This window comes from Ictidomys tridecemlineatus, chromosome 8 (genome assembly GCF_052094955.1).
Source record: "Ictidomys tridecemlineatus isolate mIctTri1 chromosome 8, mIctTri1.hap1, whole genome shotgun sequence".
NCBI lineage: Eukaryota > Metazoa > Chordata > Mammalia > Rodentia > Sciuridae > Ictidomys > Ictidomys tridecemlineatus.
The window spans coordinates 45315382-45387470 of NC_135484.1; the positions used below are offsets into that span (position 1 = coordinate 45315382).

The following is a 72089-nucleotide window of genomic DNA, read 5'->3' on the forward strand; positions in this document are numbered from 1 at the left end:
TGTCCGAAACCTTGTAGTTATGATGCATCAGAAATGTTCAACACGTTAATAATTTCTATTTATCAATTTATCAATTCTATTTTTTTAAATAAAGGTTTAATTGACTTTTAAGGAGGAAGAAAATTAATCAAAATACTTTATTTTTAATAGAAATTTTCACAGAAAATCTTATATTTTTATGACTTTATTATAGATCTGTGAAAATAGAGGCAATCAGACTAAAATCAACATTGGCAATTCCCCTCTCAAAATTTCTGATTAATAGAGGAAGAATTTGTATCATTCTATGCAACTGATAAAATGTGTATAAATGCAAATTATTCTTAAATGCAGTCTTTTTTTCATATTTAACAATCATGTCATACTGTATCCTTTGAGTGTTGCCTCTATGAAATCATTTTTGATTAATAATTTTCTAAATTTTTCTTTTATTTCTTTACTTTTACATGATAAGTCCTTACATAATTAGCCCAGGCCTAGGTTATTTTACTAGGAAACTTTAGTATTAGGGCAGTCTATATTACAGATAAAAACACAAAAGAATGGTTTGCATCACTTTAAACAATGCTACTGATTCCATGGGACTAATAATGACAAGTAGTAAGTTACTACTTATCAAGTCTGTACATACCAGGAACCTCTAATCTAATAGGTCAAGTAAGATCACAATCACTGTCTGTGGAAAATACTACTAATAAGCTCATTTTTACAGATGAGAAGGATGAATCTCTGGGAAATTACCTAACTTGTCACAAAATTAATGTCATCCCAAACACAGATCTAACTCTGTGGTGCTTTCAGTTGTTTTACATTTTGTCTTTACTTTGAAACCATATTCTGTGTTAATTCTGGCTTTACATCTTCATAGAAACTATAGTAGCCACTTCAGTGTGGTTATGTAGAGATGAGTCTGGGATCCTTGGGCTATGCCTTTCTTGGAAGATCTGGAGACTTGCTCACAACGTACAGATGCATCTTGGTCCCTGATGCACCCTTCCTAACTCTGGAGTGCAGGAAGCCCAGGAAAAGCCATACAGGAGTTTCATTAGGTCAAGCCACTAAAGTGTGTGCCAAAAACTAGTGCACTCTCTCAAGTGTGTGCTCTCCTTACCGCCCCACCTCTGGTTTCAAGGATTCACCAGTCAGTTCTTGGCTTATGCTCCTGAGCAGCATCTGCCTGTGAAAGAATCACTAATATGTCAATGAGTTGTCCTTCATCCAAGGTTCAATGTGTCCTCAGAGGGCTTTCTCTGCTGGCTTTGGTATTCAAGTATCTAATTCCCCAGACAAATGAATATTCAGCTTCTTGTGAAAAAACACTAGATACCACTTTTAAGCACATTTTCTGGGAGAGGTTTTTTCCTTTGAGAAGCAGAGTCAGAATGATGTCATAATTCATGCAGGAGTCCAGGCAATCAATGAATAATAAATAAATGAAAAACTGTGTCTGGGGGGTGGTAAGAGCAGTGGCAAATAGCACAAATATATTATCCTCAAAATCCAAAGGCAAGAAATCTTGCCCTTTTGTAATATAAAATGGGGACAGTTTTATTCTTTATGGAGGTCATGTGTAAAGCATTAATAAGCTAAAGTACACAAAGCCAAATGACAAATCTTGATTAACAAACTGCCCGTGAAGCTCATATTTGCCCCGGTGTGTTTAAAGATGCTTGAAGGCTGTAAACCTCTGACCCTCATTCTGCCTATTGATTGGTGAGAATACCGCCCTCATTTTAACTAATAAAAACAATGGTTTCTCTTTGCTTTAGAGCAGGTATCATATTAGGTAGTTAATTTTTCACTTTTGTAAATGTGCTTCTCACCAGATTCTTAGTTGGAGGCTCTATTTCAAGGAAAGAGGTAAAGTCACACATCACACTGAGAAATCCTTTTTGACCTCCTGACCTTCTGTCCCCTTTAACTTTAGGATTAAGATCAGTTATAACAACAATACAAGAAATGTCATTTAACAGCATTGGTGTATTTTCCCTTTTCCTGTTTTCCAATTGCATTTTTGAGAAAGGAAGTCCGGGATTAAATTTGTGGGAGGAAAAAGAGAGAATTCTACTATGACTTGTTCATATTGGCTGAAATCATCAACCCCCTACAAGAGATTTGAATAAAAACCTTTATAAAGAGTCCCATGAAATTAATTTCCCTGATTATGAGCTGTCAAAGGAGATATAACAGGGGCTTAAAGGTTATTAAATAAGTTTTGACTGTGGAAGCTAGGCATGCAAAGCTGTTGTCCTCATGAAAATGTTTCAGCATTTTCAGAGTTCATAAAAATCTTGGTTTGACATTGTAATTCTTTAGAGATCTTCACAGTTCTATAGGTCTCTCATGCTGTCAACAAATGGCTCAAATGATCACTAAAGTTCGAAAGCTTCAGTAGTCTGCATACCCCTTCTGGCTGTTCTTCCAGACTCTCATATTCTACCATATCTTCCCACCTTTTTCAATCAGTTGTAGGTTTCTCATGTGCAGGATTTCTGTCCTGAAACCTGTTCTGCTGCTTACCACTGCCATTTGTTCCTCACCCCAATCCTTCCCTATCATCATCTACTTCCTTGAGGTCTCAGCCAGTACATCACTTGTCCCAGGCAGCTGCCCTCCCTAGCTCTCTCTACAACCCACTTCCCTGCATAGACTTCCATGAGCTTAACCCTGTGTCATAGCTTTCTGAGCAGGCTTCACTTTTCTCACTTGAAATCATTTCTTACTGTAACCAACAGTGTGAATATTTAGCCTTTTAAGATCTTCCCTCCCTTAATTAGTTTAATGTTCGCTCTCCTTCATACATTATAAACTCTATGAGAGAAGGGACCTTGTCTGGTTTTGTTATCACCACCACCAGTGTGAGCATAAGATGTGGTAAGATTTGTTAAGATGTGGCATAAAAGAAAATATCTCTTGGAAACTTTAGCACATTAACTCTGTGACAAAACCCAACCACACTTAAGAACACTATCAAGATATGTCATTAAGAGTATTCAAGAAATACGCTGGGTATGGTGGTACACACCTGTAATTCCAGCAACTCAGGAGCCTGAGGGAAGAAGATCACAAGTTGGAAGCCAACCTCAACAATTTGGTGAGGCCCTAAGCAATTTAGTGAGACTCTTTCTCAAAATGAAAAATAAAAAGGGTTGAGGATGTAGCTTAGTGGTAAAATACTCCTGGGTTAAGTCCCAATACCAAGAAAAAAAAAAAAGTCAAGAAATAAGAAAAATTTAATTCTTGAGAATAAATGAAGTATTTGTAAACAATGAGACTAAGTTTTTAAAATGAAAAGGAATCTAGCGGTATTCTACATTTTTATGTCAAAACTTCCCATGCCATTCAATGAACAGAAAAGTTTCCACTAGAACCATGTGGAATGTAAAAGGAATAAAATCATGAAGGGTAAATTTTATCCTTACAATTTTTACATAAATATGATGGAAAATCTAAATATTTAAATAGAATGTTTGCAAAAAAAAAAAAAAGTAGAGACCTCTCCAATCAAACTAAATTATACAAAAAAAAACTAAACAAAATTTAATTTTCTCATTCTGGAAAATATAAAGTTTTTATAACAGGAAGCATTTTTATCACAGTATAATGTAGCTACAATCAGCAAAAATTAAGCACTTAATTTTTATATTAGAATTTATATTATATTCTTTTACATAAGAATTTTATATTAGAAAACTACTTGAAAATCTTTTATCAATTATAACAGAGGTAAGACTTTATTTTATAAGCAAATATCTCAAAATATCTCAAAATTGGTAACTAAATCATTTACCAAAGTCCACTTACAACAACCAGTCTTTTCCAGCTATTGCTAATGCCTGTAATCAAGGAGTAACTGAAATTTATTTTCTTTTCATTTAATCAGTGTGCTTTGGGAACATAGGTTGTGTTTTCTGCCATTTACAAACTCAAGGATTTAATTTAGAATTCAATAATTGAATGAGATGGTACAATAACCTTTCATATTAATTCATCATTTCTTATCTTTCCCAAAGAACAAAATGTTCTCTGTGCCATAATGACTATTGTTGACTTTTCTGGAAGGTTTTTGTTTAAATTTCTATAACTCACCCTGGATTCTAAATCTGCTCTCAAAATACTGGGTGAACAGTTTACTAGTCCAGACCTTTTCAGATATGTAATTGCTATTGTGATATCTGTATGGAAATTCATTTCACTCCTTATTATAAAGAAACCTGATGGGTAGCCCTTTCCAGGGGACTCAAGCATATCAATCTTATTTACCTCCTGCTTTTTTGAAAAGTTGGAACTTTGGTTTGGATTTCAGAATTCATTTATCCCAAATATTTTTCCTTTCTCCTTCATCCCTCTCTCTTACTCTCCTCCCTCCCTTCCTTTTTTCCCCTACGCTCTTTCTCTTTCCTTTCTTTTTCTTTTAATTTTTTGGGGAACTGCAGAAGGAAAGTATACTACCTAAGCTGACTTTCAAGAACTGTATATTTTAAAAGCTAGGAGAAAAGAGTTTTCACCATAAATAAAGAAATGATAAACATTCAAGAAGATACATGTGTTTAGACTGATTTAGATATTACATAACATAGGCATGTATGGAAATATCACATGGAACTCAATAAATAGGTCCAACTTTTGTTTTTATATTATCAGTTAAAATAAATTTAAACTTAAAGAGAATGATAGTATTTTTTGTCCTTTTATAGAGACTGCATATGTATAAGAATAGATTGAGTCCTTCAAAAATAAAATTAATGTGCCTCTAACTTATTGTTTAATCAAGGTTATCTGCAGAAGTAGAACCATACCATAGGGGACCTGGAAGTGTGGGTTAAAGCAGCTGTTACTTGGAGACCGCATCTATCAAAGGCTCCAAGGGCTAATCTGAGTGGACAGAAGAGAACTAGGCAGTGCTTCTCACTGGTCAGAACAGCACAGCTGCTGCTCTGGTGCTCTGTGGCTGGTCTGGGAACCTGTCATACCAGTGTTCCACTGGAGGAACACATTCATTGCTGCCCACTGAGACTCCTCTCTCAATTCAGTCCCTCTCTGCCTCTGCTTCTCTCTTTCTCCTTCTAGCCCAACTCCTGTGCCTGCTTATTTTTTTCAGCTGTGTGTGTAAGGTTTGCAGTCATGATTCCTGACATAATGATTTAGTTGGTTGGACACTGTTTAATACATAACAGCACTACTGGGGAAAGTTGGGACAATAATCTCACTGCCTACTGGTCTACCTTCATGCCTCCATGACAGTAACTGCTGGCTTTTGAAGTCGGACGGTACTTTAATGTGTGAGACCTTGAGGGTCTCATGGATTCTACCTTCTTGTAGCAGGAACAAAGAAAAATTTTAATATCACAACTATAATTAGAATTTAGTTTAAATTTTAAAAAAAAGCCAGGTGCAGGGGCACACATTGTGCTAGTCTGGAGATTGATGCAGAAGGATTACAAACTCGAGGCGAGCCTAGGTAATCCAAGCTGCTAAAAAAAAAAAAAAAAAAGAGCTTTTCTATCCTGAAAATATACATGGGAACCTATAGTTAAGGAGAACCCTAGTTTTTCTTACAAAACCTACCTGGAGAGAGAAAGTAAACCAGGACCCTTTTTTTCCTGTGTTTCTATGGTAATGACAGAGTTGAGTTTTTAAGTTGTCACAAAACATATTCGTTAAATTCTATCAAGAATTCACTGACCTAATTGGAATATTTATTTGTCTTATGTCTTTAATCTATATATATTTTTTAAATTTTATATAAGCATTACATTGATCAGGTCATTTCTTTTTAATTACTAATACATGACTTCAAAAACTACTTGAGAGTGCGGTGCCTCTCTGGTAGTGATGGCACCTTCTGTAGCCAGCGCAGGTGGGCCGTGTGAGTGGCTGCAAGAGCTCTTACTCCAAGGCAGACGGAGTGATTGTGCTGTACTCCAGGGTGAGAGGCTGTACGGCAGTTTGTGCCAAAGAGTTCTTACTGGACAGAGCTAGAAGGAAACTGATCCAAATCAGGAATAAACCTGTCAGAAAAAGGAGGTGGAGTCTTTTACCTAATTCCTGTATCTAAAGCACCCTGAGAGAATATAGCAAAGGTGAACTTCATGAAATCAATGCATTTGTGAGACCCATTGGAAAAGTTCTTCACTGAAAAGAGAATGTATAGTTTTCTGTCATTGCCAATTCACATTGTAAGTGTGATTGCATTGGTAATTACATGAGAAATAGTATATATAGAGAAGAAGCCCTCTTCATTGTTGTTAATGGAGTAGAATTACTTTCTACACATAACATTTTGCTTTAGGGATCATACTAATTGCTACTTATTGAAATATGTAGTTTACTGTTTCTCCATGGTAAAGAACAATTTTTTAAACAATTCCAAACTGTTGTAGAACAACACTCAGATGAAATACAATAAAAATGTATATGTAGAAAAATGAGATGAAAACAGCCCACATGTGAAGAAACATCCCTCTAGAATGTGGGGATCCTCCCTCAGGGTGGTAGGCCATACCTTAGCAGTGCAGTTGCCCCTCTCAAGGGGCCTGCCTGAAAGCTCATTGATGGTAGATTAATAGCCCTTCCCTGACAGTGAAAATCTCAAAGAGCTTTTATTTATGTTTAGGTTATCTACCAATATTTGCCCTGTTGGGAATTAAAACTGAGAATCTAAAAAAACACTACATTCATTTAAAATATTGTAAACATATTACATGTTAACACACATAGTATTACTAGTAAAATATTTTGATCACAAAAAAAATCAACAGAAAGAGTGGCATTTTGTAAAGTTTTGCAAATCTTGCTGTTTGGCTAATTAGAATATAGCCAGAATCCCCTCTTTTTTTGTTTTATGTTCAACTTGTGTCATGTAATCTGTGGAAAAATCAATGCTATACTCTTGAGAGAATTAGAATTAAAAAGGCAAATAGCATTTTTCTATTACAATAAAATAACTTTGAACATGTGGTCCACTAGAAGCAACTCTGTTGTCCCAGGACCTGCCTTGACAATGCTCTGTAGATCATTGCTTTTTACCATGTTTTAGTGCTCACAGTGGCTTGTAAATATATAAATATCTTTTATTTAGAAATATTTGTTTTGTTCTTCTGAATACCTTCCTACTCAAGCCTTTAGTTCCTTGGTCCCTTGTTTTATTTAAACTTATGCTACATGACTTGGCTGGGTTTTTTCCTTATACTTTGTTGAGGTACAATTGATTTATAATAAATTGTACAGGTTTAGGAATTGATACAATTGATTTGTAATAAATTGCACAGGTTTAGGAATAAATGTATCAATTCTGCCCAGAATTTTTCTGCTCCCCCTTTATTACTCTCTTGTTTGCCAGAAACTACTACTGTGCCTTTTATCACTATAATTTTTTTAAAAAAAATTTTGTGGTCAATGGACCTTTATTTTATTATTAATTTACTTATATGCAGAGCTGAGAAGGGAACCCAGTGCCTCACACATGCTAGACAAGCACTCCACCAATGAGCTGTGACCCCAGCCCTCTCACTATAAATTTTTAATGTTATATAATCATACATTCCATGTGTTCTTATCCATCTTCTAGCATATTTTTGAGTTTCACACATTGTGTGTATCCATGCCTAATTTTTTGAGTGAGTGTGTATATGTTAAAATTTGTTTATCCATTCCAAAAAAAAAAAAGAAAGAAATAAAAGAAAAATTACTTGAGCCAGGCTCAATGGCACATGCCTATAATCCCAGAAGCTCAGGAGGCTGAGGCAGGAGGATTGCAAGTTCAAAGCCAGGCTCAGCAACAGCAAGGTGCTAAACAACTCAGTGAGACCCTGTCTCTAAATAAAATACAAAAAATAGGGCTGGGAATGTGGCTCAGTAGTTGAGTGCTGAATTCAATCCCTGGTACCCCCGCCCAAAATTAAAAATTAAAAATTACTTGAAGAGAGTTTACTTTTGAAAACAGAAACACCATAAAGCTGGACAAGGTTATTTAACTATATTTAAATTATCAAAAAGAGTATCAGAAAATACCTTGAACATCTGGGCTTTAGATCAATTAAGGAACAATTCTTAAATGAGCATAACTGAAGGGCAGAGAGGTAATATGTCGTCTCATGCTCCTTCTAAGTAATTTTTTGTTTTGTTTGTTTGTACTGCTAGCCAATAGACAGGACTAACACTGATTGTCCAGTGACATTTAAAAATATGTGAGGTGTTTTTGATTGTCATAGTGATGAGGAGAGGGCTTCTATCAGCATTTAGTGTTTGAGGGCCTGTGATACTGAATCTTGTACAATATGCAGAATAGTCTTACAAAACAAAGAACTGTTCTGCATGAAAGCCAGTTGTGTTTTCTCTGAGAAACATACAATTATACATTTAACAGATGCAAACTCAAGTTCCTTTGCTTAGCAAGTTGGTGGTTTGTCTCTTCTAAAGTCAGTGCCAAACACTTTGCTGTTATGAAACCCAGAGACACAGCTCACCTGTCTTCTAAGTTTCTCCCCATCCCAGGGTCAAATATTTCCACTGTAGTACTTTGCAAACAGGGTGGGGAAAATTTTTGCAAATAAGGTTAGGAAAAATTCTTTAATATATTCTTTGAAATGATGCTAATGTTTCTTCAAAATGATTCTCATGCTTCTTCCTCTCTTCCATATCTCCTACCTTCTGCTCCTAAATGCTTATCAGCTACACATCTAGATGAGACACCTCCCAAATAGCCCTTCTCTAGCTAATTCCTCCACTATCCAATCTACTTCCTCCCTCCAATTGTTGTTAGATGTTACCTAAACATCACTTCCCCACATTGCTTTTCTACTCAAAAATCTTCAGTGAGCTCTATTTCCTATTACATTACTCCCTTAAAGGTATAACAATGATTTTTTTTCATCTTCGAATTTTCTGTAGTGTCTGACACATATTAGATGCTAAATATATATTGAATTACTATACATTTAATTTTGGTTCCTTACTCAAAACTTATAGCCAAAATTCTTAAAGCTGTTTTGTTCACTATTTCATTCCAAGATTTTAATTTTTCCTTCCATTGTACTCTCACAATATTACTAGTGCAAGGAAGAGAACATTTAGTTTTCTATTTCTCATAATTTGTTACCTTTCCAATCTTTTTCTGCTTAAATAACTAGATATTACTGAGCAAGCTACTAAGCAAACAGCAGCAACACTTTGACAAGTCCTTAGGTGTTTATTGCTTGCTGAAAACAATTCCACAGTTTGTTTTACCAAATTACATCATGACATATAATGGATATTTAGAGCTTACTGATCACTTTATGATGTACCTGAGGCCAACAGTATAACCCAATACTTAATACAAATAAATGAGGCCTATAATAAAATTATAGAAGTCTTGTCAAGTTCATGGAAGTCTCCTATTGTAGGCTATAAATCTTACAACAGATCTTTCAGCCAAAGCATATGGAAAAGAAAAAGAAAAAAGCCAGGCAGAGGGTCATATCAAATTGTAATTATTTATATGTAATGAATCCTTCACTTGTGAATTAGCCTTTGCATCCAGATGATCCCTGAATATTTATTCACTCTTAATTTGTAATCAAGTAATTAAAGAACTTGATAAAAGATTACTTTTACATCTGAGGAATTTTAGTCTACAGGTCACAATTTCTTTACTGTTATGCACTTTAATTTGATATGCAAATATTCTTAAATTATAGTGTCTCAATCAACCCATTTCACTCTTTCATTTGATATCCAAAGCAGCTCTTCCTGCAAATCTCCAACATCCTTCAAAAATGGCACCAGCCCTGACAGCAATCAAGCCTTTAAAAATGTTTCCATCCATTATTTCTTTTATTTCTTGTCTTCTTGAAAAGAAGAGTAAGTAATTTATCATCTCTATTCAGTTACATATAATTGGAATACTGCTATGTAACAGAAATCATCACTAATGCAGAGGAATTGAAGGTCAAGCGACTTTGGTCGAGGCTGAATTGAATTAAGTCTTGATGTCGTAAACATTTCCTTAGGAGGTAGAATATATATATTTGACTGTTTGTCAAATAAGGGAATAGTAAACAATGATTCTGAGATCCTAATAAATTAAAGGTATTGTAAAGGCATTAAATACACTTTTCTCCTTTTTAGAAACCAAAAATGAAGGAGCATAAAGATTCTCAATAAATTAGAAAGTAAAATATTAAATCTTCATAGTTGAAATGTTTGCATATTCAATTCTCCACTGGTTTCATTTAATAACGTTGGAAACTATGATTACTAATGAGATCACACTTAAAACTATTTGTGTGTAAGGCAAACTATGCAAGAATATCCAATCACTTAGGAGTTATCCATATACCAGTGACTTGAAAAACAGTGTCCAGTCACTGCCTGCTTCATTTTGTTTATTCTCATTGTAGACTGAGTGAATAATGATATCTGCACAGTAGAGATTTTTAGTTTCACCCCCACCCAACATTGTCAATTTAAGTGCCTCCAGCTGCTGTTCCCATAAACACAGTGTTGATGGGTGGCAAAGAGGACACCATTTCTCTACTGCTTGCTCCATGGGAGTCCAAGGTTTCTTGCACTGGATACTGACTGGAAGTTCCATACATACACTGGGATGAAGAAGAAGGAATTGGGGTTTGCAAGCTGGAAGCTGTAAAGGAGGAAAATATAATCACCAATTGAAAACCAATTGACATTTTCTTTTCTCTGCCAGTGATACTCTCTTTAAACTCAGCTTCTGTATTTATTTTTGCATTTAGTGTACACCTACCTGTTCGAAATTTAAGTGTATATAATTTGCCAGGGCAATCATCTTTTATTCTATTTTTTTTCAATTGGCTACTTTCCCAGAAATTGTTGGGTTTTTTTTGTAAATATTTCACAAAGGAAACTCAATATCATCTTAAGTCCTACCACAAAATATATCCCCTACTCTAGCTCCTGAATTATTAGAAAAGTACACTGAGTGAGGAGAGATGGAATTTATCTCATTTTCCCTTATCCCCTACTCTAGTTCCTCAGCTGCAGTTCAAACCACTACCTTCTCTTCCCTGGACTGATACAGCTTACCTCCTAACTGTTCTCATGACTTTTGCCTTTGCCTCATTCTCTTATCCTCCAGAGAACAACTGCAACGATCTTGCTAAAATGTAAAGCAAAACCATATTCTTTCTTTTCAAATGGTATAATGGTTGCTCATACTCTTGGAAGAAAATTCCAGCTGTTGGCCCCGGTTCATAAAACTCTTCATAGGCAAATCCTTGCTTTTTGATTTGTTTTGTTCCTTTTTCCCTTCTTTACTATGCTCAACCCACACAGGCTTTCTCCCTGCCCATTGAAATTGTCAATTGTGTTCCAGTTTCAGAGACCCTGCAATTGCTGTTCCTCCTTCCTCGAACTCAACCATCAGATCTTCATGTCATTGCTTTCTTATCACCCTACTTCGATTTAAATGTTTCTGCCTCAGGATTCCTATCCCAATCATCCTACCTGAGCAGCTTCTCTGTTACCACCTGCCATGTTGCCCTATTTAATGGATCTCAGGGAACCTGAATTTATCATTTTAAGTCCTGTGTTCACATATCCATTGCCTTATTTTCCCCATCCTAGAATGTTTTAAACTTCCTCTAGGCAGGGACTATGGCCTAATCACCCCCATATCCTCAAGCCTAGAATGGACTCTGACAAATGGACCATTCTAAAAACAGCTCACTAACTTCCTCTCCAGCTCTGCATTTCCCTCAGTTATGGTCGCTGCCTTCTCACTGTGAGATGACACATTCATGACAACTAAGAACCAGGCTATACAATTAAGGAAGCCTATTGTGGGCCCCAATTACCCCTATAGCATTTACTTACTTACACTGCTCCCTCTTTTCAAACCCACTGTGCAATCTACTCGAAAGCCAGCTCTGACAACTTCAGCTTGGAATCTACCCTGCTCCCAACCTGTGTTCCATCAAAGTGTCCATTATCTCTACAGGTAAACACAACTAATAGTAGCAATGGCAACGTGGCACGTTTCAGTCTCATGGTGAGGAAACTTCCTGAAGTGGAATTTTCTGCTTCATTAGAGTAACCTAGAAGCAATGACTATTTACAGATAGCAGGAGATGGGTTCTCAGACTTTGCTCAGGGAGCATTTGTGACAGTCACAGGAAGGGAAGAAGTGCTTCCTACTGAATTATTAGAAAAGTACACTGAGTGAGGAGAGATGGAATTTATCTCATTTTCCCTTTTTCTCTGCTTGGGTGCCAATGCCCTTTACTTATGCTAGTCTAAAATCAATTCCACTGGATGATTTCAACCATCTGATATAAATATTAACACTCTGATTGATACTGGTTGAATATATACTTACCCTGTGATACCTCATTAGTAATTTCAGAAACTAATTTATATATTTAGTTTCAAAATATATGTTTTCAGTGATAACATACTAATTAATTAGACAAAATATATGTATAAATTTCAATTTTTGTTTTATGTTTGCTTTTAGTATTAAGGATTGAACCCAGAGCCTTGCACATGCTAACATGTGCTATGGAGCTACACTTCTAGTCCCTAGATTTAGTTTTTCCTCCTTCTTCACTCACAGATTTATTGAATTCCTACTATGTGGCAGAAAGTTTAAGAAGTGCTGGTGATACATCTAGTACAAGCTGATGAATTTCTTCATAAGTGGGGCTCAGTAATAGCAAATGGGTTGGAAGAAGCAGCTAGGGTTCTACAAGGCAAGTCACAAATTTCCACATTTTTATTTAAATAGTAAATTAAATTAAGTTAAATAGAAAAATTTTATAGCAATGCTTAATTTCATTTGTTACAAAATTGAGAAAATTCTAGTAACTCCTTAATGGGACACCATTTTTAAAATTTGGGGCTGGGGCTGGGGTTGTAACTCAGTGGTAGAGCACTTGCCTAGAATGTGTGAGGCACTGGGTTTGATCCTCAGCATCACATAAAAATAAATAAAATAAATAAATGTATTATGTCCCTTTACAACTTAAAAAAAAGTTTCAGAGTGGTTTCAGGTAGTGATGGCTATTATGGGACCTAAAAGAGACAAGAGTCCAACAGTAATCAAGAGACAATAAGAAAAAAGACACCATCAGAGTCCTCCTAAAACTTACTGTCTTTTAAACTGCACTTGACAGGTTATATTGATTTTTTGCATTCATAAAAGATGCCGACTATTCTTTTGGAAAGAAAAATAGACCCAGCAGTAGATCTCACAGCAGTGATATGTGGAATGAGACCTAGAAAATTGTTACTAACAGTATATTCAGATACAAAGATGCAACTTCAGATCCAAAGTAACAAACTGGCAGCAGAAAGGTACATGCCCAGTTCACCTCAACAGTTTATACTAAGTGATGCTGCATATTTGAGGTAAGCCCCATTTAAAAGCCACTTTTTAAAAAACATTTTCAAGAACTACTAAAGTAACTTACCTACTACTGGAGTCCGACACGCAGCTGGAGATGATGCATCTGCATAGAACGAACTAGTCTGCTTTCTACTGCTGTCATCTAAAATGTTAAGTGGGTCATGGATGTCACTGTATGGAGGGAGTGAGCGGATGCTGCTGATGACAGAAACATGTTGATTCACCATTGACCCGAGCCTATGAGACTCTGGGTAGTTTATATTGCTTCCGTAGTAGCCTAGAAGAGAAAGTGTTGAGAATGTGCTATTAGCTTATTACAAAGAACAGTCCAGGAAAGAAAAAGCCACAAGGCAATTGGGCAGAGCCTTAAAGATATCAAACTATAAATATTACATCTGTTTACTATAGACTTGGATGTGCTTATATGGATATGGTTTACTATGTTAGGTTTGTGCTTTTTTTCAAAGAGGAATTGTCACATTATAACTTTGAGACATAGACTGCACTTTTGTTATAATTTACTTATCCAAATTAATAAGGTCTGACTACACAAAGCTAATTTTGGTGGCTGAAGGCATCCACAGGTCTTTATAGTGCCCTTCAAGATTTTATTGGCCTAACAGTTTTTGTCTCAGTCTTAAATCTGCTTTTAGTTCTTTTGAAGAACATTCTCCATTAAAAATACTTTCAAAGGAAAGATCATTCTTTTCCCTGCCTGTTAAGGCTGGTCTCATGTATGTAGTTTGACATAAGGTCTTTTTTCATAATGTGTGGCATTTTAAAGAAATGTGTACAACTTCAATAAAGCCACAAAAAATAGGGAATAATCTTTGTGAACATATCACACTAGATGTCTAAGACTCCGTGGTCTTTAGAAGTCTTACATGAGCTGACATACTACTTGGCAGAAACCCAATGGCTGATGTTGACTTACTGTCTACTCAAAAGCCAGGAAAATTCTTTTAAAAATTCATACCGTTAGGTGAATTAGAAGGCAATGTTGCTCCTTGGCAGCTGGCAGCCCCTGTGTTGTTCAGGAAATTGAAGGTTCCTGTATTTAAAAACTGCATACTATGTGAATCTTGGGCATGTGAGGATGGTCCATAGCTGGAAGGTGGCCGAGAATTATATGGAGACCCAGCGCAGCTGCCACTGAAAATGTCTCTAGAAAGCTGCTGTTCAGTCCAGGCCATGCATCGACTATGCTCAGCACGATGAGGATAGAGTCCTGGTGTGGGGTGGGGCTGTGCCCTAAACACAGTCTGATAGTTAGAGTTGGCCCCATAAAAGTCATGGTTGTTTTGAGAGAGAGTAGGATAAATGGTCTCTGGGTATGTTGAGCAATGTGATGCAACTGAGAGTACTGGGCCCACACTTGGGGGTCTCCCTGCCATTGGCCCTTGGTTAATGACACTTCCTCGACTGGCCATGGCTGGAGAAATAGGTGGTGTCATCAAATGTCCAGTACCCTGTGAAAGCTCCATTTGACCTGGAAAGGAATTACCAGAGCATTCATTTAGTGGCATATTAAAGTATATGGGCTTGTATCTCTAAGAAATATTTGTAAATATATTAGCATGACTTTTTCCCCCCCAACTTGGTTCATTCCTACCCTCCAAAAATAACCAGAATGGAGAGCACAAAAATGCAAATTAAAAATATATGCACATCTTCACAATGCAGGTATACGTTACAGCCAGAGTGAGTCTCCCAGAGAGAGTCTGGAATGGCTTTTGTACTCCTATAGATATGAAGATATTTAGTACTCACACTTGCAAAGGGCAAGGGAGTCAGACGCTCAAATTTCTCCATAATTAAAAGCAAGCTGAATGTAAAATGGTTTGGGGTGAAAGAAAAATGCACTAATGTCAAAATGGCATGGCTTCAAAGCCATCAATTTAAAACATCTGATGAGCCATGTGGTTTATGAATGGCAACAACTCCCTGTGCCTTTGATTTTCCATGGGTGGGAATTAGACCACTGAAGGATAAGGCCCTTACAGGTTCAAAATTCTGCATATCCAACGAATTAATGTACATAAAAAGGTTTCAAAAAAGGCACAAGGCAATAGACACATTTAAAATATTCCAAGTAGTTAGTCCAAGCCATTGAACAGTCTTTGACACAAAGTGGACACTAGACCAAAGGGCAAAATTATTGTAATAATTATCCTAGAATGACCAAATCTACTTTTTAATGGAAGAGAAATCTCACCAAAGACCCAAAACAAATAAGTGTTCCCTTTTTTGATCTTTAAAGCATCTTAAGGATTTTATGGTTACCTAATCTAGTTTTTCCTCCCACTAAAAGAAGAGGACTATTCATATTTCTAATATAACTTACCAACCACCCAAATATGATACTCATGTTAGTAATAGCATTAGTTAAAATGTGAATGGTAATTGCTTTAAATACAAAAACACTAAAAAATTGCACAAAATTTTAACTAAAATATTTGAAATCCTATAAAATATTGCAAACCAATTAAGGAAACCCTTTTTATTCTTGGAATCCCTAGAGGTTAGGAGTTTTAAGGAAAGTAAAGGAAGAAGCTCCTCTGAGACACGTGGAAGTCCAGGTGGTTCTCATTGTTGCTCCACGGGTACCTGTGAGTGGCATATTATCTGTGTTCCCAGCAGGGAAGGGGTGAAGAGCAGGGGGTAGGGCTCCAGGGTGACTGGATGGCAGAGGAAGGCAGGCTGTGTCCACGTGGCTTTCATTCTTCACAGTGTCACTGGAAACAGAGCTTCCTTTATTCCGATTGGCCAGAAAGCATGAGCTTGGCGAGGCAGTGAAGGCAGCTTTACTTGCATCTGGAAAGAGTTTTTTAAAGTGAGGAAGCTTCAATCATTCCCATATTCCTTGTTGATACGCCAGCAAATAAAAGACACTGAGAATGTTTCACGGGTAAAGTAATTAATCTGGAAATTCATAAGCCAAGTTTTCTGTGGGAAATAAGTTGGGTAGACCTTTGTTCTTGGCAGTGTGGTGCTGGGTTTTATTAGCTGGTTATTTGTGAGTGTACATGTATTCTGAGAGACACCAAACAGTCCACTCCAAAGTCTTCAAAATGAAAGTTTTCACATCTCAAATAGATGTGTTTCCTTTTTTCTCTAAATTCCTGAAGAGCTTACTTATATGTGAAATATACCACATGGGTTATCTGGAATTATAGTTATTTTTTGAACTACAGTCACTTCTCCAGCTTCATTTAACTTTTCAGAAGTTAAGAATGTCAATTTTGTTAACTTCAAAGTTTCCAATGAAAAAACTTTGACTAATCTATGTATAAATGGAAGAGAAACAGCATTCTGTTCATGTTAGTATCTGATGTTAGTAGTGGCATGTTTGGAAAAAAAACTCTGAGACTATTATGAACCCACTTAACTTGTACACATGCAAATTTTTCAACTTAAGTTTAAACAAAGAAATATAAAAATCATACTACTTATTTATATTACCTGAATTCTTCATATACTTGTCCAATAAATTCTGTAATTCCTGCTCTTTGTCATTATTAAACTGGGTCTCCATAGCCAGGAGAATGTATTCATCGAGAAGCATTCGGATCAAATGGAAAGAACCTTGTTTATGAATGGGAAGAGGGGAGAGCACATGGTAAGGTGGAAAGAAGAAAGAGGGACCCAGGAGAGAGAGGGAAAGAGAAAGAAAAGTGAAGTTATCTTTGTGACCATCTCACCACACTTTACAAGGAGCAACTGAAATAAACAAATACTTGTTGGACTTTAAATGACCTGCAAAGACCAACATGCTTAACTTGGGTCTCTAATCTTTCTGTGTACCGCCTGCCTAGCTCACTGTGTATACTGTCCTGCCAGCTCTTTGGCCACTAATTACATCAAAGGAAAATACGGATGAAAGTGAGACATGCTTTATGCTTTAAGAGGGCACACACTGGAGTGTGATAAGGTTTAACCTGAGGAGAATGAGCTCTACTCTGCTCTATTTCTGTTTACTTTGTACTGAATAATCAGACAATGGCCAGAATGGTCTGAGAAAAGTATTAAGAAAAGATGTCTTTCTAGCTTGAAACAAATATTATTTGGTTTTGAAAAAAAAAAAGCAATTTTCACATGAAAGATGCACTGGAAAAATTTAAATATCTTTTTAGCTATTCAACAGATTTCCCAACAAGTCTTTTTATCATAATAAGATCAAGTTTCAATCTTATATATTTTAAGAAATCTAAAATACAAGCAAGTTTATTTTAAATAATAGACACAGTGTATTTTGTTCATCCTTCAGCACAAGTTTGCTGGTTTGATTTAATTGCATTGGACATTAAATTTTAAAACTTAGTTAATTGCAATCTATTTGATAATGTGACGATATCTTGAAATCAGCAACTACTAAACACAGAGTTACTGTCCATAACTTTAGCATTATAACTATACAATGGGAATCTCAGAAATTTTAGAAAAAAGAGAGTAGCCAATTTTTGAAAAAGCTAATTTGATCTGATTTATTTTATAAGTCATTGAGATCAAGAAAGGGAGTTCATAAATTTAATAGAGTGTTGCTCTTCCATTCCTGGAATACAACTATACAGATGCCAGGAAAACAGATGTAAAAAAAAAAATGGCCATATTAAAATGAGCACTATCTTGAAAATAATGTCAGTTATTGTTTGTTGGTTTAACAAAGACAATTTATCCAAGTACCAGTGTGATTTAATGATAATGGCTGCTGTTCATTAAGTATCTACTGAGTTTAGCAACTTGTTTTTGTATACATCATCTTACTAAAGCATCTACATAGTTCTTAGGAAACGAGTATTCTGCACCTTCTTCAGTGAGCAGCCTGGATTAGGTAAAGCCACAGCTGGAGGGAAAGTGTAGGATTTAACCCAACATGAAGTCTGACTCTACAACCAAACTCATAACTACCATTTTCTTTTTCTTTTTATAATAGTTAATAAACTTTCTTTTATTGAATAAAAATTCCAAGTGTTATTTACTTCTATATTAATGCATTTGCATTACTAGTTTTCCATTTACAGTTTTATTTTAGTGACATTTAAATTTTTCAAACAATAGATCTTATTAGCTCTACATCATTTTAAGTTCAAAAGAGATATATTGTTATAACTACTATTTTTTACTAGCTGATATTCATACAGTGTTTGAGAAGTGATGTGGTCATAGACTTAAAAATAGACAGCAGATGTGACTGGGGATGAATGGTATAACTCATGTAAGGCTTTTATAAGGCACATAGGATACCAAAACTGGATGCATTGTTCAAGGTGAGATTATGCATGACTCGAGCACCAAGAAAGCTCCACTTCAGCAAAAAATCCTGGGCCCTCTTCTTTAATGATCTTCCATTTTGTTTGCTGGTCTAAAAGAAAAGAAACAAAATGAAACCACAAAATCTGTCATTTCATCATTCCGTGTATCCTATGTTAGATCAAGGTAGATACACTGTCTAAATGGACAGATGGCACGACATGTTCTTTGTTTCATCAAATAACATGACCTGTCCAGGGATTTTAATTTTGGCCTGTCTTTGCTTCCATTTTAAGGGTTAAAAAGTATACTCTAAATAACATTGTTTCTCAATAGAATTAGACAACAAAATGAGATACTTTACAAAATGTTTTTATCTTTTAATTTTCTGATAGAGGGTTTAAAAGAACATAATATAAAGTGTGAAAGGGGTTTATATATTTCCGTGAATGATTAACAGACTTCTCAGGTCTTGAATGAAAATCTGTTTTCCTTCCAGAATGAAAAAACGTCCCCAGACTATAACTGGTTTTCTTGATATGAATAGCTCACACCAACTGGTGATGGATATATTTGTTCTTATTGCCTTGCTTCATGATGGATGGCTTGAAAGTTAACAGAAAAAAAAATGAAGAAGACAAATAGAAAACAAAAAATACTGAGCTTTTAAAATTTAGTATTATAAAAAGGTAATATTGAAAAGAATATTTTCTTTCAGCATTTATGAAAACTTGCTTTTTTAAAAAAAAGGACCATATCTTTCCAGTTTCTGAGTTTATCTTTCACTAATGAAGTTACTCAGGTGTAACTTTCTTGATTGACAGGGAAGGAATATTGCTCTTGGTTGGGAAAGGAGAAACAGTATTAAACCCAGGCCCAGAGCTTTCAAATCTGGCATCTCCCTAATTTAGATATTTGGGCTGCCTTAATTGTAGAGCTTCAGAATTTCCCCCAAAACATTTTTATACAGTCTTCCACCTTTAAAAAAAACAGACAAGAAATTACAGCCAATTTAGCATTTATTCTTAACAAAAAAAAATTATTTTCTCAAATCTGTTATTAAAAAATATCTTAACAGTGCTGAAGTTGTAGCTCAGTGGTAGAGCAGTTGCTCATGTGTAAAATAAATAAAATAAAGGGACAGAGACAACTAAAAATTTTTTTTTTAAAAATAAAGTACCTTAATAACTCTCTGTTCTACTACTGTATCCAACCATTCAATAAAAGCCTCCACGGTGGCATTCTTCTTAAGGAGATCCTTCAGTTCTTGGAACACAATGACAGAGTCTTCTGCCATGTCAAAAAAGAAAAGAGAAGAAAGAAGAACATTGCATCTACTTTGAACCCAAGAGAAAACCTAGAATTTACAAATCATTAATAATTTTATGCCATAAAACGGAAAGATAGATTAAGTGAAATGCATGAAGAGAACTTATTCAATAGCCTAAGAACAGTAACAAAAAATGCATAGTACTCTATACTTTAATTTTAATAAGTATGTCTACCTTAATAACATTCAAATATAGGTTTATGTGTTATATATGTATATATGTATAGATATATTCAGATACTAGAGAATAAGAAAATTAATATCGTTAAATATTCATTTTTAACTTGGTGTTTTTATTTTATGGAACAGATTAGTTGAAAGCTAGTGAAATAACCAAGTCAAGGTAATTAATTTCCTTCTTTCTGAAGATCCTTGATTCTTTAGAAGTTAAAAACTTGTCTATAAAGAGAGCTTCTTAGATTTCACCTTGCAGCCAAGAGCCATTTGGCAAATATGATGTTTTCGGTTGTCATAACTAGGGGATGCTGCCACTGGTGTCTAGTGGAGAGAGGCCAGGAATGCTCCTACAATATCCTACAACGCACAACACATTTCTCCACAATGCCAATAGGGCCAAAGTTCAGAAACCGTGTTCTTTATAAAGAAAATGGACTTACGTTCACTATAGATATCAGATTCAGTGTCTGCGCTACCAGAAATGGTAAGAAGGGCCTGAGATCCAATACTATTCAAGTCAACCTTTTCAATATCAGATATCATAGAATTCACAACATGCTGGTCAAAGAGAGCTGGTCTTGCAATCTGCACAGAAAAAGTAAAAAGATACTACACTATATCATTTATCATCTATCTAAAGTTTTATCTTCAACAAAAATAATTCCTTGAGGGAAAAGAATCAAGCATAAATTATTTTTTCATCTTAAAATTCAAAGCAATAGCTGTGACTTATGATCATCTCTGTTAAAGATTTGAAAATTTATTTTTAAATTTAAAATTTATTTATTTATTTATTTAATTTGCCCATGGTCACACAGTAAGGATATTAAAATGTTACATTTCTTTTCTGAAACTATCTCCAGTTAGTCTTTTAAAATTTAGGGGACTAAAAACCTTTAGAAAGTAAGTAATCATTTGGGGCAGTAAAATTTATTTAATAATACATGGTATTCCTAATTTAAGAATTATGTCTGTTCTTCTCTTATCTAAAAGAACCATAATTAGTAGCAGTTTAAAGTGTGTTGCATGTGTGATTTTCACAATATCAGATTTCTCATTCCTTACAACCTTAACTTGATTCACACGATAAGTATTTCATGTTTTGTTTGCATGTTTTTTTAAACTTTTGATTTTAAAATAATTTTAAGTCACAGAAAAGTTGCAAAGATAGTGCAGACTTTTCACATACCCTCCATTCAGCTTTTTTCTCTGGCATAAGCATGGTACATTACCAATATCAATATTTCATTGGCACAATAGTATTAACTATGGCAGGAATTTAAATTTCAACATTTTCCTATTAACATCCTTTTTAGCTCTGATATTGACTCTAGAATTACATACTGCATTTTGCATGCTATCTGTTTAGTTTCCTTTAGTCTATGAAAGTTCCTCTGTCTTCTCTGATCAAACGATTCATTTTTTATTTGGTTACTCGACACTAAACTTACCCACCTACCTGAGCAAGATGTAAAAACGATGTTTGTCGCTTCAGAGAAGATACAAATCTTCGCACAATGGGTATTTTCTTGTCAGTTAGGGCTTCTGGCAAGTTTTCCAAGGATGAAACAACCCACTGTTCCCAATTTTTAGCAAAATTTCTTATATCTGCTAGTAAGCTAAAAAGAAAACTGTGTTAAAGCTACATTGTTTTAAAAAAAGAAAAAAGCATTAAGGGTGTTTTATATTAGCTTTATATAAAAGCATGAATTTGAAGTGAGACAGCCTCAACCTGGGTTTGCCATTTATCATCTTGATCAAAATATTCAATTTTTTCAAGTTCCTCCTTTGTTAAATAGGAATAAGAACAGCATCTGGTCACAGGATTATTGTGAGGATTATATGAAATAATTCATGGAAAATGCCCAGGTTAAACTCTGGAATTCAGGGAATACCTAATAATTAATGCCTTTTTTTGGGGGGGGGGATAAAGGGAGATACCAGGGATTGAACTCGAGCATTTGACCACTGAGCCACACCCCCAGCTTTATTTTGCATTTTATTTAGAGTCAGGGTCTCACTGAGTTGCTTAGCATCTCATGATTGCTGAGACTGGCTTTGAACTCTCCATCCTCCTGCCTCAACCTCCTCAGCTGCTGGGATTACAGGCTTGCGCCACCACACTCGGCTAATGCTTTACTATTAACATTAGCTCACAGTTTAATCATTTTCTATAAAATATATCCCTGGGAAAATGTAAGTATAAGCTTGATGTATATATCTTAGCTTATTGAGAGACATCACATTAGGATCATAACAACATTTTATGCATTTAATATTGATTTTAGTAATAGCAGGATATCTGTTATTACTAAATATCTGTTATTAATAAGTATTAGTAACATACTTCTATAATCCAAATATAATTTTGATAATGAATTACCAAAAGCAGACTAATTTTAGGCCCAATCTAGAAAACTATTAATATTGACTATAGAGATATTATAAGATATTAAAGATCAGTCTAAAAACTTCATATCTTATCTCAACAAATATAAATATATTTGGGATGGTACATGTTTTGAGAATCAGTGACATGATACAGAAAAAGAGTAGGTAGGGTTTGGAGTCAAAATCGAGGTTTTGCTTTTTACTCTGGGAAGATAAATTAACTTCTTTCTGCTCCTAGGTTCTTCATTTGAGAATTTTGGGAACATACAGTACTTCAGAGTTAGATGACACATTGTGTGTAAAGAAAAAAATCCAATTATTCAAAGATAATAAATTGGTTAAAGTACAGTGTTCTCTGATGCTGGAAATTTATGATACCACTCGAAAAGATAATGTTGATCTCCATCTATTGAAATGGAAATGTTCTTAAATTGTACCACTGTAGTATGAGTACTATGGTTCTATTTGTAAAAAGGTATATATTTCTAGATATACCTTTAAGAATGTCTGTGAGACAATAATCTCAGACATTAAGAATATGGTAAGTTTGAAGCTTTAATATGCATTTATGTATGTTTTTCTTCTCAACAATGAACAGCTCAGATTTGTTATAAGAATTAAATGATTTATGTAGTCTCAAAGCCTATGTTGTATTTACTACCAGTCAGCTATTATTACTATTTGAAACAGTCTTGTGATCAGATGCCTGCCACTAAGTTAGCACAGATATCCTGCTATGACCCAGAAATGCTAGATATATGTTTTCCTTTAACATAAGGTATAAAGGTATAAAGTGAAATTATTATATTTTATTTACTGAACGTACCTTTCAGGCATTTCTTGCATTGTTGCGGGAATGAGAACATCTGTAAGAACCTTAATAACAAGCAGAAATGAATTAACATAAATCTCTCCTTAGTATTTCTATGGCTAAAGACACATTACTTGTTAATTGCTTTTCTTCTTAGCTTCCTACATAGTAACATGATTACTCCTTTCTGAAAGTTATAATTTATCTCTAAAATGAATGTGTGAGTTGTATGTGGATGCATATGTTAATTACCAATAGATTGGCCTTGGTAAGCATTTAATGTTTATGGAATAGAAGCTGACCACTCTAAAAGTGGGATGAAGATCTGGCAGAAGACCACTTTGCAATGTCCTATTTACTGTGCTCACTGTGCATCCATGGGTCCAACATGCGGAGGAGAAACTAAGTTTATTTAATGATATTAAACTCAGGATTTTTGTGTAGGACTAAAAAAAAAATCAAAAAAACAAATGATCATGGTATGTTTTAAAAGTATGTCTTAGAAAAGCTGAAAAAAACAGTTTTGCTTTGATGGTGGCAAATGTGTGTGCATGTGCATGAGCCCAGGTCTTTTTGATACTCTTTCAGAGCTACTGCCTCTGTTTCACCTCTGGTTGCCTGCTTTGAGTGTTAAGCATTAAAGACGATCAGTTGGTACAAACTGAATCTTCTCCCTCTAAATAATGGTATTCTTATTCAATTCAGAAAAGCAGACACTCCTTGCTCTCTTTTTCCCATCTTATAACTAACAAAGAAAATCCTGCACTTATTTCTCCATTGTCTTCTCCTGTGATGAGTGATAACTAAACAGAAAATGAAAATATGAGCTCCCACATTCTGGCTTAGGCCAATCCACCTTTATTGGATCTGCAAATGTGTACCTGGACAGAGTCTGCCTAGCTTCTGCTTTAATTTCTGCAAAGCTAAGAACCTGGAAATGGCAACTAGCTTGCTAATAAGCTTGTTTTTTTCATGCCAACTCAGATCTGGGGACTCTTATTTGGGTTAAGAACAGAATAGGACATAAATGCATTAAAGTTAGAATTTTTCAGAATAGTTATTAGTTATTAGTCCTAAAATTCTGCTTTTCCTGAAAACACTATTGTGAAATAGTCACTATATTATTTTAATCTGAAAATACATTAGAGAGTTAATAAAAATTAACTAAGTTTTCATATTTTGGCAAATATATCACATTTAGAATCATTCTTGGTTATAAACAGAAATTAAACTTGTTTTTCTTGATATAAATTTCTATTAAAATACATAAACCATTAAACATGCATGATTAAATTGCTTATAGATAGTGTACGTATTACAAGAATTTATATTAAAATGTTATTTTAAAGAAATAAATGGTTCACATTAAAAACACTCTAAAGAGTTTACCTTATAAAGAATTGAGTCACAAACACAGAATATGTCAATGATAACAGGATTTTCAAGCAGGGGAAGAAGGTGATCAGGCATTCCTTGCCAAAAGTGTAATAAGAAGTGCTGGATCTAGTTGTAGAGCAAAATACATATGTTAAAATTTTCCTTTAGTATGACCTCATTAAGAACAGGGCCTGAAAATATGCATAATATAGTCAAGAAAGCATTCGTTTGTCATCCTTACCTCCTCAAAGTTTCCATTAATTGCATTGTCCAGGATACACTGGCAGTGAGTTTTGTACATCATTATGAGAGTATCAACCTATTTCAAGAAAGAAAAAACTTAAGAAAAGCATTCTGTAATAGTACCTTTATTTGTTCATTTATTCTACACACATTTTATAAGCTTGGCTTTATGTTGTGCACTTGGCTTTATGTTCAATGCTGAGGATCAAAACTGAAGGCAAAAATTTTATTCCAAGGGACTCTCTGCCTTGTGAGGGGAGAAAGGCAAGAAAATTAGAAACTATAGTACCAGATAAGAACAATGGGGGAAAAAGTAGTTATCCAGAAAACTGTGGTCCAAAGTAACATCCTAATATTCTGCCTAATAAGAAAATGACTTTTATTAGGAAAATAAACATTAAATAGTAAAATACATGAGCTGGGTGCTGTGGCACATGCTTGTAATCCCAGTGGCTTGGGAGGCTGAGGCAGGAGGATCTCGTGTTCAAAGCTAGCCTCAGCAACAGCAAAGTGCTATGCAATAGTGAGACCCTGTTTCTAAATAAAATAAAAAAATAGGGCTGGGATGTGACTCAGTGGTCAAGTGCCCGTGAATTCAATTCCTGGTAACCCCCCCAAAAAGTAAAATACATGAACTCTTCACACAGTTTTATTAAATGGATGCTTGAAGCAATGTGGCAAAGTGGTTTCAAGTTTTGATTCTGGAGTCAGTTCAACTTGAGTGCCAAGCTCCCCTATATGACTGACCAGATATGATTACACAATTTGCTCTATTTCTTTTTTTTTTAAGTTGTTGATAGACCTTTATTTTATTTATGTATTTATATGTGGTGCTGAAAATCCTAACCCAGTGCCTCACACATGCCTGGCAAGTGCGCTACTGCTGAGCCCCAGCCCCAGCCCCAATTTGCTCTATTTCTGAGCCCTAAGCTTTTTAAGTAGTAATACTATATTACTCATATGGTGTTAATAAAGTCAAACAAAGTATGAGGAGCTATACAGAGAACTGTGCCTGGCACATAATGAGAGCTTACTAAATATTATCTAGAATTAGCAATAACATTAAATGATGCATTTACCAGAAAAAAAGATGCTTCAGATATTGAGTGTCTATTATGAACAGTCTCTATTTCCAAATTACTATGGATATTTGACTGCATAGTTTAAACAGTTCTGAACAGTTTGGCTGGGGATGTAGCTCAGTGTCACAGCAGCTAGATTCACCCCCAGCATGGCCAAAAATGAAAAATAAAAAACTAGCAATAAATATAGAAATCTTTAAACATATTATAAAACTTATAAAGGATTACAACAAGATAAATTCAAAAATGTTAAAAATGAGAGTTTATTTCTTCATTACCTGAATTTTAATCCTAGCTCTAAACTGCTCCTTCCTATGTGACATTAGACAAGCTACTTAACATGCATGTGCTTTCATTTCCTCATCTGTAAAGCTGACATGATATATTGTTAAAAATATAATAGAGTTGTTATGAGGTATAAATGAATTAGTACATATAGCGTGGTCAGTAGTACATGTCAAAAAATTAATGGATCACAATAGTACCTAGGGTAGTGGTGGTGATGGGCCTGTTCCATCTCAACACTTCACATTTGTGTCTCTATTCCTGCTGCCAAGTGAGAGCACACACATCTGTGTGGTCTAGTTCACAATGATGTAGGTCGTGATGATGAGAGTTGTTAACTACAGGAAACCACTAGCAGGATATTTTATGATCAATGCACATGACACTTGCTATTTGGTAGGCAATGCTATTTTATTTTTATATGTAACACCAAGACACATTTTTTAAATAAGAAGACAAAATGAAATATGGAAGGGAAGTTATAACCACCATCAAAAATTTATCCTTTGAGCACTAAAACCTACTAACTAAAAATAAGCTCTTATTTCCAGGAGTATTTCTAATTATTTGTGTCAAAATGAATAGCTTTGTACACAAGTCATCAAAAATTTTTAGTCCTACAACTAGTACTTCATCTCCCTGGGGTCAGCTTCTCACTGAGTAGTCTCCATTCATCTGCCTTAATGACACAGGTGGTTCAAATGTTTAGCTTCAGCCACACACTCTTAAGAATTGACAAGTTACCTGGGGAATTTGACTACTGGCTAGAAGGTGAAAGGGCTCAGCTGTCTTCAAGGGACAAGAGGTATGTCAGTCTCTAGTGTTCATGAAAGAGTTCACTAGGGAAGAATTTAAAAACCAGAAGTCATAAAGCACTTGGTACCTGAGGTACCAGTCTTTCAAAGTAAGATGTAAGGAATTCTTTGGAGGGTAGCAGAGAAAATAAAATCAACTATTGGAGTAAGTTCTCTATTTTTCTTTGTTACTTGCTCTCCCTCTTCCTCTTTCTCTCACCAAATATATTTACACAGTAAATATGTTCATGATATGTTTGCATGTAAACAATACTTTCCACACACACACACACACACACAAAAAAAAAAAACTAACAATATTCCCTCAAAGAACTGAGGTCCCACAGATTCCATGGTTTTCTCCACAAGCTGCTACACATTAGTATTTGCTGTCCATTTCTGAAATATGAAGTCATAATATCACACACTATGTGTGTATGTTTAAAAATGGTGATGACTTTGAGAATGTGACAGCAGTAGAGAAGGAAATGGACATACTTTAAGAAATTCACATGAATTTAGCACCTCAGAATCGCCTTCAATACTTTGCTTACTCTCAACTGGCAGAGTATGTGTATCATCACTACTAACTCTACCAGGTACTCTGCATCTCTACTTATCTATCAATAGTTCTGTTTTTTCATTTAAATCTATGTGATGTTTTTATTTACTGTTTCTACAAAAATCTCACTTTTAATGTGTTTTGGCATTATTCATATCCCTCTATATTTGTACCCCCCAAATATAAATTGACTAAATAAACTATGAAAGACGTTTTCCTTAAAAGTTAATAAAAAGAATGATCTTTAGGGTTGGGGTTGTGGCTCAGCCGTAGAGCACTTGCCTAGCACATGTGAGACCCTGGGTTTGATCCTCAGCACCACATAAAAATAAATAAATAAAATAAAGATATTGTGTCCAACTATAACTAAAAAAATAAATATTAAAAAAACTTTTAAAAAAAGAATGATCTTTAGCTGAAAGAAACATGTAGAAATTATGACGCTCTGATTTAACAACGGTTCCAGCTCTTAAACAGCCAATAGGCCCTCAATAATTAATTCTAGAAGTACAGAAATAGAAGGGGATTTAGCCTTAGACTTTACTGTACAAGCATTGAAAAGTCATATTGAGGAATAGTTATAAACTGAATCCAATGAAGACGTGTTTTCTTTAACTTTTAAAAGAATTACAAATGTAGGGGAACACAATATTTTAGAATTTAAAGAAGTCTTGGTATCATCTTGTACAGTCATTGCATTTTCTAACTATCTCCCACTCAATGCTAGGAGCAGATTCTGCCCTACAGAAATGCATAACGATTATTGAAATAATATGATGTTAATTGAAAACATAAATAATGAAAAAATTGCATGTGATAGACATGATCTAGTATTTCTTCTTCAATATAGAGTTTTAAATAAAAAATTATCTTCAGCCTTTTAAGGTTTATTTTACCACTTCTGATTATCTACTATCATAGAAATGGTAAATAATTAATTGGAAAGTGTTTAATCAATGCTAGTAAACATTTGTCTCTCCTATAAATCAATCAATTCTGTTTGATTATGCAGATTTCTAACTGCTTCCTGCAAGTGCCATAAGATTCCTAGCAAATTGAGATGTGGAACCAACATATCAGAAAATCAATGCAGAAGTATTTTCAACTGATACCTTGTCCTTCGAAATGCATCCTTGGTACACAAGGTGTTGAGCGCTGGGGAATTCTGGAAGAAGTGTTCCTGTTTTTGAACTAAGTGAATATTTACGGGTGAAACCACCCTATAATTTAGGAAAAATAAAAAGAAAGAAATCACGATTAACTGTATGGATCCAAAATACAACTCTAATAAAACTAGAAGCACATAGATTTTATTCTTCATTACCCTGAAAACTATCATAAATGAAGAAATTTGAGTAAATCATTTAGACTTTGCAACTGAATAAATTAGACACATCAGCCAACTTCTGAATCTTAACTTCACAGAATATTTTCCTTACTATTTTGAACTTTAGTTTTAAAAATTTGTTAATTTTCACAACTTTTAAATAACATTTGTTATTTGTATGTTTCAGAAGATTTGCCTTTGATATTAATGGAGCTACTAAAATTATTTTAACTACAAAAGGATCAAGAATGTCCAAATCCAACTTTTTCATTTACAAAGTAAGTAAATGGGATGATTAGAAGTAAATGAACTCAGTTTCAGAGGTAATTAAGTAATTACAGGTGAAATTTTGACTGGCACTTAAGTATTCCAATTTCTAAACTAGGAATCTAGACTTCCCCACATGAACATTTCCCCACCCTAAGTGCAGATTTTTGCTGTTCTTTTGCATATTTTAGGGAACACAGACCACTAACCGTTTTTAGAAATTCAGAAAAAAATACAAATAAATAATATAAAATGCTGCAGTGTTGATGTACGGAAAGAAACCTACATAAAAAATGAATGCATATTCATGACAGAGCTGGAGCCCATCATGGTGCTCAGGACATTCACTGATTGTTTCAGCTCCACAAACAAAACTTAAGCAAACTGTATCATAATCAAAAGTATGAGCAAAGAATAAAGTTGTGAATATTGTAAATGAAGTAAAGTATTCCTGAAAAGGATACATTTTTGTACTTCCCAGTTTGTTGATTTTTATTTCTGGACATTTTATGTTCATCTCTTGTCATATTAAACATGTTTACTAGAGAAGGACTTATTACAGACAGAGGGTGGGTCTCCACCCTATCATATCATTCCCAGTCTTTGTAGGCTTTTGTAGACTTATCCTGGCCTATAGGATAGCAGAAAAAGTAGGGAGAAATTTTGAGTCCTTAAACACCAGATTTAGAAGCTCTGATTTCACATTGACTGATATAAGGTTTTAAAGGAACCTTTTATTAAACATATAGTCGAAATCCATTTCTTTAAAATTAGGTTACAATTTTTAGGCTTAACTTCTATTATCAGGTACAGTGAAGAGTTATTCTGATAAAATAACTTTTAATTAACAAAGAACTATGACATAAATAATAATTATAAACTGATATAATAATCTCAAGCAACTGTATTTAATCTGTCTTAATAATTCAAGATATTTTTCAAAGACTTTCCATGCTTTTAGTTTACCACATATAAGCACTATTTATCATTTCACTGTCAAAGAATGCATACTGTCATTCAATAGGAAAAAAAATAAAACAGAATGAAAGAAAATGAACAATCTAACTTTAAGAAAGGAAAAAATAGGACAAAATATAAATCTAACATTTAATTTATAAACATGACAAAAATGCACTTAAATTCTAATTTTATAAAAGTTTATACTTTTTCTTATACATTTTATCTTGGACAAAAAAAATCTTGTCTATTCATCCCAAGATGTAATTGTGAGATAAGGAAAAATATGTAAACAAACTAAAAATCCAATAATATACAGTACTATGTTAATTTATTAGGAACAATAGTCTCATTTTTGCTAAAGAAATATATTTAGTAATTAAAAATCTTTCCTTGAAAGAAAAAAGTAAGAATCCTGAAAGATTTAACAGGTTTTATCAAGAATTCAGCAAATAAATCAAATGTATGAAACAATGATATTTCAAGAGCTATGTAATGTTTTGAACAAGTAAAAAAAAAAGAATTCAGCAAACAGATAATATCAAACTTAAAATAAAATGGACAAATTCCAAAAGCTACCAAGACTGAATCATGAAGAAATAGAAACCTAAATAGACCTATAATTAGTAAGGAGACTAATAGAAGGAAACCACCCAATATAACAAAAGACATGTATAAACAGCCCACTGTAAACATCATACTTAATAGTGAAAGACTGATAGCATTTTCTTCTAAGATCAGGACAAGACAAGGATGTCTATTACTCATAGTATATCATAATGGAAATACTAACCAGAGCAAGGAAAGAAAAGACATCCAAATTGGAAAGGAAGAAATAAAATTATCACTGTTCATAGATAATATGATCTTATATGTATACAATCCTCAAGATTTTACACACACACACACACACTCACACACATACACTCACACAAACTTGTTAGAACCAATAAATTTGGCAAAGTAGGAGGATTCAGAATGAGCATATGAAAATTAGTTGCACTTATGTACAATCACAACAACTTGAAAAGAAAATCAAGGAAAGAATTACATTTACAATAGCATAAAAAGAATAAAATACTTAGAAATTAACTAAGGGTAGAATTCCTGTACAATGAAAACTACAAAACAGTACTAGAAGAAATTAAAGAGTTAAATGGAAAGACATTCAATGTTCATGGATTGGAGAATTTAATATTGTTAAGATGTCAATATATCCAAAGTCATCTATAGGTTCAATGTAAAATCCCAGTGACATTTTTTCAGAAATCAAAAAAAAAATCATCCTAAAATTCATATGGAATCTCAAGGGATTCCAAATCCTAAAGAACCAAATGGTCTTGAACAGGCAGAGCAAAGCCAGAGGATTCGCACTTCATGATTCCAAAGCTTACTACAATTTTTACTTCAAAAAGCTTGATTTAAAGTTAATAATAAGGTGGACCTTTCATATCTAAATCATCAGGAAAAAAACTACAAAGCTACAATAATCAAAAAGTGTGGTACGGTCATAAGGATAGACCTCCAGAATAATGAAATAGAACAGATAGCCCCAAAACAAACTCCCACATATACTGTCAACTTATTTTCTACAAGGGTGCCATGGCCATTCCATGGGGAACTCTTTTCAATAAATTATCCCCCAAACTGGATATTTACATATAAAAAAGGAAATGAGACTCTTATCTAACATTCTCTACAAAAATTAGCCCAAAAGGGAAAAAAAATCTAAATGTAGGAGCTAAAACTATAAAACTCTTAGAAGGAAATATGATAAAACATTCATGACCTTGAATTTGAAAACAATTTCTAGGATATGCACAAAACACAGGCAATGAAAGAAAAAATATACAAAACTGAACTTAATAAAAATGAAAAAATTTTGTGCATCAAAATACAATACAAACAGGGTGAGGATATAGTTCAGTTGTAGAGAGTGATTACCTAGCATGTTCAAGATGCTGGGTTCAATTCCCAAGACCACATAATAGATAGATAGAGAGATAGATAGATAGATAGATAGATAGATAGATAGATAGATAGATAGATAGATAGATAAACAATACTATAAACAGAATGAAAAGGTGACTTATGGAATGGGAGAACATCTGCAAATTGTGTGTGGATAAGAGGTTAATGTCCAGAATATAAAGACAACTCTCAGAATTCAACAACAACAAAGCAAACCATTTCAATTCATAAATGGACAAAGAACTTGATGTGCATTCCTCCAAAGAAGATACATCAATGGCTAATAAACACATGGAGCTATGTTGGTTGTTACTAATCATTAGGAAAATGCAAATCAAAGCCACAAGATACCACCTTACATTCATTATGACAGCTACCATAAACACATACACCCACACATACAGAAAACAAGGGTTGGCAAGAATGTGGTGAAATTGGAATCCTTGTGCACTATTTGTGGGAATATAAAATGATATGGCTGCTATGCAAACCAGTATAGAGGTTTCTCAAAAAATGGAAAATGGAATTTCTATGTTATCAAGTGGATAACATAAATGTGAGGTGGTATCTTGTGGCTTTGATTTGCATTTTCCTAATGATTAGTAACAATCAGCATAGTTTCATGGGTTTATTAGCCATTTATGTATCTTCTTTGGAGGAACGTACATCAAGTTCTTTGTCCATTTATGAATTGAGATGTTTGTTTTGTTGTGGTTGAGCTGTAGCAGTTCTCTTTATATCTGGACATTAACCTCTTATCCACACATGGTTTGCAGATGTTTTTTCCCATTCCAGAGTCACCTTTTCATTCTGTTTATACTATTGTTTATTTATTTATTGTCTATGTATTTATTTAGGTATGTACACAAAATAATTGAAAGTAGGGGCACAGAGAGATATTTGTACACACACGTTCATAGAGGCATCACTCAAAATAGTTCAAATATGGAAGGAATTCATGTTTCCATCAATAAAGAATAAATAAAATATGGCTTATACATTAGCCTTAAAAGGGAAGGAAATTCTGATATATGTTATAATACGAAGAACACTATGTGAGATAAAATAAGCCAGTCAAAAAAAAGATCAAAACAAATGTGTAATTCCTTTTGTATGAGGCACCTAAAATAGTAAAAATCAGGGATAGGAAGTGGAATGGTGGTTGTCAGGGACCAGGGAAAGGAAAGATGTATATAGCATTTCAGTTTAAAGAAAATCAATTATAGATGAAATTATTTAAACACTAAGAATGACTTCATACTTTCAGAAGAATTTATGAAAGTATTTTATGATCTTGAAATATACCTAAATTTAAAAACTAAAAATAGCTCTATAAAATTAAAAGAAATCTTCATCAAAAGGCTATAAAGTGTTGCTATGTTGCCAATAGGGAAAGTTATTAATTACCCATAACCTATAGTGTATTAGTATCCAGATTATATAAAGAACTTCTAAGAATCAAACTATAAAAGAGAAAATTGTGATCTGAACAAGAGTTTTACACAATAACCAATAAAAATCCAAAAAGATTGTCAAACCCACTGGTCATTAGAAATAATTTTCAGATGAAAACCAGACATCTATCCATTTACACCCATAGGACTGGCAAAACTTAAAAATGTCATTCAAAGGCTCGGGCTATAGCTCAGTGTCAGAGCACTTGCCTTGCATACATGAGGTACTGGGTTAGATCCTAAGCACCATGTAAAAATAAATAAAATAAAGACATTGTTTCCACCTAGAACTAAAAAATATTTTTAAAAAATGTTATTCAATACAATGTATAAAAATGAAGTGTGAAAAGAATGCTCACATACAGCCGGAGAGACAAATTAATACAACCACTTTGGAATACAACTGGACTTAACTAGCAAAGTTAAAAATGAGACTGTAGTAGGATCTGGAATTTCACTCCTGACCATATGTATGTATGTACCTGGAAAATACTCCTATCAACATTGTTTTTTAAATTAAAAAATCCTATCATACAGATATTCTTTTCCTAACTATTAAATAGTTCAAATATTTAAAAAATCCCATCAATAATGGGATGAACAAATGCACTGTAATGTTTTTGTCATGGAATACTATATAGCAAAGCAAATAAAGGACTAGTGCTTCATATATTTACATTGAAAAATCACAAACCCTAATGCTGAATGAATAAAGAAAGATATAAAAAAGAATCTATTTTTATGTAACTAAAATTGCTTTTTATTGTTTAGGCATATATTCAAAAGTGATGAACTTTAGAGAAAACAAAGAAAAGAGCAATGCTAAATTCTGGACAGTCGTAACCTCTGTTAAGGAGGGAAGAGAAAATGACTGGGGGTAAGTGCACAGGATTTTCTTTTAAGCTGTGGGGCAGGTCTTGATTTTTCATCTTACAGTTATTTTTAAAACTCTTTGTACTTTGTGTGTGTGTGTGTGTGTGTGTGTGTGTATGTGTGTGTTTGAAATGTGGGGGGGGGGGGGTGTTACAAATAATACATCCCCCTACAAAAATAAAATCATTATTACTCTAAGGAAACATGTGTTGAGGAGCAAAATATGTGACATTTTAATATTTTAAAAATTCTCATGTTCATAATAATATTTTTGTGTAATCTAAGCTAGCAATCTGTGTGGAACACATCAACAAAAGGCAAAAAAAAAAAAGTCTAAGGAAAACCTTAAGAATTAAGTTTGGGCTATGTTAACAATTGTGTACTAAGATGGTATAAGCCATATAAATCAAACAGTGATATACTGTACAGAATGTGTAACACAAAAATAAAGGAAGGACCCGTCATCTGCAAAAAGTGAAATGTGCTCATTTTAATTTCACGAATATGTTTGCTATTATAATTATATTAAAAGAGGTGCTTCTAGGTTGCCACAGATGTTGGGGTTTGTTTTGAGTTTTTTCTTTCTCAACTGATGACTTTGGTACTCTTAAGTGAATTATTAAGAATCTCATTTCTAAGGGAAAACAAGAAGGGACCTATAGAAAAGAGACAAGTATGATTAGAAGGTAAGAGGGTCTGATTTATGGGGAAAGATTAAAGGAGTCAAGCAGCAGCCTGGCTAAGTGATGACAAAGGAGAGCATGATAACGGTCTACAAATATTTGAGAAGCATATCCCAAGGAGGGAGGATCTGATATTGATCTTGGTACAAAGCTGTTCAACTGGCCAGGAATGGTTGATGTTAAGAAGGAAACTCGGGCTATCAGAGAAATTTCCTGGTTGAAATGTCTGAAATCAAGGGACTTATTCTCTAAGAAATAATGACAACTTCATGATCCTAACTGAGTAAAACAAAATATGGCCCATACTTGAAGAGTCTCAGAAAAAGCAAAAAGCTCTCTTTGATCAGGATGAAGTATTAGAATTAGGTTTGTTTTATGCCTAGGTATTAAAGGATTTGGAGACATTTTGCATAACATTTCTGAAATTTAAACCACTGCATTTAAAAATAAAAAATTTTAAGCCATCAAAATTCATACTGCCACAAAAATGACTACCCTTACCATCCTCTCTCCATTTTTTAAAAAAAATTTGGTGGTGATTGTTTAGCTTGTGTTATCATTTGGCTTTTATGTTAGGAACTATTTAAAACTTAATTAAAAAAAACAGGTTTACAGAATATACTTACCATATTGATTAAGACATGATATATTTCCAATTTTAATGCAGTCTTTTATTTATTTATTTATTTATTTATTTATTTATTTTCTGTAGTTGTAAATGGACAGAATGCCTTTATTTGTTTATTTTTATGTGGTGCTGAGGATTGAACCCAGTGCCTCGCACATGCTAGGCAAGCACTCTGCCACTGAGCTACAGCCCCAACCTAATGCAGTCTTTTTAGCCTTTCTTTTTTTCTTTTCCCTCCACCCAAGAAATACTTGATGTTCTGGATTTGGTTTCATTAATTCATCTTCAAACCTTTAAAAACTGACCTCACATGAAAATGTTCTTACTACACACTATCACTTTAAAACTGGAGCCATACAGTATGTATCCTATATTCAATATGCATTTTTTTATTCAACTTTAGGTCTCTGAGATGACCCTAAATTGATTCTTATAAATACAGTTCCCTCACTTCCCAAATAGTATTCCATTGTATATATAAACATTTGTTTTATCATTATTTACATTTTTTTCATCATTCTGCAGTCTGACAATGTTACAATGGACATCCCCACATACAACTCCTCTAGTACTGGAAAGGTTTCTATGAGTTCGAGCATAAAATGTATGCACCTTCAATCTCACTGCCTTTCTCCTGTTTATGAAGTTTCATTTGTTCCACATCCTTATCAACAATACATCTTAAGACTTTTTAATTGTTACTGATCCAATAACTGGAAGATCACTCCCTATAGCTTTCATTTGCATTCCACTGGTTAATATTTATATTGATTACCTTTTATTTAGTTTTGGTATTCAAAATATTTACTGTCCATGTGTTATGGACACTAGCCAACCAGAATGGATGCCATGGACACCAGCACAATTTATTAGTCATTTTTTTACTCTGTGAATTGTCTGGCTATATATTTTGCTTATTTCTAGTGGGTTGTATATTCATTATTTATTTGAATTCTTTACATATTCGAGAATAGTGGTATTCAATAGAACATTTAATAATAAAAATGTTCTATATATCTATACTGTACACTACAGTTGCCACTAGTCACATGTGACTTTTAAGCATTTAAAATATAGCTTGTGACTGAAATTTTAAATTTTATTTAATTAATATCTCTAGTGACTACAATATTGTATATCATAGTTACAGATATTAATTCTCCCATTTATATGATTTATAAATATTCAATTTCATTTTACATATTTGAGATTATAGATTCTACATTTGCTTTTATGTCTTATCTTTTTCTTCTTTTTTTTTTTTGATGGGACCACCATGGCTTTTTTTTATAATTATTTTTTAGTTGTACACAATACCTTTATTTTTTTATTTATTTTTATGTGGTATTGAGGATCAAATCCAGGGCCTCACACATGCTAGGTGAGCGCTCTACGGCTGAGCCACAACCCCAGCCCTGTGTCTTATCTTTTTTATAATTAATCTTTCTCTACATATTAAAAGAAGCTCATATAAATACTATCAACAATGTAATATTTTCTTTATTATTAGTCCTTTGTTACATACACTTACTCACTGAAGTCACTAACAATTTTGTGCATGATACTTTGTGTGCATATTTTATTTTTATTTCTTTATATGAGATTCATTAAAAGTAGAAAGAGTAGGAAAAATGGTATCTTTTTTTTTAAAGACTCATAATACAGATATTCCAACTGTTTTTCAGAAAGTTCATTCTACTCTCACCAGCAATATATGAGTTTATCTCATCATTCATTAACCATAGTTTCACAATAATTTCTCAATATTTGATAACTTTATAAAGTAAAGCATAATTTTAATTATTATTTCTTTAACTCTTCAATTTTCATGTATTTATTAACTTTGTGAATTGTCTAGTTAATTTCTTTTACTATATTTAGTATGGTCTTTGTATTTTTCATATACATTGTAAGATTTATTCATGTAGTAGAGATATTATCATATTTGTTGAAGGTACTTTCCCCAATTTTTCCTTTGACTTCAAATTTTGCATAGATGCCTTAGATGTAAAGAATTTTCCAATTTTGGTGTTTTCTTTTTCCTTTGAAATTTCTTATACTATTTTCATGCTTAAAAAGTGAACTGCCTTCTTCTTAAATGAGGTAGATACATATATTTTTTCTAAGTATTCATTTTATATTTAATAATTTATATGAAATTCATATAATATGTGAGGAATAATTTTTATAGTCATAGCAGTATGACTATTTTCATAACAGTATGCCTTGAATGATTTTATTTATTTAGAATTCCACCTTACTGCAGAAAGGACTTAAAACAACTCATTGAAAAATATTTCTTTCATTTTTTGGCTATAATTCCTCATTAATAACGTACTAATCCATATATATATATATATATTTTATATATATATATATCTTTAATCTTTGCTGCAGATTTGTTGTATCTACAGTTGAGTCAATATCATAGTGTCATGTTTTGATATCTACTAAACAAGTCCTCTTTTACTCTTCTTGTCTGCATTTCTCTTAACTATTATTTCCTCTTTATTCTTCTAGATCAGGATCATAATCATTTTGATCATTTTCCAAAATCAATCATCCAAATTTTTATTAGAATACTAAATGCATAAACTGAGGAACAAAGGGCATATTTATAATACCTACCATTTCTAGTCAGGCACATGGTATATATTTGCATTTAAATTTTTCTTTAATACCTGTATTTTTTTTTCAAACAGATAGTATGATTCTCTTATTATGACTTCTAAATACTTTTACAATTCTGCTAGCTCCTTCCAGTTTAGTTTTACGATTTCATTCCCAACTCTCTTAAAAGAAAATCTATGAGATAGTGAAGTCCTACTGAAAATGATTTGATGGTCCAAGTTCTCCAAGGATGAGTAGCTGCTACCATTACACATGTATTAGGGTTGGTTCCTTGTATATAATGGGTACCTTAGGGTATTACGGCTACGTTCTCTCTGAGAATTCTGCTTGAGAATAGCTGGGACTTTTCTATAAGATTCTTCAAAGTTCTATATTCTCTCCAAGATTTCACTGAGAGCAGATGATTTTACCTATTCCTTCTGAGAACAATCCCAAACCACCCACAACAAACTGTTACTTCAACTTCCTGACATAAAATCTGCAAATTCGTTTGCATTTGAATTCACCTTTCTCTTCTGGAGCTAATTCCTTCACCCTGCAGTTCTTTCCTACCACATCCTCCCTCCCAACTTTCCTCTCATTTACATCTTCAGTCTCCGTTCTTTACTGGATCTCTTTAATGAACATTAGATCGTTACTAGAATCATTCTTCCAAACTAAATTCTGACTGTTCTTCTAACTATTGCAGTACACTTCACTAAATTTTTTACATTAAGTACCACTTCCCACTCATTTCACAAACCAATGAATCCCAGCTCCCCTTGAGGTCATTAATTATCTCCACTTAACTAAGTCCACAGGTCCTTTCCCAGTCCTTATCTCAATGACCTTTCGGCACCATTTAATAGTAGCAAGCATTCCCTCCTGTAGAATTTCTCTGCAATCTGTGACACTACCCTCTCCTCCGTGGCTTCTTGCCCCTCTGATTCTCCTTGGTCATCTTGCTGGCCCTCTCCCCCTTCCTCTTAATCACTTTCCATTGCTCTCTTCCAGTAACCTCTTCTCATTAGTTTTCTCTTTCAGTCTTTTTATCCATTACTATGGCTTTCAATCACCATGAACCTCAATTTGTAAATCCTCTTTTCCAGATGTATATCCCCAACTACCCACTTCAAATTTACGCTGGATGTTTTACAAGCTTATCAAATATAACAAGTCCCAAACTGAATCTTTTATCTTTCTAATTTTTTAACCTGTCTTTTTTTCCATTTCCTAACTAAAATTAGTCATTTTTCTCCATCCTTAAGCTATTATTCTCATTCCAATTTTTTCTTACTCAGTGCATTCATATAGCCACTAATGGATCAACTGACTTTCTTTCATACTCTTCTAATTGATATGAACCAAGTCTGATGATGTCTTTCCCCTTCAGTTGCTTCCCATAACCTAATAAAACTGTTCATAATCCATCACCTACCTAGTATACAGCTCTGTTCTCCATCTCCTCCTACATTACAGTCATCTGGAATTTCTTTTATTTATTTGTTTGTTTATTTATTTATTTATTACAACATGATATTCCTCTTTCTTTACCTCACATATGCTAGTGGTTGACATTTGGCTATGTCAAAACATTTTTAGTCGTCACAGTGGAGGGAAGGAGCTACTACTGGAATCTAGTGTGTAGAGGCCACACATGATATAATGCTACTAAACATTGTACAATGCACAGGCATTACCCACAAACCGAACTATCTGGACCAAAATATCCATTTACTGAAACCAAGAAACACTTACTTATGCCCATTCCATCTTTCTGGACCCTTCTTCTTCGTTCTTTCCTCACTCTCCTCTTCTTCCAAACTTCCACTTGTTTTTAGTTCTTTCCTCAAACATTATTTCCTGTGAGAAATGTCCTTAACCCCCTTAACACCATTACTCCCATGATATCCTTTATAATGTCTAATAATCACTTATTCAAGGTATGTTTTTCTGCTACCCTATAAAGTTATGTGAGGGTGGGACCAAATCTATTCATTTACTACTTTGTGCTCTTGAACCTGTAATATCACACATCTGTTTTTTAAGATTTTGGCCACAAATTTTTTTTTTAATAGAGTTTTACTTTGAATTTTTTAAAAAAGCAAATAAACCTCTCAGCCTCATTTTCCTTAGTGGTAAATTAACAGTGCTAGCACATATTCCCCCTACCTCACAGTTATTAATGTTCAAATAACCTGAAGTAGATTCAGGTTTGCCCTGAATTTTCCATGTACTAAACAAACAGGGAAGGTGACCAAATACAAAATACTTTTTAAAAATTTCTATTCTATTATGCAAATATTTTATTGACATTTTTAAAAAGCATTTATTTCTAAGCTTTGAGAAAGCCCTTTCTTAGTCATTTTTCATAAAAGTGCATTATTATTCCTTCAGTTTATGTTGTAGTATATAGGCTTTACAGTCTACTTAAATTTTATCCTACCCTTCTTTATTTACAACAGAATTTGTAGTGTATTCTTCTCAGGAGGATAAAAGAGGCTTGAGAAACATTTTTCTCTTAGTATCTATGAATCCAAACATGCCACACTCATGTCACCTGATGGCTCACTCACAACCTCAGCCTCTCCAAACAGGGAGAAAGAACACCTGAGAGAAATTACTTACAATGCCTATTGAACTAATCCTTAGTGAATCAAAGTGTATTTCTAAATCAATATTTTTGCAGTTTCACAATTGTTTATATAATAAAAAGTTATTATTTCATTGATTTAAAAGAGCAATCTGGAGAAGTTTATTATATAATTAGCCATTAACTGCATTTAAACTACTGGAAAGAAACTGGTCATTTCAGAGGATCAGGGGCTTTTGTTATTTCTTAAGATAATGTGCTCACATCATTTCATCAAACTAATGGAGTTACACTTTACCTTAGGTCTAGATTTACCCTGCAACACATTGTCATGTGCCCTTGGTTCTGTGGCACCTTGTTTTAATGATTAGTTAAGTTGAGGATAATGAAGGCCTTATCATCTGCCTAATTAGCCATGCAGTCCCTAATGGTAGTCTAACTCATTTAGATAAAGTCAGTTTGCTGATCTGTTCTTTAAGGAGGAGGCAGAGAGGAAACAGAGGGAGAAAGATTATATACAAGAATAGTGTGTGTGTGTGTGTGTGTGTGTGTGTGTGTACACAAAGTAGTAATAGCATAGCATTTGGACCTTCTTGATAACTATTAAAGTTTCTAAATGGGCTCAGTCAAATACCCATTCTATTAACACCCTCAGCTTAGGCTTTTTGTTTATATTTAAGTGGAAACTTCTTGAATCATGAATTAAGGAGTGCTGAAAAATTATTCCTCCTAGGTTAACGGGGAATTGTCATTAGGTCCATGTAAAGATTCATCTATTGTCCTGAATCTGACTGAGCTGCATTGAAGTCCTCAGTTATTGAAGTGGCTCCTAATAAATAACATTTACTTCTATATTTGCCAACCAGGATGATTAATATATATTGCTGAATTTGTAACACACTATAGCAGATGTAAAATAGAGATGAAAATAATTCTTACCTCATTCTTCAGCTTGCTCCCAGAAAACCTTAAAAATCAGCATATTTTCCATTAGTTCAAAAAGAAATTAGAGTTATAACATTCAAGGAAATACAATGAAACTAAAGAAGTAGTAACTTCATAACATGATTAATGAAATAAACTGCAGAAATTTGTTTTTTTCTAAGGAACTCAAACATCTTTCTCAAGTTTAATGATATGTCTTTTAGGGGAAAATAAAATGAAAGGTATTTAGGGAAATCAGGTAAGAGTTAGGGCAAGCAAAGAACACTAGATATTAAAAAGTGTGTATGTTCCAGACTGTATTTACATTTTATAGAGGGTAGAGGACAGTAAACTGCCACTATGTTCATTATAATATATGAATTTATATTATATTATAGTATAGCTCAAATGATTAAAATTTCTTTTTCATAAGATAGTTTATTTAAAAAAAATTTCTTTTTTTTTTGAGCTAAGAGTAATTCTCAGTAAATCACACCATAAGGCACTCTCAGATGCTGTGTTAATTACTCAGTTTTAGTATTTTCAAAAAAATAATTTAATATTATCTTTTATTTAATTGGTTGTCACCCCATTTATTAATAACCTCTTTATGATAGTTAATATAAGCTTAGAGCAATGGAATCTTTATAGTCATATGTTTTTCCAATCACAGACCCAAACAGGCCAGCAGCTTCATTTTGGTAAGGTTTTGCTCAAAGTATATGTAATTATGATTATTATAATAAACTTCTCATATTGTTAAGATGTTAGTCAAGCACATAGATCTTTAAAACAAGCTGTCTCTGAAGGAAAAAACACATTTTTTCTGCTTTTATTTTATTGAATTCAGGCTGAATATAGAGTAAGCCTTATGAATAAATACTAATTGTAAAACAATTCAACTTCTTTGATTTCTCTTCTGCATCTCTCTGGTACACTTAGTTCACCATTAATTTCTCACTAATTATTACAAATCACATACTTAGTAATCTAGACTACATAATTAAAAATGCCCATACAAAGTTGACAACAAGGTTTGATGATTAAAAGAAAACATTTGATAAGCAAAATTAGAAAGCTATTTATTTAATAGATATCATGCATGCTTGAGAAAATGCAGAGAAATTTTCTTGAATATGGTGCAACTCTACCTTGTCAGGCCCTTTCCAGAATAAACGGAGTGGTAATATGCACTGCTCTCTTTGATGCCAATTCCATAGTAATGATACCTAGGATGAGGACAGGAACCAGCTCTATGTTAATGAAGCAGCTTGTGAAGGAGAAAAAGAGACTGAGCTATAACTGAAGCAGCTACAGTAAGAAGTGCCACACCTCATGGCCTTCCCTGTGAAGCACCACTGCCCACTTGTTTGCCTATTTTTCAATTTACATTCATCCAAGAGAAGAAAGGAAATCAAAGGGAATGAGCAGATTTCCACTGTACTCTAACCTAACTATGTCTTGAAATGTCATTTCTTGTCCTCACCATCTCAGTTTAAAGTGGACAGAACAATGAAGGATCTAAGTTTCAAGCCCTGTTTTCTGACCTTGAAAATAAAGAAAAAAACTTGGTAAGTAGTTCCAATTCTAAATATTTTTAGAGCCCAGGACATGAAAAAAATTGGAAGTCCACATACCATATATTTGAAAAATATAAATAAGCTAACAAAGTGCTAAATAAGCTATTCCTGCTCCCCTCAACTGACAATTTACCTCCACAATGATCTTCTAGGCAAATCTGAATTTACAATTACTGGAGTTATGTTTGGGAACAACCCAAATGGTGGGGGAAACCCATCCTCATCCCACTTATTAGCCCTTTTTTCTTCTTCTTTTTCACTGTGAGGGGACTGCACGCATAAGATCTAGTCACAGTATCCACAAACAGCTGCCCCTGGCCACTCTTCAGTCTAGGACTGTGTACACTGGTGGCAGTGTGGTCTCCTGAGGACAGACTGGGGACAAGCCCTGCAGAGGTGGAGAATGTATACCTGGGTGTTCAGATGGGGAATTGAGGGCTCTAGGTACCCCAGAAGGAGGGTGTGGTCATTCAGGCTGTGGACTCCTTTCCCCATAGAGAGAACAACAGTGTGAGGACAGTCAGAACAGAACTCTCTGGTGCATGAGGCCCAGAGATAGGTTCTTACTCCCTCCAAGGGCAGGACTGTGGCAGCAGAGACGCCTCTATTGTCTGGGGATTACTTGATTTAGAGATTTGCACACTTTAATATTACAAATATATATGTATAATATATTTTCAAAAAGAGCTGTTATAGTTAAGAAACAGTAATGTGGAGTGATCTAGACACATGAACATATGTTATGATTGTGGCAAACTGGGAAGAAGTTTTCAAATCTTCGGTTTTAGTATAAAGATAATATTAATCTATTAATTTGAACAAAGGAGGATTATAACTGCTACATTTACAGAATAGGAAAAAAGCTCCTATGATATATGAGGGAAAAGAATCTCTAAGTTATATTAGAAAAAAGAGGGCAATGCTGGAAATACAAAACTTATTAAAAACTCAGAAATATTGAACTGATTTACGTCTCTAAATAGAAACTAAAAGAAGCTTATTCCATAGAAATCATACTAAAAAGAGCTATGTTAACAGAAATAGTAAGGGAAATACTTATAATTAGCAGATTTCCTTGTAGTTTAGATGATATTCATCCACATATATTAGTAAAATTAGAATTAATGAACCTGGGCTGGAGTTGTGGCTCAGTGGTAGAATGCTCGCCTAGCACATGTGAGGCACTGCGTTCAAACCTCAGCACCACATAAAAATGAAATAAAGATATTGTGTCCATCTACCATTAAAAAAATAAATATTAAAAAAAGAATTAATGAACCTGAGTGTCTGTTATAAGTATTTTATACTTTATTAGATTTTAGAACTTAGATACCAAAGATATTTGAAAACAAAAGAATCTGTTATAATGGAACAACATTATAATTTCATGTTCTTTTACAAAGCTCGTTCTTTGTTCTATAGACCATAATTTAAATAACTATACAAAACACATTTGCTAAAGCAATATATATATTAAGCATTGCTTTAAAAGTTGATAAGCTCCTATTATAATAACCTCAATTTTCTTGTTTCTTGTCTCTAATTTTTTTTTCAACCTGCAAATAATATCCTACCATAGTTAAAGCAGTTTGCTATGCAGGCTGAGAAGAAATTACATTGATTTCATAAGTGGTTGACAAAAGTCATGATAAGTCATGAGAGGTGACCATAAGTTCAATAAACAGAGTTCATGCTGTGTCTGACCCCTATGCTAGCTGTCAGTACAGTCATGAACAAAATGTGGAAAACCTGGTCAGGAAAGTCATGCATTTGAATGTCACCCTGTCCATGGCCTCCTGAACAGATGCTTGCACTGACCACACTAACCAGCACTGAGGCAAAGTTTACTTCTACTTTTTAAAACCACCTGATGATCACATTTTTTTCAAAAATGACAACATCCTTCAGGACCCAATAAATATACTATGGATTTGTCCTCTTTTTTCTTACTTTTGACTTTTAAGGAAAGAGTATTTTCATTTACACAATTTATTTGTTCCTTAGTTTTATAAAATGACTGCTGTTGTCCCCCTCATCTCACTCCCAAACATTAGAGAAGACTATTTTTACAAACAAAAATATTTAATGCCTCCACCTGCATTCAGAATCAGTATTTTGTATCTAGTGAAAAAAATCTTTTTTCAGTAATATATTTTATTCATACATCAAATGAAAATGACACTGTCAATCCAGACACAAAGGAAGTGACTTGGTTAACTATATTCAGCTCTACAGCAATGACTCATGATTTAAACATGTTGATGTAGCTGAACATGTTCTATCAATAAACTTTTATAAGTGTGCCAGAAGATAAGCAATCATTGAAAGAGTGTGCTCTCTTTTCTTCCACTATGTTCATTGCTTATTGTGCAATGAATTAAAAAAGAGGTAGAGAATGCTCTCTGCCCTGAAGGAGTTCATAGTCTTCTATGGAAGAAAAGCATGCAAAAAAAAAAAAAAAAGAATCACAATACAATTGAAGTAGACTACGATAGATAATAGTTACCATTTATGGATCACCTATTACATGCAAAAAACTTAAGTGTATTTATGACCTCAATTTTCCATAGCGTGCAAGTAGAATATATTCCAGTTTCAAAACAGACATTCAAAAATTATGTACTTTATTTAAAAAGGTTATGTAAAAATTTATGGATTTGAAATAAGAATTCAAACCCACAGTTTCACAGAGCACAATTTCCATAATGCATGTGGCCTCCACACTCAAGATGGTGCAGAAGGAATATTTAATTTGTCTCTCAAGTTTGTTTACTATTGGAAATTCTAAAGTAAAACTGGGACACACATTTTTCTGGTTCCTTATGAGTTGTAGTAAATAGAGCTAAACATGAGTCATTAAGACCAATACCATTGATCTGGAGGCTTAATATTTGACATTCCAAATATAAACAAAGCCTCCTTCTTCTAGAATGTAAGACTCCCACAATAAGTCAATAAACATCCATTGAATAACTGTATAAATAATATGAAGAAGTTAAAAATAATAATGTAAAGGAAACTACAAATTCTGTCAAAGATATGCATATTTTACCACCACAATTTGGAAATTTGGTTGAAAATCTCTTATTTAACATGATGTAAGGAAATGTACTAACTCGTTTAACCCTACTACAAACCCTACTATAAAATCTTATAATTTACTTTTAGGGTTACTTGTACTCCGTAAGTAGCTTATGCTTTACATGATGGTGCCTCTGTTTTGTTGAACTGTCCCCTGGGAATACCCTTCTACCTACACGTCCTCAATTCTTACCCATAACTTTAATGTATGAAGTTTGCCTGGTTTCTCAGGCAAAATCAATCTTTCTGTTCCCTGAACTCCTCTCTTGGTCTTATCCCATGTAGCATTTTCCCTTGTGTCACTGGTATGTGTGTGCAAGACTTTCACCTTCCCTGATAAACTCTAAGATGTAGAGGAAGAGAATTTTATCTTTCTCTAAGTTGTATCCCCCCATTAGAAATTATAGTTTAAAAAAAACTTCAAATATTTATTGTTAGTCAATGTGTTCTAGGAATTTGGAAATCAACAAAACTAAACTTTTTAAAGCCAGTAGTGTTCAATTTATACCATGCATTTCCATGGTAACAGTAAAATACTGGGGTTGACCAAAAGTTGTAGGGATAAATATTCTATATAAAGGCATAAAACCAATATATTTGGGTGAAAAGACCATTGTTAGCAATACAATATTGTGCAATGCTTTGTCAATATTTTGCAATGATTGTAATACTCCAGCACATTTCATACCCAGGTTCTTCTTGAGCCAATAAAATAATCTCTCCCACTTAATCTTTCTTTTAGTCTAACTAGGTACATGTTGTCATCTCAGGGATGATTTAGTGTCTTTCAGAACAGAGACGAGATAAGAAATGAGCTGCTCCTTCTTCCTAGCAGCTAAAAATAAACCTCATAAAACTGGGAAGAATGAGTTCATGAGGAGTACACGTGGATTTTTCATTCCCCTTGCAAAATTTTATAGAACTATTCTGTTGTTAATAGATTTTCCTAAAACAAATCTTGCTAGGTAATGTTTTCCAGAAATATTCCAATATAACAAGAACATATACTGTGCCTGTTAAATAAAAAATGAGGTTTGCTTCACTGTGGGACAACTAGCTATTTTAATTTGTACACCTATCTGGAGCATGACTTATAGATTATTCTGAATAAGGTTTTCAAGCATTTCATAATTCTTTCTCCCTTTATGATTATTATACATATTTTTAAAGATACATGATAAATTCTTTATTAATCTTGAGTATGGTTGGCTAATTTCTCCAAGAAACTGTTTCCATCATCAAAGTGGCCTTTCTAATTATCTAATAAATTTATGTTCACTCACAACCATCAATTGTCCCTGGTCTTATGCCTTACATCAATAGGTAAATTTCATTTTTAATTTATGAATAAAGAAAAAATTAATTAATGCTGTATCGGATTTTAAAGTAAACATGGTCTAAAACTTGAGATTTTTAATAAGACAAATTTAATTATTGATACATTTTTTAACAACTAAAATATTTACCTTGTGTCTAATACTCTTCATCTCCTGATCAATTTAAGTTTGTAACTATATTTCTTCTTTTTCATTTCAGCCCTTTCACAGAATTCCTGAAACATATGTTCCCACTGAGCTAGTAGCCCTGATGTTAGTTTACACTACACAAATGATAACTGATAAGGAAATGATGGGATTAAGCTGTTCAGGGACTTGCAATAACTTGTTATGATAAGAGCAGCTGCCATATCAGTTTTATTAACCCACTAAATCACTACTAATAAATAAGATAATAGCTTCTGTCCATCATGTCTAAAAACCAAGATTTGGTTGAATAATGTCTATAATAAATTAAAATGTAACCTCAAATCAAACAGTCTACCATGTGCATGAAATCTATTTGTGGGCTCAGTTATGTTCTCCCTTGCTTTGTTAATCTATTCTGTATGAGGGAGTGGGAATACAGGCTCTTTTTGCTCACCATTGTACCTATATTGCCTAGATAGCATTCCTTCTCAGTTAATGCTTTTTAAATAATTAATATTAATAATGAGAATTATTTGACAGCTGGTATCCTACCTTCCAATTCTTTGTATCCCAAAAACTCTGTAAAACTATGCTTTGTACATCAATAAAAATATAAATGGGCTAAATATACAAGAATTGCTCTTCATTAATATTCTATTGTACCCATCAAATTTTTTAATTATTATTTATTTAAAATCTAACTTTAAAAATATTACAGAGACTAAAATCAGGTATGTATTTTTGGCATTGGTGGAAATCAAAAGGAAGAAAAGAAAACACAAGAAAGTAAAGTCAGTGTTGAATGTATAATCTGCCATTGGGTTGCTGGTTTTCTTGGCAGGGAAGGCGTGGTATGAGTAAAAAAATGGATGAAGTGTAATATTTGTGTAGTGTAAACCACACTTGTTTAGTGGTCTGGAGTGAGGCTTTCTGATACCTTGTGTTAATCTTTATAGGTTTTTGTTTTGTTTTGTTTTTTAATATTTTTTTTTAGTTGTATATGGATACAATATTTTTATTTATTTATTTTTATGTGGTGCCCAGGATTGAACCCAGCACCTCACATGTGCAAGGCAAGCACTCTACCACTGAGTTACAACCCCAGAAGTGGTTTCCTCTTTGGAACATCAGACTTACCAGTAGAAACAGAACTATTTCATTTTTATTTATGTATATTTTGATAGTATATAATATTTGGGCCTATATAGTGATTATGTCCATTTTTTTAAATTTATTTTAATGGATCTGCTTCTTTTAAATATTTTATTTTTTCCTTTTAATGAACAAAAGTTTGGCTCACATTATTTAGTTAAGCTTTTTTCTCTTTTACTTTTTAATGAAGGGAAGAAATAGCAGAACCTGTGCCAAGGAGAGAGTTGGGAGAATGAGTCACTGTAAGAGCCAGTTATTTCAGAATTTAGAAAGACAAGACTACAAAGTAGACACAGAATGAACTCTACTAACCATCTCTTAGTCACATAAATCAGTGTTTTCCAAACTTTGGATTTCATTCTTGGACCAGAGCAGAGGAGAAATCTTGAGAGTGCCTTTGGTCCATGAACCCAAATATATCTAAGGTCTGATTCAAAAACTATAAAACTATGATGTTGCCTTGTGCCCACAATACAGAAAAGTCTTTTAAGTCAATCATAATCTAAGATAAATTTTGTCTGATAGTCCCAAATGAAATGATTGGACATACTCAAGCTATTTTATGAAAATTTAACAAAAATTAAAAACTTATTTTGTAAGTAATCTTTATCAGAAGTTATATAAATTAATATATTTTCATATTGAATCCAACAAAGTTGAGGTAAATAAACAATAAAGTAGGACACATCAATTTTAAAATGTTATATAATAATAATTTATAATTATAATAAAATAAATCATTATACATTCAATAACAGTATGTTTAGAGTACTATACTAAACACATTAATAAAAGCAAAATGTTTTATGAAATTTGGAGAAATTATGATTTCCTGATTCTCCAAGGTATATGTACTTCATTTATATTTCATTCAATTGTTCACCATTCTGTAGACATAAAAATGTTTTTCATAAATGTAAATTTATAAAATATTAAACAGTCTAGAAATGATGATACATATGAAGATAACATACTAGCAGAAAAATATTTAGGACAAAAATTAAAAGGCAACAGTGAAATTTCATAGGTGCTACAAATTTACTTTTATATAAAACATAAATACCTCCAAATAAAATTTATGATTGAGGTTTAATAAAGTGCTATTATCTTTTTGAGGAAGAATCCAATATATTAATAAATTTTAAGAACTGTTCATTTAAAAAAAACATACTTCAAAAAAATAAAAATTTCAATTAATAATAATTGTTTTGTGAAACAACTGATATGAAAAAAAAAGGTAGGTTTTTTACTTTTAATAGTTGACAAAGCATAAAATTTAAAGTCAGAAAAACATTAGTATAAATGCCAACATTGTTATTGGGTAGTATCATTATGGCCTTGGGCAGGTTAATAATCTTTCCTCATTTGTAAAATAAACCAATTCCTATATTGTATCATTACTGGAAAGAGAAATGAGTACATGTGTATATTTGTGTATTATTCAATAAATAATAACTTTTAATTATATTGTCAATTTATGAATGCACTCAGTTACTAATGTCTATTTTTAAGGATACTGAAGTTAAAAACATATTATTCCTCCATTCATTCCTATACTTTTCTCACTTAATTCTCACAACAATTGTTTTGAGATATTCTATACTCACTTCATTGATCTGTTTTCACACAGCTACAGCTGGAAGAATGGGATTTACAGTTAGATTTGTCCAACTTCAAACCAATGTTCCTAAGCACTAGTCTATTCTATCTTTATATATATATATATATATATTCCAAATGGATTGGAACTAAATAGACCTTAATGTCAAGCAAAGAAAAATTTGTCCTTAATAGAAATTAAGAAAGCAGAATATTCTGAGTATGGGAAATTATATATATATATATATATATATATATATATTGTTTTTACTTATAGTTGGACACAATGCCTTTAATTTATTTTTATATGTGCTGAGGATCAAACCCAGGGCCATGCCTGGTCTAGGCAAGTGCTCTACTGCTGAGCCACAATCCCAGGCCCTATGCTACCTTTTGATGTACTGGTTTTCAAAATAAAAATCTAAGGACATTTCTTGAAATAAAAAAAGAAAAAGAGAAATTACATGGTTAAGAATAATTACATCAAAACTTTTACCATTTTCAAGACACACAAGTTACATCTTGTTATTTCTTCCAATACACTTAGTTTATAAAAGAAAAACTTTCCTTTTCCTCATGATATTAAAAATACCAAAAAAATGTAATAGTCATGCCATAAAAAGCAAATGGCATATCAGTAAGGCAGAAAAAAATTCAAATTGTTAATGCTTTGCCCTTGGGCACATCTATTACTCTAAGATATCAAATAAATTGCCAGAAGTCACCAAATGTTGCTATATCAACCTAAGTACTAGAGCCTGACCATGTCACAATGAACAAGGTTAATGATTCATCCCTAATCTTAAAGGCTCCTTCCAGGATTAATTTACTTTCGGTGCAGCCAGCCTGCCCACCCCTTGCAGATCCTGTCCAGAGGATTTCTCTGCATTGCTTTGCCCCTTTTCACATATCTTTCTAGTTCAAACACTATCTGATCTCTACTCTACTTACACAATTTGGAAGGAATCAAATTCAGTAAAAATCAGGCTAAACGGAGTCAACTGTGAAATAACTCTGTTAGAAGGAGAGATTAGAAGAAGAGGACCAATTTTATCTTTTTAATCTGTGATTTTATTTCTTCTGCCCAGGCCACAATACTGTTAACATTAGTTGAAATAACTTAAATTAGCATTAATTGATAATCTATCATTATCAGGCAACAGAAAGAATGTAAACCTGAATGAGACACTAAGTCCCAGTCCTTGAAATATTTATTATCTGCTTAGAGGTTGAGATAAGTTAATGTCGAATTAAAATAGATACCAAAAACAAAAACAAAAGCAAAAAATCTGCAATGAGGACACAAAGAGCCTACAATAAATCAATAGATTAAGAAAACATTCGAAAAAGAGAGTTCATGAGGCATTCATTTAAATGGGTAAGATTTCAACATACACATAGGAGAAAGGGCCTTCTGAGTAAGGGAACAGTTGGAGTGAAGCAAAGGGTAGTGGGGTGGGTGGGTAAGAATCAAGTGAGAACAGAGGCCACATGCTGAAAACTGAGAAGTAAATGATAAAACAGGAAAATGGGTTGGAACTAAATAGACCCTGAATGTCAAGCGAAGAAAAATTTGTCCTTAATATAAATGAAGAAAGCAGAATATTCTGAGTATGGGAGATATAATTGAATCTGAACTTTAGAAAGTCAGTTTGGAGAAATACTATTGAATGAACTAGAAAGACAGAGTCATAGTCAGGTTATAAAAGTGGGACTGAGGAGAGACAAATTCAAGAGAATTTGAAAAGTAGGACTTATTTCTTGGCAAATAATTAGAGCTAAGCTAGCCAGTCAGGCAGCCACTAAACACTTGTGGTTACTGAGCTCTTGAAATGCAGCCAGGTTTGAACTGAGGTGTACTAGTAGTGTAAAATATATAACAGATTTCAAAAACTCAGCATGAAACAAATGTAAAATATCTCCTTAGTTATGATTACATGGTAAAATGATAACATTGTGGATATATGGGTTAAATAAAACTTCATTGAAATTAATTTCATCTGTTCCTTTTTACTTTTTTTAATGTGGCTACTAGCAACATTTCAATTAGGTATATGAAGTCTCATTATACTTCTGTGGCTCAGCAGCAGACTAGAATCACATAACTAGACGTTGTAACATGAGACAGTGGACAAGTGAAAAGTGATAGAAGGGGAATTGGGTAGTGCCGTGACAGGACAGAGGGAAAGTTTCTGTATTTACTTATTTTAAGAGGGCATTAGCAATATATGATTACATGACCTGTGTAAGCCTACATCATGTACAACCAGACAAATGAGAAGTTATACTGCATTTATATATGATGTGTCAAAATGTATTCTACTGTCATGTATAACTAATTAAAACAAATGAAAAAAAGTCATGCAAATTTTTTTTTAAAAGAAGGCATTAGCAATAAGGACAAAGACTAGGCAAGAGTCAAGGTTAAGATGAGTAGGAGTGAAAATGAGCCATTGGATTTTTGTTCTGGTAAAATGGACTAGGACAGAGGAATATGACCAGTAGTAAGACAAGTGAGATGATATTCTTTCAAGAAATAATAAAGAAAAAAAGTAATAGAGAAATGGCAAAGGGTATAGAAGTTCTGAGATGATTTTTTTCCAGTGTAAAAAGATCTCTATATGCTTACATTTACAAGAAAGGATAAAATGGAAAACACAGTGAACAGAGGGAATAACCAAAGAACAAGAACCTGCAACTAGGATTTTACAGTAAAAGCCACAAAAGAAATAAAAAGCTAAAGATACAAAGAGGAAGAATAGGTGACACTTTATGTTTGTTTTTACATTAAGAGATGACCAAAGAGGCCATTTGTGCATGTCATTTATCTTGAAGGAGAAAGGAGATATTAAGAAATTTTGGTCTGGAAAGAAAGCTGGAGGAAGAGTATTACCTACACTGAAGGATGTTCTTTCTACTGATAGCTCTTCACCCCCTGGTTTGACCTTGTATCTTTGGGAGCCTGTGGATTCCGTTTAGTCACTATATTGAGTCATACATAACTCTTTAGTGACACTGGTTCTTTCAGTAAAGGCATCAATATTATGAAAATGATTCATTTAATTTTTTTAGAAGAATTAATAATATATTATGATTTTTATTATATTATTTCTAAATGTTATAAATCTACTTTTCTGTGTTAGAGTTGGTAAAAGTCTGCTTTATTAAAAAATAAATACCTGGTTCTACCACTGGTAAAGACAATATTTATTTTACATCTTCATGTAAAAGGGAAGAATCTATAGTTCACCTATGTATCTTACTTTGAATGGCCTCTTGTTCCAAGCCGCCGTGTGGTTAGGAGGGGAAATTTCTGGCGAATTGTCTAAAAGGGTAGAAAAGTACTTTAGTTTTTAAAAAGTTTGGGGTTTCTAATGCAAGCCACTTATAACCAATTAATTCAAGGAAGTAAATGCTGAACCCCAAGGGAGCTACAAGTTAATATATACTCTGGAAAAAGTAATATACATATTAATATACATCAATACATTAGAACAAGAAGATATTTTTTTAAATTATTCTCTTGCCCTAGAGTCAATTGCCAACGCAGATCCTCCCAGTACCTAGTTTTGCTTGAACTTACTACCAAAGTAATTATTACTTTCTTTGTGCACAGAGCAGGATGGTTTGGGTTTCTTTATAATAATTCTATCATCTAGGGAATTACCCACAATTAAATATCCATCCCAACACTGAAGAGACACCTGAATCTTATGAGATCTGTCTATGAAGTTCAGAGGGCTCCATGCCAAACTTTGTTATGTGTTAATTTCTTTGTTAAGTATTAATTATGTATTCAGTTTTTATCAGATTCTCAGGGTGTACCATGACCCTAGGTTAAGAATTATTGCTATAAGGCAGAATTACAAAATGGTAATGCTAACATGGATACTGGAAGTGGTCTTCCCAGTAACCTCCCCATTTTATAGGCTGAGTGAACTACATTTGCAAGATTAAGGGCTTTGCAGAAAGTTTCACAAGTTAGTCACCCTATTGGCCAGAACCTAGGCCACTGTATTACCATAAGCCATATCATACTTCTTCCATAAACAGATGGATTTTCCAAAAAAAAATAATTTAATTATTTTGTTTTTTAAACTGAGGAGCTAGACCAGAATATTCATTACTTTCTAGACAATGAGTCCCTCTACAGGTTAGAATTTGGATTTCACTCTGTATTAGATATATAAGATCTGAAACCCAAAGCACTTACAGTTTTTCTGTGATAGCTTAGTTCTCAGGAAACAGATCAAGATAAGGATCTCAAAGAACAATTCTTTCCCAAAAGACTGTTTCCTGATTCTCAAAATGATATCAACACATGTAAGTATAGTAATGTCAGTTCCATAAGTTCCTATTGAAACCATACAGAGTAGGCAAAAAGGAATGCTTTTAAATCAGAGAAATTTAACCAATCCCATCATAAAATCTTCATGTACCAGGTATACACATACTTCAAGTGAAATCAAGAGTTAGAAAAACTATTTAGGTATTGGAATAAAATTCTATTAAAAACTCAAACAACCTAAATAATAAAGACAACTGCTAATTGCATCAACATCTCCATTTAATTTTGCTTCTCCACACTAGCCATACCACACTCTTTGATGCATACTTCTTTGAAGGAAAATGCTACTGTTAAACAGAGCTTACTTGAAGTTTACATTAGATCTTTTGACAGCCAGGGTTCTAATACTCAAAATCAAGGTTTTACTATATAGCAGTTCCAAACACAGTCCTTAAGAGATTTCAATTATGGTTATAAAGTGAATGTCTTAACATTTTCTAAAGGAACTTCCTCAGATAAATTTGTTCCCATATTGTCTATCAAACACAACGTTAGTTGTAAGGTAGTATAATCAACATATGCCATTTACCTTTCCAAAGGTGGCAGCGCAAGCTGGCTCTAATTTCTCTTTCCTGCAGAAATCTAAATAGTGTGCATATAGGATACACCGAGGTAAGCAAACTCCTTCACACACAATGTAATTCTCTTCAAGCCTAAGGAAAAAGTAAAAGAATTAGGTCTACCTTTCTTTCTTTCTTTTTTTCCTAGCTTTTCTTTATTACTCCTTTTCTTTTTCTTTTCTCAATGACTTACTGCTTATTTTGAAAACAGACTTTACACATGAGTTAATGAGTAGATTTCCTTTATTTTGGATATTATTAAAAATCAGATCAGGGTGAATATAATTAACAATAATGCACTATCTATCTCAGAATAGTTGTAAGAGAGGAATTTGAATGTATTCATTGAAAAAAAATGATAAAATATTAAGGTGATGAATATGTTAATTATCCTGAGTTATCACTACCATATGCACACACAAATCAAATCATCATATTATACCTCATAAATATGTACAATTATTATGTATAAACAAAAATTTTAATAGAGATTACCCTGCATGAGCCTGACCAATATAGTAAGCTCTAAAAAGAAGGCCTAGAGGTCAGAGATAGAAGACATAAAAATTCCAAAGTAGTAGCAAACTCCTGAAGATCTTGAAGAAACATATTGCTATATTTTGAAGAAGGCCACCTCTCAGAGAGTGATAGTAGTTAAAGTGCTATTCTTTAAAAAAACCCTGAGTTACTGATATTTTTATAATTTTCATTTAAAGTTATAGATTATCTTGGTAGTATTAGAACTGGAAATCAGTGAAAAACCTAACTTCAATTTTCACTATTAATTAGATTTTTTATTTTATGTGTGCAAATTAATTTGCTTTGAAACAGTGCATCTTGGTTAATAACACTTTAAAGAATAACTAGCAATGATATGAGCTGAGGACTTCAGTTCAATAGGAGCAAGGAACAGATGCTCTGAAAAAAAACAGTGAGATTTGAAGAAAACCCAGAGCCTCAGATGAGATTTCAGCAAGTGACTTCTTGATTTTAGCCTGGTGAGACAACAAACTGAGTAGCAAGATAACCCATCCTAGACTTCTAATCCACAGAAACTGTGAGATAATAAATTTGTGTGGCTTTAAGGTCAAAAAAAAAAAAAAACCCCAACAATCAGATCACAAAGATTAATATTAGAAGAGCAAGAACCCCAGTGAACATCTGCTAGTGCAATTAAAATATCACGGCTAATGTATAATCACTCCTACCTAGTCCACATTGCAAATATTAGGTCTTACTTCTATACAAATCCCCTCTCTGTTCATCATGATTTACTCTTTGACATACAAATACCAGTGGCGAAATTGAAGATGACAGGTTTTTAAAAGAACATTCTCAACATGAAAGGGCTGCCAGACTTCAGGTTGGCAAATGCTTCTACTCCCTTACTTTCATTCACAAACTACTTCTGAATCCTGAACAGCCAGGGAAAGATTAGTGATGCAGTTGCTGGTGAAATTCATATGGGTAAATTCAATTCCCTTAAGTCAGAAATAATACTGATCTATTCCATCCTTATACTTTTTAAATGTAACTAATACTATGATTATCTAAAACTCCAAGTGTATTTGAAATATAACATAATTCTCAGTGGATATCTCTAAACATAACATACATTACTTAAAATCTTATTATATATATATAATTTATTTGTAATTCCCTTTGACTTGCAATTAACTGCATATTTAAATAAATGAAATATGAATATATTGTGTTATGACTACCTGAACAGCAATCTAGAAATTAGAACTTCTAGATTCTATTCCAAGTTTTTCTAAAACTTCAATATGTGATTTGGGGTTAAATTTACTAATGCCAAATTTATGTATAGCAAAAGCACAATTATTTATAATACAATAACAATGAAATATTGAGCATGCATTCAGATTAATATTGGGGATGAAATCCTTCAAGTTTTCTGATTTAACATATTTAAAATATTTAAATAATTCTAACTTAAACATTTTACAAAAAGTTCAAGGAGGTATTCCCTGAGCAGATAAAGTATCAGAAACCAATTTTTCTGTGAAGAATAAAAGAAAGAGAAGAAGGAGGAGGAGGAGGAGGAGGAAGAAGAGGAGAAGGAGGAGGAGGAGGAGGATGATCAAAAACTCCAAAACTAAAATGCAGTGTTTCAAAACAAATTAATTTGCACACATAAAATCAAATATCTAATTAACAGTGAAAATTGAAGTTAGTCAGGTTTTTCACTGATTTTCAGTTCTAATGCTACCAAGATAATCTATAACCTTAAATGAAAATTCTAAAAATATCAGTAACTCAGATGTTTTTTTTAAAGAATAACACGTTTTAGAATAGTTGAAAATTCAAATAAAAAGACAGTGCTTTACAGTTTTGAAAATATGCATATTGTTATGAGAACTATTCAGCTACTTGAAATTATATCTAATAACATATATATTATGACCACTTTCCATCTATTTTGATATTGTTGTAAGCATTATTTTGTCTTCAAAATACAGAGTAATCCTAGACATTAGTAGTACAATAGTAATTTTGGGTAAGTTTAAATATGTTTTTTTAATCACTCAATATGAACTGAAAAAATGAGAGTAATCATCAAAACACCTCCATAATATATCTGAAATCAAAACACTTTTGCCCCAATCATCCCAAATAACTGAAATAACTGTGAAAATAACTGTGTCTAATATATTCTAGATAATTAGCTCTATTGTTTGCAGTTCTAGTATATTCTTAACTAGAAACCATGATATCAATTCCAGTAGTTAAAATATAACTTTAGAGGAATATTTGGTCTATATTTCAAATGTTTAAAAGGGTACCAACAAATAATCACAGAAATTACAAATTGTAATTTAATATTTAAATAAATAAAAATACAAATTGCTAGTATTTTTAGATTCTATTTTTTTCTGCTGTGTATTTCTAAGGCTTAGATTTTATATATATACATATATATGTATACACATACATATACAGAGAGAGAGAGATTATATAACTAATCAGTAAAAAAGTAATATCTATACTTTTTTATGTTTGAAATTTGGGAGATAATTTATACCTCTATTTTTTTATACTATGCAAATAAGTACAATATTTATTTTTACTTTAGAGCTCTTCTTTTTAGGAAAATGTTTTATATATGCAGAAAGCCTACTGATAAACTCCTGATTTTAAAAGATTTTGCACAAAATCCAACTTGTGATTTTTCACTATAATAAATCACATATGACAGGTACTATAAAAATAGTTGAATATTTGTTTAGGTTAATAGTAATATCTTACCTGATTTTTCAGTCTTCTACTTCAAACACATTTGTCTATCTTAGGGCCAATACTATGGATTTGGACAACATTAAAATCCTTCTATGTTTTAAGCTGTTTTTTGAGGATCATGTTTTATAAATTAAAAAAGAAAAACTGCCAAATAACAAATATATGAGGACTGAATAGATTGCATTTAAGTACATAAGTCATAAAAACCTTCATGATTGCTTACATTTGAAGAAATGTATCATTTTAGTCCATAATGTGGAGCCGCTGATGTTTCATCTGTACTAGAATTTACCTCCATGTTAAATGGTCAGTGAAAAAAAAAAACTGATAAATTCCTATTCCGTCTTTTAAATTTGCCTACTCAAAATTTCAGAGAGAAACAAATTGTGAAAACAACTTCAACAGGTGCATAAGTATACTCCTTGGGCCAGTCTTACCACTGCAGCGTGAGCTGAGTCTGCTTCTTTTTATCCTTCATAATCTGCGTGATGGTTTTCTTCTGAGAGATGTGTTGATCGGTTGCTTTTGTTTTGCTGTCTTGGTTATCTGCATCCTCTTCTTCGGAAGAAAAGTTACCGTTGCTTAAATGCATTTCTGATTGCAAGTTTAAGGAATGATAAAGGAGAGGAAAGGGATATACAATCAATTAAATTGCCTCTCAAAGTTTGCCTCCAATGGGGTGGGTGCCCTATAGAAAGGACAGAGGAGTTATGCAAAAATCCCTTAGAATTAACAATCTCTAGTGGACATTTTCCCTGGGGAAATATGATTTGGACAGAACATTATACGTGTATGCATTTTGAGGCGTGTTTATGTTTGTTATTGGATGTCCTCGTACCAATCTCAGTGCAGGAGAAGACCGAGCACTCACCTGATTTAATTCCCCCCAGCAGCTCCGGGTCTTCCCCTTTCTCCAGGCTGCCCAGCTCGCCCCGGGGCTGCGCTTCAGCCACCAGGTAGGCTCTTTCCTCTGGGTAGACGAGCAAGTCCTTGTCCAGGAGCTGCACACAACACTCCTCCTGGATCTCGGGGGAGAGTTGGGGCGAAGGTTGAGCTTGCAGGAAGGCGTCCTCCAGCTCCCGGACCTTTGCCATGCTCCTGGCCGCGACACCTCGGCACCCTCAGCTCGGCCAGCTCCCCAGCTGAGCCCCAAGCCCAGGGCGGGGCGGGGCGGGGCTGGGGACCCGGGCCACCCGGGCGGGGGAGGAGGCTGCAAGCTCCCCAGTCCCTGCACGTCGGAGCGGGGACCCCGCGGTGCACTGGTACAGTTCAGACAGCCCCTGGGCGGAGGCGGGTCGAGGCGGGTCCAGGCGGGACTGGCTTCCTCCACCTGCCTGCTGTCCCGGCAGATGCTTCCCTAAGAACTCACTTCCTCACCTGAGCCCGTCACGCCCTGAACTAGGGAGTCCCATTCCCCGCCCTACTTCTCCCTTCTCCTTCCCTTTCCCTCATTTTGTGCTGACTCTGGGGACGTATTTCACAACCCAAACTTCCAGAAAGAGCCCAGAAAGTTTCACTCCTCTTAGTGGGAGCTTCAACAGTCTCGTCCCCACCCTTACTTTCAGGAGACCTAAACCTGGCACCCTGCCAAGCAGCCTTCACTGTACAGGCCTAGAGTACGTTTGCATCTTTGCACAGCTTGGATCCGATATATTTGTTCCCGGAATAATCTTAGGCGTCTGTGAGGACTTCAGTGATTTAAATCACAGCCCATCTGCCCGCGGATGCACAGGAGCTCCGACTTCTGGGCCTCATAGCCTTCTGAGGTGTGGCCCTGAGCTTGGAGGAAAAGGTACATCTGTTCCCACTTACAGTATTATGTAATTTAAACTCGTCCCTGACGATTGATTTCTCATTCTCAGGCTTAGGGGTAGTGCAACCGACATTTGTTTAAGTGAAAAATGAAATCGCAATAATTTTCTACTTCAAAGTGACAAGAATTAGGTGTGGTGGGTTAAAAACTTGTGTTTCATTTAAGCACAAGCACTCCACTGGGTGGAGACTTGAGGTCCTGTTTCCAGATTACCCCCCAATCTTCCCTTCCTTCCATCCTCTGTTCTTTTGACAAATACACCCTGTCCCTAGTGATCTCTAGGAAAAGCACGGATCCTGCTTTGATTCACATTGCCTCAACACCCCTAACCTGTTTTCCTCTTCTGGAATGTTAGAGAAATAACCATTGAACTTTAATATTAATTGATCAAATTGAAATTGAGCATAGAAAAAAATGAGACCCAACATGGTGGGTGACTGAAGGTACAATCATGGGGAGGAGTAATACAGTCTAAGAGCATTGCTTTAACAAAACAGCTAAAATTTATGGCTAAATTTGAACCTCCAATTTTAGCATCACCTGTTGGGAAAGGCAGCAATACTCTTTCAGAGACTTTCTCCTTACCTGGTACCTTTGGCTGCTGGGTTTGGTAGGGGCCACCCATTCACCAACACACCAAAAGCCCTTAGTCTATTCCTTCCCTAGGACACCCTTGTATACCAGTTTCCATTCCCTGAAAGGCCCAGAGCTTGCTCAGTGCTAAAATTTAGAATGTTCCCACTTTACAAAGACTCCTTCAGCCTCATTCTGTAAAGGAAGTCCTAGTGATTAACTTTGGGTACAGAAAAAGACTCTAACCACTTATATCACATAACCAGGAGAAAAAAATATTCAGGAAATGTATTGGAATTTCTATTTTTTAAGTTTTAAAAATTATTGTATGTGTGTGTGTGTGTAAGTTACACAGACACTAGGTGAATATCTAGCAATTATCCAATTGAAGTGATCAATGAAAACACAAACCAAAATCATTTAAAATCCTAAGTAAACATTTATGTCTTAATTTTAAGTGAACTATCTACCTAAAATGTTACCATGAAACTTTTTTGTTCCTCTCTTCAAAAATAGGAAATCTGATTAGACATATAATAAGGGATTGAATCAGTAATCAATTAACTTTCAACATTAAAAAGCCCAGGACAAGAAGCCTTCAATGGTGACTTATACCGAAAGTTTAATGAATTAATGCCAACCTTCCCAAACTGATGGGATGCAGTGAAAGCAATGCTCAGGGGAGGGAAACAAAGCTGTCATCATCCAAGTTGCCATTTCTGTTATAGGGGTTGCCCCATTATCCACAGAAGATATCTTCTAAGACTCTCAGAAGATGCCTGAGACCATACTTAGTACCAAACCCTATATATGCTGTTTTTTCCTGCATGTCCTATGGCATTACCACATAGCACCAGTTAATCTGTCTTCCTTTGTTTTATATCCTAGTGCCTCTTTTGCAGCATTACCCTTGAACTTTGGGGCCACAATTAAACAAAATAAGAGTTACTTAAACACAAACACCACAGTACTGAAACAGTGGAGCTAATAACTCACACAGCCATTAAGTGACTAAAAGGCAGGTAGCATATTCACTGCAAGTATGCTAGATAAAGGGTGATTCTAGTCCCAGACCAGATGCACAGGGTTTCATTGTGCTACTCAGAACAGTATGCATCTTAAAATTATTTCTGGTATTTTTCATTCAATATTTTGGAATTGAGATTTGCCATGGGTAACTGAAACTGCAGAAAGTGAAACCTTATATAAGAGCAAAGATTACTGTTTTAGAGAAGTAATAGTGATAAGCAAGTCATTAGGTCCTAGGCAGGAAAAGAGGTAAAAATGGGCAATGGTATTTAAATATAGCAATTCTTAAGATTTTGGTTTTTCAAAAAAACCAATCAATAAATGGGCAAAGGAATGGAACAGACACTTCACAGAAGTACAGTTAACCAACAAATATACGAAAATATGTTCAACATCACTAGTAATTAGAGAAATGCAAATTAAGAGTACACTGAGATTCTCCCATCAGAAATGGCAATAATCAAGAATACAAGTAACAATAGATGTTGGCATGGATGTGGGGGGAAAGGACATTGCTGGTGGGACAGCAAATTGGAGCAACTGCTGTGGAAAACAATATGGAGATTCCTCAGAAAATTTGGAACGGAGCCACCACTTGATCCAGTTATCCCACTCCTCAGTTTATACCCAAAGGATTTAAAATCAGCATACTACAGTGATGCAGCCACATCAATGTTTATAGCAGCTCATTTCACAATAGTTAAACTATGGAACCAACCTAGATGCCTTTCAACAGATGAATGGATAAAGAAAATGTGGTATATATACACAACTGAATATTGCTGAGCCATAAAGAAGAATAAAATTATGGCACTTGCTGGTAAATGGATATAAACTGGAGACTACCATGCTAAATGGAATAAGCCAATTCCAAAAAACCAAAGGCCAAAAGTTCTCTCTGATATGCAGATGCTAACGTACAAAAAGTGGGGGAATAAGAAGTTCATTGGGTTAGACAAAGGGAAATAAAGAGAAGGGAGGGAGGATGGGAATAAGAAAGACAGTAGATGAATCGGATATAACTTTCCTATATTCATATATGAATACACCACCAGTGTAACTCCATATGATGTACAACCACAGGAATGGGAAGTTATACTCCATGTACATATAATATGTCAAAAGACATTCTAATATCACGCATATCCAAAAAACAAATAAAAAAAGAAAATTTTTATATTCTCTTTAAAAATTTTATTTATGCCATTAACTTCCTTCCCAGGGGGAAATGCGAATAAATATAGTCATGTTTTATGTTTATATAGTAAACATGTTTTATGTACACACAAATAAAATTCTGCACATAGTTGGACAGATACACCAGAATACCTGTAAAAGTTGATTCTATTTTAAGAAAAACATGATAAAAATAAATAAATAAATAAATAATACCAAAAAAAGAGAAAAACATATGATATCTAAAAGAGAAGATTTTAGGAAGTTCCTGAATGACAATATCTTCATGCCTGGAGGCCTTCAGTTAAAGAGGAAAGGAAAAGGAATTTGGAGTCAGATGCATTTAGACTCATTCTCCATGTGACTGGAAATAACCTTTCTATAACTTAAATTGGAAAGCATCTATTTGGGTTTTTTATTTTTATTATTTTTTAGATATACATGACAGTAGAGTGTATTTTGACATATTATGCTTACATAGAGTATGACTTCCCATTCTTTTGGTTGTAGATGATACGGAGTTACACTGGTTGTGTTTCATATATGAACATAGGAGAGTTATGTCTGATTCATTCTACTGTCTTTCCTATTCCCATTCTCCCTTCCTTCATTCCCCTTTGTCTAATCCAATGAACTTCTATTCTTCCCTCTCCACCCCTTGTTGTGTGTTAGCATCTGCATATTAAAAAGAACTTTTGACTTTGATTTTCTTGGGATTAGCTTATTTCACTTAGCATGATAGTATCCAGATCCATTCGTCATAATTTTGTTCTTTTTTATAGCTGAGCAATATTCAATTGTGTATATATACCACATTTTCTTCATCCATTAATCTAGGTTGGTTCCATAGTTTAACTTTTGTGAATTGAGCTGCTATAAACATTGATGTGTCTGCATCACCTGTAGTATGTTGATCTTAAATCCTTTGAGTATAAACTGAGGAGTGAGATAACTGGGTCAAATGGTGGTTCCATTCCAAGTTTTCTGAATGTCCATATTGCTTTCCACAGCAGTTGCTCTAATTTGTAGTCCCAACAGCAATGTGTAAGACTATTTCTATCAACCTTCCTTCTGTGAAATTGTCATCCTTCCCATGATTTTCTTTCTGTTTTAGTGGTGCTGGGGATTGAACCCATGGCCTTGTGCATGTGAGGCCAGTATTCTATTAACTGAGCTATATCCCCAGACCCCACCAAGATTACTTTCTTCCTCACATCCTTCCCAACAAATATTGTTACTTGTATTCTTGAACTTGCCATTCCAACTGGAATGAGATGGAATCTCAGTGTAGTCTTAATTTGCATTTTCCTAATTGCTAGAGATGTTGAGCTTTTTTTTCATATATTTGCTGACTATTTATTTTCTTCTTCTAGGAAGTACCTGCTCAGTTCCTTTGCCCATTTATTGATTTTTTATATTGGTGTTAATTTAAGTTCTTTGTATATCCTGGATATTAATGTTTTATCTGAGATGCAGGTGGCAAAGATTTTCTCCCATTCTGTAAGCTCTCTCTTCATGTTTTTGATTGTTTCCTTTGCAATGAAGAAGCGTTTTAGTATGATACCATTCCATTTATTGATTCTTGATTTTACTTCTGTGCTTTAGGAATCTTGTTGAGGAAGTCGGTTCCTAAGCCAACATATGGAGTGTTGAGCCACCATTTTCTTCTAGTAGGCACAGGGTGTCTAGTCTAATATGTAGATCCTTGATCCACTTTGAGTTTTGTGCAGGATGAGAGATAGAGGTTTAAATTTCATTCTGCTACATATGGACTTCCAGTTTTCCCAGCAACATTTGTTGACAGACCTCATGAAACCTCTTCTGGAATCCCCTTGAATCCCTTTTACATTTTCTGGGCACCTCTTCCCCAGCTTCTGCCTCTTTTTGTTTCCAGTAACTAGAATCAAGACCACCAACCTAGAGCACCCCAGACTTATTTGGCTTCCAGACCACCATTCCTCTTAGAGGAATAGGCACCAGGATGGTTAAATATTCTCTGGGTACCCCTAATCCAATGGCTGATGATTAGAGAGACTGAAAGCCCAACCCCTGGACTTCATTGTTAATCTGGAGTGCAATTTATAGTCCATAACTGCTCTGTGAATCAAGCTGAGTCATCTCCACTAGATCATCCTCAAATCTCACCTGTGTTTGATTTCTCTCTTCTGCTGTCCTTACTCCTTTAGCTTTTTCTCCCAGAAACACTTCCTTAAAATCACCTTTGGTTCAGATTTCAAAGACATGAAACAATATGTAAAAACTAAATGGAATCTTATAAAGAAGAACCTAGAATAGTGCATGGAACAGAGTAATCCCTCCATAGAAGATAGCTAATCTTTTTTATTCTAAAACTTTACATTGCCAGTCACCTTGGCACATGCCTGTAATCCCAGCAATGCAGGATGATTGCAAATTCAAAGCCAGCCTCAGCAATTTAGTGAGACTCTAAACAATTTAGCAAGACCCTATCCCAAAACTAAAAATAAAATGGGCACTGGGAATGTGGCACAGTGGTTAAGCAGCCCAGATTCAATCCCTCGTATAAACAACAACAATAAAAAAAAAAAAACTTTAGATTCATTTATTGTCATAAGCAAGGAAAGACATTTTTGCTTTCATTACAAAAGGATTCTGAGAAACATCTTCCTCTTCATTTAGACTATTTCTTTCAACCTCTTCACTTAGACTATTTCTATCAACCTTCCTTCTGTGAAATTGTCATCCTTCCCATGATTTTCTTCCTATTTTAGTGGTGCTGGGGATTGAACCCATGGCCTTGTGCATGTGAGGCCAGTATTCTATTAACTGAGCTATATCCCCAGATCCCACCAAGATTACTTTTTAAGTACAGAAAGTAATTTATATTCTTCTTTCTGTTAATTTATGTTTTTAAACAAAAGTAAGGTCGGTTTATGAACCTAACAAAAGAGTCCCAAAACATATGCCATAAATAGTGATTTTGATGGTTAATCTTGGTTATAAACTTCACTAGATTGAAAGACATGTAGAAAATTGGGAAAGCACAATTCTGGATATATCTGTGAGGGTGTTTTCAGATACGACTGGTGTGTACGTGTAAGCAAACTAAGTGGGGAAGACCAGCACCACCCGGTAGGCTGGATGCCCAGATGGAACCCAAAGAGGACGAAGGTGGAAGCTCATGTGTGTATGCTCAGACTTACTTGATGAGGACGTGCACTTTTTGCTGCTGCTGTTGCCCACAGACATCAGTCTCCAGATTCTCGTGACTTTGTATACAAATTTGCGCCAGTGACTCTCCAAGAGACTTCCTGACCTTCAACTTTGGTCTGGAGCTACATCATTGGTTATTCTTGCTCTGAGGCTTCCAGCTTCTTAGACTGAGCAGCAACTGCTTTGTCCAGCTCTCTAGCCTACAAATGGTCATTGTGGGACTATTTAGCCTCTGATCACGTAAATCAGTGTAAAAAAATCATAAATATATGTGAATATATATATATTCACATATATATACATATACATATATATGTATATGTATGTATATAGATTGAGAGACATGTATATATATCTCACACACATATATATATATCTCATCCTGAACAAAACTCAACTCAAAATGGGTCAAGGACCTAGGCATTAGATGAGATACCCTGTGTCTACTAGAAGAAAATGGAGGCTCAATACTCCATATGTTGGCTAGGAACTGACTTCCTCATCAAGACTCCTAAAGCAAAAGAAGTGAAATCAAGAATCAATAAAAAGAATGGTATTATACTAAAAAGATTCTTCACAGCAAAGGATACAACCAAGAGCATGAATATATATATATATATACACATATGTGTATATATATATATATATATATATATAGTGAGTGTGTGTGTATATACATATATATATATATACACATATATACACCTACATATATTATATATTGGTGTATACATGTAAGCAAACTAGGTGGGGAATACACACACACACACACACACACACACATATTCTCTTCACCTGAACAATTCAGTGATATTTGACAAATGTATGAAGGCTATTAAATGAGAAAATAATAGCCTTTCACCAAGGTTGCTAAAACAATCAGATATACACGTGGAAAAGAATGAATCTGAAATCCTACTTCACACAATATACAAAATTAAAATAGACCAAAGACTTAAATATAAAAGCTAAAACCACACAAATCTTAAGAATAAACATTCTTGGGTAGGCACAGTGGCACATGCCTATAATCCGTGTGGCTTGGGAGGCTAAGGCCTGAGGATCATGAGTTCAGGCCAGCCTCAGCAATAACAAGGTGCTAAGTAGCTCATTGAGACCCTGTCTCTAAATAAAATGCAAAATAGGGCTGGTGGTGTGGCTCAGTGGTTAAGCACCCCTGGGTCCAGTCCCTAGTACCAAAAAAATAAATAAATAAACATTCTTGTGTAGCTTTATGACCTTGGATTGGGCGTAGGTTTCTTAAATATGATACAAAAATGCAAGCAACAAAAGAAAAGATATGTAAATTGAACTCTATCAAAATGTGTGCATCCAAAGACTATCAATAAAGTGAAAAGATAATCCACAGAATGGTAAAATATTTTTAAATAATCAAATAATTATCTAGTGCCTATAATAATAAAGAACACAACTCAACAATCAAAAGACAATAACCCAATTAAGAATGAGAAAAGATAGATATTTTTCTAAATAAGTTACATAAATGGTTAATTTAAAGCATAAGAAGATGCTTAACATCATTTACATTATGGAAATGCAAATCAAAACCAACATTTGGGAACCACTTTGCATCCAGTAGAATGGCGATAATTTAAAAAATAAACAAAATATAGAAAATAAGTGTTGATAAGTTTGTGGAGTGACTGGGACCTTCATACATTGAAGGCAGGGGAATAAAATGGGATATTTACTGTGGAAAACGTTTGGCAGTTTCTCAAAATGTTAAATATATGACCCAGTAATTCCATTCCTAAGAATATGCCCAGTAGAATTGAGACACATGCTCATACAAACACTCAAGAAAACAGCATACAAGTGTTTGTTGCAGTATTACACATTACAACAAAATATTCAGTGCAATCCAAAAGCCTATCAGCTGTTGAACAGAGAAATACAATGTGGTATACCATGTAAGTGCATATTATTTAGCCATCGAAAGAATAAAGTATAATATATGCTACAATGTGGATGAACCTTAAGAACATTACACCAAATGAAGTAAGTCAGATATAGAAGGCCACATATTGTTTTATTTCATTTATAGGAAACAATTTGAAGAAGCAAATCCATAGAAACAGAAAGTAAATTAATGGAGTTGCCAGGGCTTGAGATAGAAGAAAATAAAATATGATATATCAAGAACTATGTAATGTTTTGAACAACCAACAATTAAAAAAAGAGAGATAGAAGAAAATGAAGAATGATTCCTTAATGGGTATGAAGTTTCTTTTTTTGAATGATGAAAATGTTCTGAAATAAGATAGTGGCCAAGGGTTTTATGCATTGTGCATATACTAAAGACCACCACGTAGTTATATACTTCAAAATAGTTAAAATGATGAATTTTATCTCAATAAAGAAAATATTTTAAACAGAAGGAAAGGCTACAATGCAACTTAAGAATGTGATACATACTTACCAGGTAAGAATTAGTGCTTATTCTAATATATTGATGGAGAAGAAATTTGCAAAGCTGGAATAAACTTCACAGGCTTAAAAATGTTCTTAAAATGCAGACTATCAGTTTTGCTGTTGTCCTATAAACATAAACTAATTCTGTGTCTGTTTCTTCTTCAAGTCAAATTTCTTCCTCTTCCAAAATTTTGTTGTGCCATATGTTAACTTTTTTATCCTATTGCACACAGGATAGGAGAGAAATATTGGGAAATTGACACCAAAAATCAAAGAGAGAGAGAAAAAAAAAAGAAAATATAAAGAAATGGCTGAGAAGATCGAGGGAATTAGCAAAACAGAAATGAAGAAAATATGTCCCTTTGGTTAGAATATAGAAGACCAAGTCTCCATGTGAACTAAACTGTTCTTTTTACAAAGTAATGTAAAAGATAAATAAATTTGGGGAAAATCCAGGAAAGGGGTTTTCTTGGAAGCTATTGACAGATTCCAGTGGAGTAGGGTTGGAAATGAGGCAGATACTAGTGTTATTTACCAGGCAGTTTCAGGAAGAATAACTACCTCTTTGACCAGCATCATTCTGAAGATAGACCTAAGCTCAGGATAACTCAGCTTGAATTGAGCCTAGAGGTAATAACTCAGCACTCAGCCAGAAGGGTCTCCATAGAGTATACTGAGCCCCATCCCAGAGTCTAGATATTTTTTTGTTAGATTTTCCTAAAGGCTGTAATAAGATATTCTTCTTCCCATGTAATGCTTTATACTATAAACCATAGTGAGTGAAGAGTTCTAATATGTACATTTTTATGTGAAAAATTATTTAGAAAATTTTAAATGCCAGGGTGAGTATGTAAGTGCTTGCTACATTGCACTTTTTATTTTTCTCTAAAATTATTCCAAAATACAAATTTAAAAGATGACTGAGTTTTTAAAATCTTTAGTAAAAGTTGACCTATGGTTGTTTGTAAATAAAAGATATTTCCATAATTCTAGGGATGGATATTTATACATAAAATGTTTTTATCACAATGTTATAGTTAAAACTGGAAGTACATTTAAAAATTTTTAATATTCACTTCTTGAGTTACAGTTAAATCACTCTACTTTTTATTGAAAGTTATTTTGTTAAAACTTAGCAAATTTAGTGTCTCCAGTAAACATTGTCCTTCACATATAAGCAACTACTTACTTTTCTTTCCATTTTCAATAAAAGAGAGTTTAATGATCATTTTTAGATTAATATAAAACTAATTGTATGTTTGCAATAGTGAAGGAAAAATAGGTGAGTCAATGTGCAAAAATAAATAATGTACTATTTTATGTGTATTTGAGAACTGTTCATTATGTAATATTGTAATAAGTATGTGTAATAAATGGAAAAAACATGAGTTGCAAATCAAATTAAATACTAAATGTATATGTGAGACAGCAGCTGGACTTAATACAAACTACTGAATATTTGTTATAGAAGCGAATGTGAAGTAGTAACAGTCCTCCATCCTCTCCTTCATTTAACCAGAAAAGAAAGAAAGAAAGAAATTATCATCATCTGATAATTCAAAAATAAATAAAACATAATTTTTCTCCCTTTGATACTCTTGGTCTAGTGGCAAAATAGATATATTAGAATATGACATTATAATATAGCACAGTGATATGTATAGAGTGCTCTAGAAACTCAAAATGAACAGCTCAGACAAGGGCAGCTTTGCTCCAGGGAAGGCAGGCAAAAGGTTTCATAGAGAATGCAACATATAACTGGTCTTGAAATATTTGTATTCATTCACAAGTAGAACTACAGGAAAAATGCATTCAAGATAGAAGAAGTAGAATGTGCACAGAGGCAAGAATGAGCATGGAAGGTTGGAAGAATCATTGCTGGGGACAATTGGAAAATAAGAGGGATGGAAATCCTGGAACATCATGAGTTGAGATCTGATCTTAAGGAGCCTTATTCAAGCTAAGAAATGTATACTTTATCATAACTGAGTATAACATATCATTGAGGGGTTTAAGAGAATAAAGATTGAGTCAATTGTGAAGGAGAAAATTTAAGAAAACCAAGTGATAAAACAAAGACTTGGACTAGACAATGGCAGTGAAAGCCATTACATATGATCTATTACAAATTTGTCCCTAATTTTTTAATATGTAGCTGGTTCTAATCCTGTTTTTCTTCTCAAAGTACTTTTCTATGTCATTGCTTAGTAATAAAATGCACTCTAAATAGTTCCTTTACTTAGAATCTTTATTCCATAAATATTTAAGATTGTAAAACTTTTATTTTTTTCTTGACTTTTTAGTTGCTTTTTCTGTCTTATAAAATTGACAAACAAATATGCCAATTATCGTTTTGGGTATGTCATAATTGTTAATCATTAATAATTTTTGATGAAACATATTCCTTTTTAACTATAATATTGAAGTCAATAACTCTTTTCAGAACTTATATAATTTCCTCCAGCTAAACAATATTAGTTTTGTTTAAATTTCTAGTTTTATACTGTGTCACAGAGTGGAGTGGATAACTATGTCTACTAACTCCAGGCTGTGGTTCTGAGACTGTGTGTACAATGTATTTATTCACCATCTCTCATTCTACTTGAAAGCTTTTGAGGCCCAATACATAGTCTTTATTGAATAATTTATCAAATGAAAGAGTTGAGTGAATGTTACTCTTTGCATAACATATTGCTTTTAGGTGCCAGGAGAGGATAAATAACAATAGAATAATGTTGTAAGTCAGTAAACATTGGGTCAAGGGAAGAGGCTGTTGGCTTTATCTAACCCAAGGATTAGAAGAACATTGTTTCTTGAAGCCTGACCATCTGCCTCAGTCTTTCCTGAGGTCATTGTGAATATGTACCTTGTTTC

General features: G+C 33.7%; 1 protein-coding gene across 2 annotated transcripts; it reads right to left on the reverse strand.

The window, feature by feature from the left end:
* Positions 1 to 9170: 9170 nt before the first annotated feature.
* On the reverse strand, positions 9171 to 60339 carry Rfx6 (regulatory factor X6). Of its 2 annotated transcripts, none has more exons than XM_078019338.1 (19): positions 59871 to 60339; positions 59437 to 59557; positions 55708 to 55831; positions 54094 to 54155; positions 43104 to 43181; positions 41968 to 41995; positions 28778 to 28885; positions 24941 to 25018; positions 24712 to 24825; positions 23338 to 23387; positions 21580 to 21739; positions 20561 to 20705; positions 19794 to 19903; positions 18608 to 18725; positions 16826 to 16948; positions 15971 to 16177; positions 14340 to 14852; positions 13428 to 13640; positions 9171 to 10624 (listed from the first exon to the last, which is right to left on the reverse strand). In XM_078019338.1, the coding sequence occupies exons 1-19, from the start codon at positions 60091 to 60093 to the stop codon at positions 10449 to 10451; spliced, it is 2751 nt and encodes a 916-aa protein (XP_077875464.1). In that variant the 5' UTR covers positions 60094 to 60339; the 3' UTR covers positions 9171 to 10448. The 2 variants fall into 2 exon arrangements, with proteins under 2 accessions (XP_077875464.1, XP_005336138.2); XM_005336081.3 differs by having other exon boundaries at positions 59437 to 59593; positions 59871 to 60338.
* Between the last annotated feature and the right edge of the window lie 11750 nt (positions 60340 to 72089).

Excerpts from the sequence above, each read along its gene's own strand:
- Rfx6 (XM_005336081.3), bottom strand. The coding sequence starts at position 60,093 with ATGGCAAAGGTCCGGGAGCTGGAGGACGCCTTCCTGCAAGCTCAACCT. Across the intron at positions 25,019-28,777 it reads GATGCATTTCGAAGGACAAG|GTTGATACTCTCATAATGAT; the intron begins GTATCAGTTGAA and ends TTCTTGAAATAG. Across the intron at positions 23,388-24,711 it reads GTGACTCAATTCTTTATAAG|GTTCTTACAGATGTTCTCAT; the intron begins GTAAACTCTTTA and ends CTTGTTATTAAG.